Raw genomic sequence first — 72,089 nt, 5'->3', positions numbered from 1 at the left:
AAGATCGTTAAGAATAATAACGTCAAGAAAGCTAAAAATAATAAATAGGCTTCAGAAAAATTTATTTTCTTCTATTAAACAAGATTTATTAAAATTGACACCGCATTATTGGGGATCATCACCCATAAAAGTATCTTTTCTTACGCGTGTTTTCATTCCTTATACAATCATATTCCTCTGTATAAACATTTAATGTAAAGTATTATCCTTTGTTACTTAATTTTATCTTAGGATACAAAATAATATTTATGAAAAACCCCTTATCATTTTGAGTTTCTTTTAAAAAGTGCAAAAACTGCTTAGATATTGCTTGATCCGTTTTTAATTTTCAAAATATTCAAATCGGAATTTTTTCATTCGTTGTCAAATACAAAACTCTAACCAAATTAAGTAAAAAAAAATTTACTTTTTTCCACGCATGAGCAGTATCAAAGAACTATATTAATTACTTGGGTATTGCACAGTTTTAATCGAATATCTTTCAAATTTTAAAGCAAAAATTTTGTAATTAATTTTAAATTGCTCTGAAAATTTTGTTTAATGTCATTATTTTGTTTTTGAAATTTTAGCAAAAAAAACGTAAGACAAGAAAAAATTGCTATTATAGAAATATTTTTATCTACATTAAATATTTAAGCTATATTTATGAAAGTTTGGGCAATTTTTGCATATAGTTAAAAAAATAATTATTACAAGTTAAAAATTTTGCGCTACATTTTTTGGCATAGGGTGTTCAAAAACACTATTTTTCGTTTGTAACTTATTATCGGTCCCTCAAACTTCCAAAAGCTTTAAACTTTATTGATAAGAATGAGAAATTGCGTGATGTTAAACACTTCTGAAGTTATAAAATAATTCGTTTGGTATTTCTTAAGAAATGGGAATGTGAAAATGTTTTTGTATGAAAATAACAGGGGGTGGACTAAATTATGGACTAAATTCCATAATTTAGTCCACTCCCTGAATATATTTTAATCCAATTATATGATTGTTTGAACCTAACTAAAATTTATGACTAATTTGATGTTTTTAATCAAAATTTTGAAATTTTCAGGCAATACTTCTCGCTGTAATCTGTAGATGGACACCTTTGCCGGTATGATATTTCGTTTAAAAAAAAGGTTGAAAATCGAGGCAACGTAATGTAGAACAACTGTGGTTAGAACATTTAGTCAACGAACATCTCACTCATTTTCTCCTGCACATTACTTTTGAGACTGTGTATTTTGCTCCAAAAGGAGTATATGCTGTTTCCATTTTGAACACCTGTTGTTTTCAAATTCGACGATTGTTTTTTTCGGAGGTATTTTGACACAGTTTTTTTTACAGTGCAAAATTGTTGCTTGGTTAGCACTTCTTTTAAAAAACTTTATGCTTGAAATTACTACTGCTGTGTCAGATAATAAATGGTAGCTTGCCAAACCAAGCGATCTCACAGATCCACCAGACACTCGGCAGAGGATTCCAATCGTGAAATATCGAATTTTAAAAATATGACTTTCTTAAAAACTTTTTTTCTCAGGAACTATTTGATCGATTTCCCTCAAAGTTTATGTTTTGCCTTGCAAAATTATTTCCTTTAAAATGATGCAAACAATTGTATACTTTTCAATTTAAAATGTTTTTGACCATTCCTAAATAAAATTTAAAAAAAATAATAATAGATGATGCATGTTCAAAGTCATTTTTTGTATGTAATTATATTTGGATAAACGAATTTGATATTTTAGTGCAAAAAAGTTTCAATTCTCTTGGAAAGTTTTTGAGATGTGGTAAATACGCAAAGAGTAAAATTTGCATTATAGGTTAAAAACTTCAGAGACTTGATCAAACTATTGGGACCATATTTCCCAGATAGCGGCTAAATTAGAAAAAGGGTATCTCTATCCAGAGACAGTACGTTTTTGTATCTGATTTAGTAACTTAAATTATCGTCAGCACTTATTTATTACCATATTTGAGGTTATCCCCTCGAGCCATTAAGATTGAGTCCTAGAACCTGAAAATTTAATCATTAGATCAGAAGTTATTCAGGGTGGTCCATTTTTTCCCCACTGTACTTCTCAAATTTATACCTTCTTTCCTTCCATTTAAAAATGCATTATAAACCATCTTATCAATGGGCATACAAGCCTGTATATATAAGTGTAACAAAAGAAGAAAAGCAAATACATAATTAGTGAAATGAGTATCGCTCAAATTTCATTTAGCATTCATGCTGTAGGTATATCAAATATTTGACTAATCATAAAATACCTTCATTTACGGAAAAAAACAATATTTAAATTCCCATATAATATTTGTATTATTTCTGATAATTCCATAACCATTTTTATCTTTAAACTTTTAATTATCTCAGATAACCAAAACTGAAAATTTAATTATAGCAAAAGATATCTAACCTTTCAGAAGGTAAAAATAGAAATTTTCAAATAAGGAATCTTAAATTAGTCACCCAAACAGTTTTTCAGATATAAGAACTCATTAATATGATTTTGTACAAAAACAATTAGTATTTGAATTATAATTTCTTTAGAAGTATTCCATCATATTTTTAAGTTTAATTATTTATTTAATCATTAATAAATAATTATTGAAAATTACAAAAAAATCATAGAAAATTATTTTTTGCTGATAACTATTTTTAAGCAAAGCATGCAATAGAACTAGTCTAGCATACAATAGAACAAATTATTCGTAATTTACGCGACTGTGAGCAGGTTTTATGGTTGACGAAAAAAGGGTAAACATTTAAGCACTAAGACTAGTAAAAGTATATCTTCCGAATAGCAGTACTTCTAATCTTATGGTTCGAGGTAAAATGGTATTTTTTTCTAAATTTGAAGACAAATTTATTTTATATAGTTGTATCTCCCTTATTAACACTTTTCTAAATTATTTATGAATTAAATTTATTAATTACAACTTTTGTGTTAAATTTTATTTTATTCATTCATCCCTCAAATAAATATAGATATATCACTCGAATTTTTTTTATAAAAAATTAAATAGATATCCAATAGATTAATAAATTTTTTTCGAAAAAAAAGCTTTAATGATTTAAAGAAACATATTAGCTTAAATAAAAAGTAATTATACTCCTTTGTTTATCTAGTCTCTCCATACTAATCTTAGATGCATGGTGAAATCAAATAAAAAATACACTATACAAAAAAATAATTAGAATTTGCCTATATTATACAGAATAAAATATAAGACTGGAACGAAAGAATATCTGCCGTTCTCACTTTCTACTTTTAAAAAATAAACATATCTGTACAAAAAAGATCATTTTTTTCTCATTTTCCTTTTTCATGCATTTCTAAGAACCGCGTTATTTTAATTATTTTGTGCAAATAAAATGATCATATTACTAAAAACAAATAACTTATTAACATTCCATTATAATATTTCTTTATGAGAAAGATTTTTTTTTCAAATTTTTTTCCTTTTTCTTCTTTTAAGGACGTAAACTATTAACCTAAGATTTAACTAATCTCGTTTAGATGAGAAAATGCGCCTAATTACCTTTTTCTAACTTTACTGCACTTTCGTGTAGTTTATTTTTATATTTTTAGCTATAATACAGTTATAAATTTAACAGCCGCTCTGTAAGGCATTTTGGCCCAATTCAGTGACTTTTGTCAGCATTTGAGAGGCTGCTTAATCGGTATTTTAAGATGGTTGGATAATAATTAAAGTTTAATTAATGGATACTAATTGAAGGATAATAATTAAAAGAGAATTAAGGATAATAATTAAAGAATAACTAAGGATAATAGTTAAATATTTAGTGAAAATAAATACTCCAGTATTTATTTTTACTAAATGGCTACCCGGATGTACAAGGTTAAAAAAATTCATGCTCGATCTAAATTTTCACATGACATGGGGACATCGGACAATATAATTTGTATAACTACATATAATTTTTATCATTTTTTTCATTTAATTTCATCATAATTTGTCAAAAAAATATCACCAACATACTATGCAGTATATACTTCTTTGAAAGACAGAGTGTATGCTTTTAGTTTGCTGAAAAAAATTTACGCCAACAGAGCATATAGACTAGGCTTCATTGGAATATAAATTGCATGCTTTGTAATTTGTACGAAAATATATCAATAGAGTAATAGTGTAGAGAGCGATTTTAGTCACACCTAAGAGAAATATTCAAAATGTTCTTTGATCACCATCCATAATATATAAAGTTATAGTTCTTTTTTTTTAAAAAAATGATTAGTATAAACGTACACACAATGATAATAAATATGTATTTATACATAGAAGGGACAAAAACGACATCGAAATCTGACGAGTCACTAGTGACAAAGACGAGGTGAAATCAGTTCGATTATTTGTAGGTGTTTTTAATAATCACATTTCAACTCTTTTCTGTTTCCACCGGGATAAAAACCGTTTTTTTTTCATTGGTGATTAATTGGATTCAAAAGATTATTGTTTCTTTTTTCTGTTTAAATATTAATTTATGATATTTTTTGGGTATACATTTTTGCCTTGCATTTCAGTGAGGATATTGAAAATTTTATGAAGAGCAGTCATAACGAAACACTTTTATACTAAGATACTCATGGAGTCCAAAAAATATTGAAATAATAAAATAACAAAAAATAAAGATTCGCAGGGGAAAGAATATTTGAAACTCATTATTTAGCTACAAGCTGAATGCTCGTTCCTCGTACGGGGTGAGTAGAAAAACCAATTAATCAGTTATGAACAACACTACAAAAACATGCAAAGAACTGAAAGGTATATTCCGACACAGTTAAAGTGATTAGTGGAAGAACCAGGTAAGTGACATTTTTAGGAGTATTTATGAATCAAGGCAAATAAATAAGTGGTTGCATCAATATGGGTATGGTTAAGATAACTGAATTGGTTTTGTTTTCACTTTAATCTGAACATAACTCATCCACATTAATCTTTAGCATGCTTTTTAAAATGAGTTTTATGTATTTCTTATATTCTATGTTTTAGAACTGTCGTTAAGCAGCCGATCCAACTTTGAGTCAACGATTACCAATGTTAAACTCTGTTGCTTTGTAACTGTAGCCCAATTCAGAAGACAAGGGAATTCCTTGATCAAGTATTGGAAGAAATTTGCGTTCGTGGAGGACTCGATATATTAGGTGATACGAGTGGTTTCGTTTTGGAACAAAATAGAATGATTAAATATTTCCTTAATTTTGATGATGTGCATTATCCAGGAAAAGAAACGATAGTTATTTTAACCTTTTGACGAATCTTTTGCTAAAAGCACATACCAGGTGGTTTTTTGGAATTTCAGCATCCATTATTTACAGAAAAACCTTAATAGTGGTAGAGGGGAGAGATGGGCGTGGACAATGCTGTGTCCCTAAGTTCCCCTCTTCAGTTCATTTGAAAAAAGAATTGGATAAATTTAGCCAGAATCTAATTAAAAAATGTTTAGTTTATTTAAAACCAGAATTTTTTTTAATGTGAAGTTTAGAAACAATGTTTTAAAATTCAACGATTTTATTTAAAATCCTTTCTGGAGTTGCTTCATGCATTACGTAAACTTTTAGTGTTCTCAAAGATTAAAATATTAATATAAATCAATTTAAGATTTCTTCCAAGTCTCGCGGCTTTTTAATTTTGTTTCAATTCAATTGTAAAAGACGGATTGAAAATCAATTGAATGAAACATTTGTACCATATTTTAATTTCAATTTTTCATGACACCTAAGGAAAACACCGCATAAAAGTACATTTCAAAAATGATTGATTCTAAAAATCTATCATCATTTTGACGATATTTCTTCTTAAAATAAAAGGATAGGGCCATATATTAAACTCTTTGTAAGGACCCGTGAAATGATGGATCACTTTACGAACAAAGATTTTTTTCTTAATTTTTTTTTTATCAAATGATAAAAGCTATTTTCACAATTGCTGTTGGCAGTCTTGAGAAATATGTGATGAAAATATAACAAGAACGGGAAAAAATTATTTTTTAAAAGGTAAGTGTCATTGATAGACGTTAAGTTGATTTATTGAAGAACGCATGGTTGAATTTCATTGTTTTAAAGCAATATAAAATTTTATTTCTTTGGAGCAAATTGTTAATTTTTTGCTATCCATGTTTTCATACGAACTTATTAGTCGTTTTAAGTAACAATGCTTCTCTGACTCGATCAAAGTAAATAGGTTTTAAATGTTTAGTATTTTAAAGAGAAAATTTTTTTATTTATAAATACTCAGTAAAAGCACAAAAATATATGTGGTTTCGGAAAAAAAAATACAGTTTTTTGAAAATGCTACGAGGAAACATTTCTTCAATTCTAGAGAATTGTTATTATATGAAGATTCAAATTCCAACTAAATAAGTATTAGGCTGCATACAACGATTCGAGTTCATAAATTACAAGAAAATACAATGTAAATAAAGGGAAAATTAAAGAATAAGATACTGGCAAGCAGGATTCTAAGCTAATACTTCACTGTATAAAAATTGGTTAAAGAAACAAAATAATTCTGTAACTTTCCCATAGAAAATTAATGTTCTCCAACAAGACAGAAATTTAATTTTAAACTACATCCCAATCTTTCAAAATAGTTTTTGTCTGTAAACAAATAAAATCTGTTATCATTGATACAGATTGCATCTGGTGGGTACAGTTTTTTTCAGTTTTGACTAAAAACAATTTTGGTATCAGAGCGGCAACAAATAATTTGTTACATTGAAGCAGATGACGACCGGACTGTAGGCTGGTCAAAGAGCTAGCCTCGTGCGAGAAAGGTCTCTGGTTTGAATTCTACTTTGGATTGCTTAAACGTAACAGTGGAAAAAATGAAGTCGCTTTTTTCCACTTTTTCTAATGTTTCAAAAAATGAGAAAAATCACGCGAAATATTGAATAAGTAGAAAACTAATTAAAATTTTAGATATATGTTTAACTACCTATGCCAAAGGGCATACAGCTACTTCCACGACCGTTTCTATGGAAACGGTTGCAAGTACTGTGGGAAAGGAAAAACCGAAGGGTTTTCCGGTATTCACGTTTCTTAGCAGAGACTCATTTTTTTTCTCAACAGATTGGTAAACTCGGAGGACATTGGTGTTCCTTTACATAATTATTTTTAATATTTCTTAGTCCAAATATTTTTAAACTAAATTTTATCTTAAGTCAATTAGTCAACATTTTAACTTAGTATAATTAATTACTTTGTATTATTTATTTTATGTATACTAACCGATTCCTTCTCAGCGAGCTCAGACAGATGGGCTTTTGTGGGTCTGTAGGGTTGAAGGAGTAAGCATTAGGTGCATGGGACCACAAGCGTTGCTTTTGGGTTTCAACTGGTGGTTTCCCTGACCAATGAGTCAGGGACAGTGGACCCTTGGAAAGAGGGGACTTTTAATTACATAGGGGCCATCAAAAAGTCGCAAGCCCCCCAAGCGGATCTGCTGGCTACCTTGGCTGACCACACGTACCTATAATGTCTTATTGACGGTTGAAAGCAAATTTAAAACTTTGGGTTTCTATGAATTGTATGCAGCTAAAAAAAATGAGGAACTTTATCCTTAGAAATTAGTTGGGACAGTTAAGCATGGTGGTTGTGTCCTTGTGTGTTGGTGCATGTCAGCATCAGGATAAGGTAATTTGGTATTTATTGAAGTCATAAGAAATCAACCTGTTAATTTAAATATTTAAAGATGCAATTTACAATTATCAGCCCAAAATCTGGGCATTAAAAAGCAAATTTGTTTTATATCGAGATAACACTTCATAAGCCCATCTCTCATCTGGTGTCACGACAACTATTCATAAGTTCTTAACACGCTTCTCCAATTGCCCAATAAAACATATTTGAAGAGAACTGTAATTTAAAGTATGATGTAACATACCATTAAAACGAAAAAATTAACTAAACACTGCAGCAGTGAAGGAAAAGATGCTGACTTTATGAAAAAGAGCTAGTTAAATTTAGTTATAGACTTTCAGATTGTTTAAAGCTGTTGAGGATGCCAAAAGATACTCTATTAATGTCTATTTAACAAAAAATTGAAATAATTTACTAATAGGTGGAGATGTTTTAAAAGTTTACGAAGTGTTAGTTTAGAGTTTTGGTTACACTTTGATTACTGATTTCTTAAAAATAAACCTTTGCTCTGTGCAGTTTTACTAAGAAAACTAACTACCTTTTACTATTAAATATCTATTGGGAAATATCCATTTTAATTGATGAATAGATCCCTATTTCATCGAATATTTTTGGGAGCTAATGTAATTGCTATATTTTTAATAACTGGTCAGAAAACTGTGTTTAATAATTGAGTATATATTATCCATACTACATACCGAACAAAAATGGATTATCCAACAATATAATAAGTTAAACATATTTAACGATAAAGTAGCAGTTTGTTTTCGCTCGTAAACATTAGGTTTTAGTTGAAGAAGAAGAATCAAGAATCTTATTATGTTAGTTTAAAGTAAGGAATTTAAAAAATGACATTAAATTGGTAACTACAACACTAATTTTTAGGATTATATTAGTTTTATTTATATTTTATCATATTAAATAAATTATCCCTAGAAACCGAAGAGGTAAGATATTACTTGATTAAAAAATAAATTCGCTTCAAAAATATGAATTTAACATTCAAATAAAAGTCGACGATTTTCAAGCGCTCAAAAATAGGCACTCATTTTCAAGCATTTCTAGATGTGAATGAGAAGAAGCAAAAAGGATTTTAAGTATAAAACCGAAAATTGCAAACGGAAAATGAAAAATATTGAGCAGAATATGTCCTTTCACATCCCTCATTCACATTGTTTTACTTGTTCTGCTTATTCATCATTATTTGCTACCGACTGCTACTACGGTTTTTCTAGTTTTGTTTCTCACCTTTATTTTCCAATTTTCATTATCAATTTTATGCTTCAAATCATTTTTGTTTCTTCGAATTCATGTCCGGCAATTCTAGAGAATTTGCCTTCTATTTGTGAGCGCTTTGAACGCTTCGACTTCTATTTAAATCAGCTAATAATTTAAGCCAAATTTTAAAACAAGTAATATCTTTGTTAGATGTTAATTTTAATGATAAGAGTTAAATGCAAAAATTCTTCTACCGTGTTATGATGCTTTTAACTATGGTACAGTGAAGCATATTTAAGTAGTCCTTCCATCTATCCAAAAATAATTGCCTGTTCGATAAAGAGTGAAATATCTCTAAAATCATCAACTACTTTAAAATTAATTAATGCATAAAGAAGAACGATGAAAATATGCTGTTTTCTGCATTCTTCTTATGTAACAGAAGTAAAATTTTAAAATACTAAAAAACATTAATAAAACAATTAGTCAACGGAGGGTAATTCTAACAGTGAATAATTGTAATGAAAAGTAACAACAATTAGTAGGGACAGAAAGGATCAATCTGATTGCAAAATTACCTGACGAGCAAGCAATTCTTTCGTTCTAACAGAATATGGTAAATTTCACAGCGTTTCTGGATCTATAGGAACATCAATAACTCGGCCTTTTTTATCAAAGTGATTTGAAAATGATTTCAGTAAAATTAACAATGAAATATGGTTTAAAAATATATAATAAAATTTGGTAATTTAATCATGATAACTTTGAGCACAACATAAAAACAATTTATTTGGTAAAATTTACTTTTCAGCTTTGTTGCTACTTTTGTTCGCTATTTTGTTATTCTGAGCTCATTTAATTCTTCACTGCTGTAGTTGGACAATGACATCCTTATACAGAGTAATATAAAACATTATTCTAGTTATGTTTTTGAAACAACTAGCAATAACATGAAGCAAAGCAATACTTTTATCTTATCAATGTCTTTTTCTGTTATTGAGTTTGAGCATACTTGCAAGCAATTGGCTGTAGTCTGGAATAGAAAACATAAATAAAAATAATGTTTCATATGTATAACTTACAAAGTATATAAATTGTGATTGAATAAGGGCAAATTTTAATTTGAAATAATTGCAGAAATATATATATATATATATATATATATATATATATATATATATATATATATATATATATATATATATATATATATATATATATATATATATATATATATATATATATATATTATTATTAACATATTTTTTTTTTCATTTAGAAGTTTGCACAAGTCATTTCATTTTAAAATACCTTAATGCAAATGACTTTCCTTCAGACTTTTAAAAATCCAATTTGAACCCACCAATCCATAATTTTGGTTTTAAAGTCATGTTGTATTTGCGCCTTTTGGAGGAAAGCAATGTAACAACACTACTCCAGAGAATAATAAAGTCGAATAGAGTTATATCGTAAATGGAGAAAAAATTCTAGTAAAATTACAGCACAGTATGGTAATGTCATTCTGGTATTAAAAAAACCTTGATTTTGGTTAATAAAGCAAAATATACAGTATTTAAACCATTCCTTAGTAATTTCCCCGTTTATATGTTTACGCTTTACCGGAAATTCTAGTTTTCAAAATTATATTTTTTATAACTGTCCATTTTGTAAAAAATGCAAAACTAAAAGGTAAATTTAACCGAATAAATTGTTTTATGCCACGAACTACTGTATCAGAAAGAAATATGAAATTTTACCGCAATTACCAAGTTGTATCACATAACATATTACCATAATTTATTGTTAAATTTTTCAAAATTATTACCAAAGCACTTCGTTAAAAATTACCGAATTTTTTGTGTTTCTTTAGAGCCAGAAACACAGCAAAGATTTTCATATTTTGGTAGTTTTGACCATATTTATTTTCTCAATCTATTATTCAGTTCACATCCATTTTTCTGGAAACAAACACTGGATTTTTCCTCAATAAGTCATTTTTTTCTGAGTTTTATGGTATCTTATACCATATTGATAAAAACATCATCCACATCTTTCATAATAAAGTATATCAGTAACTATTTTTTGAAGCGTTTTTCATTTATGGTGATTAGATTGCCATTTTCATTTTCAAAACAACCAGTCAAATTATTCTTTTTCATCACATTATACCTTACTCTCTATTTTGTGATTGGAAATATTTCTTAATAACAATAAAAGGGGTTAAGTATAAGAGTTTCAAATAATGAGTCACAATCGCCCACTTAAGGAACCAGTTAGTTAATTAAGTATCAAAAAACAGACGCCGAATAGATTCAGAATTTCTGTAACATATTTTAACGATTTCTACATGCTCTGCAACTTCGTATATCCCACGAAAAACATTGAAAACAATGTCAATTTGGTCACAATTTCAATGACGATTAAAAATTACAGTGCTAATTTGTTCTCCTTATATATTCAGTTGACTCCCGGTGGCTGAGTGGTAGCGCTTCGCGCTCCCATGCCACAGGTCCTGAGTTCGATCCTAGAACCGGACAAGGTTCACTCAGCCTTTCATCCCTTCAGTGTGTCGATAAATGAATACCAAACATTCTTGGGAACTAAGCACTGGGGTTTCCGCGTTAGACTGACCACCTAAACCGGAACATCTGCGCCTGCACCCTAGAGCCCTAGGTCAAGAAAACTGAGATGGGTACAGTAGGTTGTGGGGTTGTTTGGTATCTTTGTTAGAGTCCCCACTTAAACTCTAAAAAGAAATATAACTCTAGGAAAGCGTTCCACATGAAAATGTTTCCGAGAACGGGTTATAGGTCTCTTCATAAATAACACTAAGTTTAAATAAATATCTTTATTAACATTTAGGAAACTTGTAAATTTAACTAAAACATTTTAACATTTATAAAACTTAACCACTTTAACATGGAAGCAGCATAGAAATAAACTGCGAAAAGGTAACCGGCGAGAACATGCCGGATTGCTAGCTAGAACCAACGGGGAGAGAGAGAGCAAGCTGTGAGGATGCGGCCAAGTTATATCCAAAACATACTGTGCGCGTTTTACTGATTTCGCCCTTCACGCATATCTCCATTCAGGTATGAGGTTTACGTCAATTACCGGCTGCGAGCGACGTAGCCCAACGTCAGAGATTCATAGTTCGGACATTGCATTTCAGACCGCAACGCCACAGGTGGGCCCTCTATGGGCTGTCGTGCCACTGAGTTTAGTGTTATATATTCATCTGTCTCGTAGATGTCATTTTTTAGCGTTTATTAAAAATGATATTTTGGTAAACGTATCTAAATTTTACTTCATTCTTCCTATTCATTCGCTACATTCGTCATTATAAAAATGAATCATATATTTTGTGTTAACTATAAGAGTTATTACCAAGCGTTAATACATAAAAAGACAGCATGAATAATTAGAAAGACTGATGCTATAATTACAAAATAATACGAAATGTAGAAAAATGAGAATTATAAAATTGTAGCACTTTTGATGCATTTTTCCTAAAAATATGCATTTTTGATGCATTTAACTGAAACTGAAAGCTTTATAAGAATTATTTCTATCGCAATAACTCTTCACGAATCAGTATGTGAATACCTTATATTCATGTTATGAAACTTGTGCTAATCTTTTAAGCAAGTAAATAAAAAAATCAGGAATAAAACTAGAGGAAGAGAATAGAAAAAAATTAATAAAAGGATTTTTCGTACAAGATTTTTTTAACACAATATTTCAGAATTGTAATCATACGTTTAAGAATAAAATAATTCAGTGTTAAGTCTAAAAGACCCTTAAAAATATTTTTACGGTTTTCGACTAAACACTAATATTCTAAATATTTAAGAATTTTTAAGGCTTTTGAATGAATATTTTCTTCGCATTCGAGTATTTGTTCTAAAAAACATAAAATTCTTTAACTTTTAATATATGCATTAGATAAATGCGCTGCAGAAACGTATATTTTAAAATGCGCTGCTTTGTCTATGTAATAAATACGTATTTTAGCTCAAAATAAATAAAAACTTCTCTTGCTGTTAATCTTCTTTCCTAAAATTAAATATGATTCAAACAATTTAAAGTTGCAAGATACAATTGAGGAAGTAATTCACTTTTCGGAAACTAAACACAATAAACTGAGAAAACTGGTCTTTTCAGTATTCTGAGTTAGTTGTACTAGAACTGCCCACTCAGGAAGTAAAACAAACAAGGCTTGAAAACTGTGGAAATTGTAGTAGATGAAAACATTTCATTCAGGACAAGGAAGCCAGAAACGTTGAGCAAACGTCTCTTCTCGTGTTTTGAATTGAGTTCGGACGCAATTTCCTTTTCAGGGTGACATTATTTCCGCACAAACACTCAGATATCCATGTAGATTGTTCTGACGAACTTTGCCTGTAGACCGTGGGCGGCCGGACTGCTTGTTTAACTTGCCAGGTCATGTTCTAGTGTCAACATAATCTAGATCTATTATTGGAAGTGGTCAAAGTGTAAATTTTGTATAGAAAACTATTTTTTTTTCCTTTTACAAGGCAAGAATTATTTTTAATTATCTTAGAAATGATTTGTCAAATATTTAATTTAAAAATGTTCGAAGTTTATATTGGCGCATTAAATTTGATTTTTAAATGCTTCGGGAAACGCATCCGTTCCAATTAAAAAATTAGTTTCCTCAGTTTCGTTGCAACGGAAGTAAATGAAATTTCAGGAGAAAAGAAACTGGGTGTTTTGTAGTTTCGTAGAATTTTGTTAAGAAGAAATTACTAAAATACACGCACATTGGAATCTCCAAACAACAGTTTATTTAAGAAATAAACATTAAAACCTGGCAAAACACTATTGTGAAAAACAAAAACAGCTTGATGATGCTCAATAAAATTTGAATGTGTTTCTTATAGACAGTTTTCAACTCTTCGCATTTTCACATGATACGATGCGATGCTTTGTATATTCGACTTTTTCAATAACTATTTGCCAGGTTTTGATAACGTTTCTTGTGTTTGCCCCTCCCAAAGTGTTAACTTAAAAACCATTAAAAGTAAGTATGCGTTCTTAACTTCATTTTTGTTAAGAGTTATAAATAAATATTTCAAGGGTGGTGATTACAGAATACCAGGGGTATCCATTACTTTATCTTCAGATACCCCATCTGGGAAGGGGAGAGTTAAGCTTTAAATAGATGTTAGATAGAATTTTTATTCAAAATCGAACAACGCATTGATTCAAAACAGCCAAATGAGACTATTGAATCCATGCGCTAATTTTACATGGTCGCCTATGCACTTTCAATTTTTTTTATTCTTTTAGAGTATCTCATTAAAGTAAATGTAAGTTTTATAGAATATAGTTAAAATTTGCAAATTAATACTTGTTTTAATTGGAGAATAGTAAAATAGATAAATAGCTAAATGCTCCAAGAAGAGAATACATAAATGAATTGAAACTATAATAAAATATGCTACGTTTTGCATTCATTATAAATTAAACAATAAATATTAATACTTAATAAAGCAACTGAACAATGATTTAAGTAAATATTTATCAAGTTGTTTTATAACTGAATCCATGGCTTGGTGCTAAAAATCATGCTAAAAAATTTTTAAATACTACCGAGAAATTAAAATTTCGAGAAACTAAACTTAGATTCTATATTGCGAAAGAAATGAAAAGTTCAAAGTAAAAATTTAATGCAAAAATGTCAAAAAATGAAGCAAAAAATATTCAAAATCTCAACTTTAAGCATTTAAGAATTTTAAAATTTATTTAACGTCAAGCACACGAGAGAGTTTAGCACTTTTGCACATCAACAGTTTGCTGTTGGACAATAATTCTCAAATTGAATATCCATATGCTACAGAGTGATTCGAGTAGTAAAACTTACTTTAAGTTTTTCAATCAAAATTTTTCTGATAAAGTAATAATTGTTAAAATAAATCCATTGTATTTTTAAGGCGTTATTACAAGTTTAGGCAATTAAATGCAGTAAAATTTAAGAAAAAAATAAAATTTTTACAGAAAGCTGCACCTCTTAGAAATGGCCAGTTGTCAGACTATAATAGCCTTTTTCCTTTATAAAAAATAAAATATTGATAAAAGAATTTACTTGAATCAATAAACAAAATTAAGTAAAAAAAAAATTACAGCTTTTGAAACTTAACTATAGTCTCCTTTTGTGCAAAATTTGTTAAATGATAATTGATAAGAACTGAAATATTTTATATTTACTGAGAGCAAATTACCGTATTTCTGTTTTAAAACGCTGACGATCTAATTTGCCGTAAACTGCAGTATTGTTCTAGTATTTGAAAATAAATAATATTTGATTAATTAGAACATAAAAACGAAATCAAAAGCTACAGCTAATTAAAATCATAAACATTTTACATCTATGCACGTTTTAAGCACAATTATTGAGATTTATTAAAGTAGACGCAAATGTAGTGAAAAGAATACACAAAACCAGAAACTCTATAATTTTTGAAGATGATAAAATTTGAAATGGCAGAATAATATCTTCAAATAAAAATATTAAAGTTTAATTTTCTCTCTTGAATTCTTCTACTATATGCATTTTTTTTTTAAATTTGAAATGCATTTAAAAGCCATTTATACTCAATTAGCCACAATAATCCGGACAAAAAATGGTAAATTCTTCTTAACGCAAAAAAATATTCTTTCACAATGAACCAGTAATTGCCTTTTTATTTTTTTCACCGATTTACCATTTTTTCCTAGGTAGCTTTTCATCCTTTTTTTTTCACCGCAGCATCAGTCAATTTTTTTTCCCTTCTGAAATAGTTTCAAAAACAGTCTGCATTTGATGATTAAGAATAATTAAAATAAAGTGGAATCGATACTGTTTAACTTGTAGAGACAAACTGGTTTGTTATTTTTGAAATTTTGTGCATTTTTTCCCTTACTTCATTACGTATATTTTTCTTTGTTTTTTTTTCTTCCTATTTTCAAACTGTCCCTTTTGAAATGACAACAAGTCTTTTGCATTTTTATATCATTAAAAACATTTAATATAAGATTTTTTTTATTTAAAATAATTAGTTTTTTAATCTTAATATTTTTTTCCATAAAGAATCAATTTCGAGTTTAAATATTTCGTTGTGTTTATAACTTTGAAAATGAAAAAAAATCTCCTTTTTTATTGCTTTTATAATTACTCTTAATAATTTCATATGCAGAGTTAATAAAGCCATAGTAAAATACAATAAATTAACAAATAATTTTTGAGTGTTTAAAATGAGTTTTATGTTTGATTTTTAAAAGATAGCAAAAAAAATCAATAAATCAGTACTAGACATCACTAATAAATCTTGCACATAACTGAAGAACATATACTAACAAACTGTTAATAAAGCTGAAATAATTCATTTTTTCATTTAATATCATATTTTGTCTGAGTGGGCATATTTTTTTCATTTGTGACTTCACGTTATTAGATTAAGCAAAACATGTGTACTGTAGTTCATCCCTTCAAAATAAGGGACGTTATTTATTTGGCATGATGCTGTTGTTGGAATTCTTTTTATGAATTTACTACAATCACGAAAGTTTCTTCGGTTTTCACAAGAAGCCCATTTAGACGGTAACGATACTAAAACTCAATGGTATTGATGCAGTTTAAACAGTTACTAAATAAACTGATAAAATAATATTAAATCCTTATATTAGTACATTTGGAAACCATAAACACTGTACCATAATACCAATAACGCCTATTAACAAACCTAATTAAGCGTCTTTGGCATCGAATGGCACCCTAGCGGATAATTATAAATTTTTCATCATTTTCGCATTTTGGTTCATAGTTCATTTTTTATTTCAATTAGTACCTATTACCAAAATTAATTAGCACAATTGGTGTCAATAAGATTTTGGCGATTTTTTTACTTCAATTGATACCTATTAAAAAAACTAATTAGATGACAAGGGACTTTCAAAGAAGCAAAAATTGGTCAAAAAATAAATATTTTACATTTTATATTTTTGAAATCTAGGCTTTTAACTGAACATTTAAAAAAAAAGAGTCTGGAATAAGAGCAAAATTGATGAAGTTATGGCCATTTCAGTTTTGACCACGCCCCTTTGTTTACCCTTTTTTGTCTGCAGGTAACTGTTAAAATTAGTTTCGTTTAAAATTAGTTTTAAATTAGGTGAATATTTTTTTATTTTCCTTAAAAAAATTTAAAGTATATAATTATTAAACTAGTTCATTAGGCAACATTTATAGGTATTTATATTAAAAACAAAAAATATTTGTTCAGAAGTAAAATTTTCAATGAAAAAGTAGTAAAAGTCATTTTTCTCAAAATGTCTTTTTTGACAAATTTACAAATTTCATACTGTTCCAGCCTAATGAATTTTCATTCTATTGACCTTTGAATTTAATGCTATATATTTATGAATATTATTAACATTTTGTTGGAAAAGTTTTTTGAATAAAGTGAATAGTATTTTTTATACATGATATTTTATAGATGTATGATGATTTTTTCCTAAAAATGTAGGTTTTTTACTGTTTTATTTAATGTTATTTGTTTCTATAATGAAAAATAAAAAAAGTACTCCCAGCAATTTTTTCAATATTACCTAATATGTAGTATTTTAAAAGAACTTTGTCATTTTGACAAAATTTCAGACGCGAGAAGTAATATGAAAAAACATAAAAAATTCCAAAATTTAAATTCTTTAATTTTTTAAATTTAGAAATATTTATTTGAAATTTTGTACAAAAGCTGTTTTTAACAATATAAATGTATTCTGAAAATTTCAAGCAAATCCCTTGATAATTTAAAAAAAAAAAAAAATTTTGAAAGTCCTTTGTCGCCTTAGCATCACTGGCGGTAATAATAATATGGTTTTACAGTTCTCCTAAACGAATAAGTACCTTTTCTCCATTAACATTACTTTTTAGTACATAGATTATTTTTATTTCAATTAGAATTTATTTCCAAAGTTTAGAAAACAACATTGGCATCAATAATGGAATAAAGAATATTTACACTTCTCTCAAATTACTTGTGCCCTTTATCCATTAATTTTTCTTCTTAGTGCATAGCTTATTTTTTTTATTTCAAGTAGTACCTATGACTGAAATTAATCAAGCATCATTTTCATCAATAATAGTATGACAAATTTTTAAGCGTCTTCTAATTGAATCAGTATTTTTTATCCATTAATTTTGCTTTTCAGGACATAACTTATTTATTTTCACTTAAAGACCTTGATTTTAAATTATTTAGTTTTATAGAGTCTGCTTTTTAAATCATAACTGTAAACAAAATTAACAAGTAACCGAAACAGTAACTTGGTGACGTAGTCCAAAGTTATGACCACGTTAATATTTGGGTTCAGCTGACATAATGAATAAAAACTAATTACGTGTCGAAGAATGGGTAAAAAAATCATCTTTTTTTAATGATAGCTATAAAGTAGCAAACATCACTGTCTCATTAAAATACAGAATAGTCAGCAGTTTAATTTTTATCAATAGCTACTTCTAAATCAATGCGAAAACTTAGTTTTTCAAATGTCTCTCAGAAATAATTTGACTTAAATTTTAGAATACTTTTTGGGTCATGGGCTAAGGTTGTCTCTTCCACTTGCGGTCCAAATTCCAAGACTTTAGCCCAAACGATTCACAGTTATCAGAGAGACAAACAGACGAACATTTATTATAATAAGATGTACCAGATTATATAACTTCTTTCAAAAAATGTTCAAACAATATTCAAAAAATAAAAAATACAAATTTTAAAAAAAATCTTTACTTTTTCCCCTTAAGCGTAGTTTAAGTTATCATCTTAAAACAAAATCGGAGATAAAACTTTTTATGAAGATTTATTTACGTATGTAAATTTAAGGGAAGTTAATTTTGATTTGAGCCAGTGTAATTTCCTACTGGCAGTTATTTGATATGATGCTTTTGAAATACGAATCACACTTTTTTTTCACCATTTAAATAAATGTTTCTTATGTAAAAAATAACTAGAGTATAAATTAAAAAAAATCAATGAGACAAAAAATGAGCATTTAAATGAGTTAATGAACCTATAAACGAGTCATCAAACTTATGATCAGGCATTTTAATGAGTAACAGAATTGACGAATAGATAAATAGTAACATGAGGAACCTGCAGAGAACTGAATGAATGACTAAGTGACTCGGCTATTTCATTAAGAAAACAAATCTGATAAAATTATCTTGCTTTAATGATAATAACATTTTTGGGCAAAAAAAAAACATAATTCTGGTTAATAAAGCAAAAATATACGGTATTTAAACCATTCATATTGTGCAACTTTTCCCTTCATATGATAAAGGTTTACCGGGAATTTTGGTTTTCAAACTTGTAGTTCTTATTACTACACATTTTATAAAAAATACAAAACTAAAATAAAAATTTAAAAGAATAATTGTCTTCTATGCCATGCTCCAAGGTATCACGATAAAGTAGCAGACTTTTCCACAGTTACTGAATTTTATCACATACTATAAGACCTTATTTTATTGCTAATTGTGCTGAAATAATTACCAAAGCGGTTCAGTAAAAATTATTGAGCTTTTTAGAGTTTCCATAGAAACAGAAGGACGACTAAATTTACCTTATTCCTTTAGCTTTGAGTATATATTTTTTTCTGTGTAGAAAATGGTCAAATCAGTGAATCATATTCAATAAGTCTAAACAGATTAATTGCATTAAAATAAATGAAAAATTATCAATTAAAAATGTATTATATGGTAGTTGACTATAATAATTAGTTTTTTTAACAGTTCCGTATTTTAACTCAGATGCATGTAGTTGTTAATTGACTGTGAAGTTATAAATTTTTATCTTACGTTGCCCTGTATCGACGCTTTACATTAAAGTTTTCTAAGAAGTTTATGAATCGTATCTTTTCACATATTGGAAGGTAAATAAGACTAGTTTAATAAATTTCTTTAAAACTAAAAAATCTTCCCACTTAAATTAATTTTGCAGATTTTCTACGAAGTCTTTTTGTTATACAAGAAGAGAAATACGTAGTTTTTAATGTTTTAAAACATCTCTCTCAGTTTTAACTCTTTTTTTAAAAAAATGTAAAGAAACAGTTAAGAAATAAATTGTTGATCATGAGAAAGTATTATTTGTCTAAATAATGAAAATAATAGGTTTTTAGTGATTAACTTTTATTTATTTTATTTTGTTTTGAATTAAGTAACAATGAGGTTTTTAAACATTGACAACTAAAGTTACTTTGATTCTAACATTGTTCTTATCGTCTCAGCCTAAAATTCTTTATCAAAATTTTTTAAAAGATCAAAAATCTAGCAATTATTTTAAGTAAGGCATTAGTGCTTAATTCGTATTACAAAAATTGAAATCTAATATAAATTTTGTAAAAAAATGTAACTTGAAGATTCTATTGCTCGGCTAGCAAAATGATAAATAGACTAGTACGTTCGAACTTTTAAATTAGAAAACCAGTACTTAAATATAAATTTTTATAAACTTAAAAACAGCCGTTGTATTTTATTTATCAGCAATTCCAATAACAAATTAATTAAAATTTACTACTAAAGTGTCGAATAGAAATGAAAATTTTAAATAATTGAATAAAATACTTTATCTTAATTTCCCAGTTGAAAGTGCTCTTTAGTTTAAAGATTGAATCCTACATCAAACATTAGCTTTTTAAGAATATATCTTTATTTACAAACTTCCTTTGCTTCTTTTGATCTTAATCTAGTGATAAGATATGAGAAATTACAGAATATATCAACTTAACAAATGCCTATTCCAAAGACAAATGTATTCCAATTTAAGATAGTAATTCCATTCTAACATAATGGAAAAATCCTTCATTAGTCATTTCTATCCCCAAAAGTCAAAACAGCCATACAGTTAAGAAGAATAGGCTTCTACGAGACAAAATTTTGAGCCAACTTTAATTCACCAACCCTTCTTTAGGCATGTCTTTTGGGAGAACGAGCACCAAATATATATAATATATCTGTTATTGATTGCAACTTGGATAACAGGCATACACACATAACAAGTACTGTAATGGGCAATGCACACTGAAATGAGCCCCGAAAATTTCTGATGGAATTTGTACTATTTATTTTTGTTCTGTTCTGTAGAATGGGAGGGTGGAGAAGCCATAAGGATTGTAACTCGGCCTCATTAGAGGATTTGTTATATTTTATCGGATTTGTTCTCCCAGTGGAATAAGAGAACGCTGGGCATGTTCAGTGGCCGTATGTCACATTTGCAAGGGATGGTCGATAACTAAAGATTCCGATGGGAGTTTGATTCTTGCGTACCTTGTTTACTGCTGATCCAAGCGGAGTTATGTATCTTCCGGTTCGTGAGGTTTGAACGGGATTAAATGCTGGAATGATTCTTGTCCACTCAGCGGGATGTGTTTTCGTTTATTAAGATTGTAAAAGAATCTTGATGAATGTTTGGCTTTGGTTAGAGCTTGATAAAGCGGTATAAATTTAATTACTTTCCAAAAATGTTAAAATATAGTAGAATGCGCCTTGTGAAAATTATTTCTTATTTGTTGGATTTGATATTTGAGTAGTTTTGTTTTATTCCTTAAAATTATTTGAAAGAAGGAGCACTGAAGGAAAAAGTATAATTCAAACCACCAGACTATGGTAATATTTACTGTGTTTCTGGCTCTATAGGAAAACCAAAAAAGTACAATAATTTTAACCGAAATGCTTTAAAATTAACAATAAAATATAATTTTAGAAGGCGTGAAAAAATTTAGTAAATACGGTAAAATTTGGTAATTTTAACATGATACCTTTGAGCAAAGCATAAAAACCATTTATTCGGTTACATTTAGCTTTAGTTTTTTTATTTTTTCTTACTAAATGTGGTGTTCTAAGAACTATTATTTAGAAAACCAGAATTCTCGGTAAATCCTTACTGTATGAACTGAATAATTTCCAAAAGAAGGGTTTAAGTGCTGTAAATTTTGAGTTTACTTACCAGAATTATGTTTCCCCCCTCCTCCAAAAAAACATGTCATTTTCTTACTGTACGGGACTTTTTATCAGAATTCTTTTTTTCCGCACCTTGTTTGCTGGGTAATGGGAGCTATGTATCATCGTTCGAGATGTTTGAGAGAGATTAAATTCTGGAATGGTTCTTTTCCACTCTGTGGGATGTGTTTTCGTTTATTAAGTTTATAAAAGAATATTCATGAATGTTTGGCTGAATTATGATAAAACTTGATAAAGTGATACAAATTTAATCATTTCCCAAAAATATTAAACTGAAGAAGAATGCGTCTTGTAGAACTATTTCTTATTTGGAGAATTTGAAAATTCAATCATTGTATTCATTAAAATTTCTTGAAAGACGGTGCACTACGAAAACAAAGCATAGTTTAAGCTACCAGAATATTGTAAAGATTATAATGTTTCTGGCCCTTTCGAAACACTAAAAAGCACAGTATTTTTATGTCCGATCTGTGACGGCTCAGAGGATAGAGCATTCGCCATCCAATAAGGTAAATGGGGCTTGAATCACAGCGATGGCTGATCATTACGAATTCCACATCTGTCTAGTACCGACCACAGTACTGACGTAAAATATCCTAAGTGGTATCCTAAGTGGATCATAGGTTAGAGTCCCCTTGCCATCAAGCTAAACGTGGGTGGCTTTTCTCTCCATGTAACGCAAATTCCATCAAAAAGTCCTCACGAAGGCAATAATTAATCGGTCAGTTTTCTTGTCTTCTGGATTGGGTTCAAAATTACAAGGCTGCGGAATGGAACATTAATAGTCGTAAACCCAAAATTGGGTCGGCTGTTAAATGACGGTTATAAAATAAAATAGTTTTTATCAAATAGCTTTGGTAAGTGAAGATTTTGTTAAAATTAATGATAAAATATGGTTTTATAATATGTGATAAAATTTGGCAAAGGTGGTAATTTTAACCTTCAGTATGATATAAGAGCAATTTATTCGGTTATATTTACTTTTCGGTTTTATATATTGAATAAATGTAGGAAAATAAGATTTATAATTTAGAAAATCAGAATTTACAATAAACAATTACCATATGATCTAAAAAATTATCTATAATTAAAAAAATTATTCCACCATCACCTGTCTGAATAATCCCCTCAAGGAGGAATGGTAAGCAATGTTGGCTACTTATCCCCATATTTGGCGATAAAATAGTTCGAAAAACATATTTTCTAGTCATAAAATGCTTTTCGAGACGGCGCTTGGAATCTCACTTTTTCCTCATAGCGGTGAAATTCAAGACAAACTTTCACTTCCCTTAATAACTAAATTCCTTTTTTTTGTTTATTTGTCTTTCATTCGTATATTTTATCATTAGAATTTAACAAGTTGGGAAAAAGTTTATAATATTTTTTACAGCAAAGTTTTATAACTTCTAATAAACCATTCATAACTTAAAAATTAAACATTAAGTTTGAAGTACATATTATTCGAGAAAATAAATATATTTATATTTTAGTTCCCATCTTTTAATTCTGCCAAAATTTTCTGGTTGAGAAATTGGTTTGTGGAATTATTTGTTAGTTGAAAAAAATTTGTTAGTTACAAATCTGTACCCACAAGATATGCTTAATTATTTAATAATATAACTTCAGATAATGATTTTTCTAAATAACATACAAGTCTACATAAATTACAAGTCTAATTAATTTAAAACTACACATTAATGTAATTTCAGAAAATAAATGCATTTATATTGAATTACATATATGTATTTCTTAATTGAGCAACATGTTTTAGCATAAATTTATTTATTTTGCTTATAACTGTAAATAATTGAATTTATTGTTTCAATCGCTACCACATAAAGAAAATATAATAAATAATCTTAAGTCGAATATTTGTTTAAATATATCCATATTGACACTGCTAACTTCAAAAACTGAAATAAAATAAACAGTAACAGATCGGGCCCCATCCAATTACTTACACAATTCATTGACTTATAAACAATAGTCACATTTCGATCTAATAATCTGTACTGATTTTAGAAATTGGACGTAAAACTTCGCTTTTCGTTTCATTGTCTGATTATAAATTGAAGAAATTAGGAAGTATGTAAAGCTTTTTGGAAGAAATTACATTGTGTGAAATGTTGTAGTTATATGTTATATGTAGTTATATGTTGTTTTGTGTTATATGTTGTTTTGTGTTATATGTTGTAGAAACAACGTATAACACAAAAAGAGTGAACCAGTCAAAGAGTCTTTCCCGTTTCAAAGTTTCGCTTTTTAAGCTCCAAAAATAACGATTTTCTTTCATTAATCCTCCCTTTTACAAAATGAACTAACTAGATGCTCCCCGAACTTAAAATCATTTGACCATAAATGCATACACAACAAGTTACTTAAGCCTGATAATTCGTGGTTAATGCTTGGCAACTCTGGTGTAAGCTACTTACTAGCCACTGACCATTCCAAGCTCTCGCGATTTCAATGTAAAGTAACTACTGTGTAAGAAGCTTATTCTTTTCGAATTAATTTCAAGAACTGAAAGAAATGTTTGCCTGCATTGGCAGTTTTATTTAAGGCGCAATTCTTATTTAAGAATCATAGTTTTCCTTTACTTAAACTTAAATTTCACGTTATTTTATTTAAAAACATGAAATTCAATAAAAGTTGTAATTGAAACAGCATTAATTAAAAGCAAAATGCACGTTCTTTTACTAGCAAGTACTGGTTTTTAAAATTGTGTGTTTTAAGATGAGATTGGAAGCATCTCTACTTTTCTATTTTAGCATCTCTATTTTTCTTTATTTTATTATAGTCAGACATTATATCATTGTTTTCGATTTATTCTCTTGCCGTTTTTTGGTTTTTGGGTAAAATTAACAAATGCTCAAACAATTATTTCAGATGTAAATGTCTGACATGACGATGAAAATGTATTAATTTATTTTATTGCTGTTTTAGTCAACAGCGCCATCTTAAAGTGAAATTTATAAAAAAAATGTTATTTGAAAAAAAAATGAAACATCTTGCTATTTTAGCAAACTGCCGCAGTAAACCGTACATTGATATAATTTTGAGTGTTTTTTTAAATGAATTTTTTAAAAGCGTAACACATAGCATGTTTAGTTTTACCTTTCGCATCTTAAAGTAACTTTTTAGAAGAACGTATAAAAAAATTTAAATTTTATGAAATAATCATAATTAAAATAGTTCTACCCATAGAGCATAAAATTGGCCAATGAAAACTCTTCATATGAAAAACATTTTTACAACCGATTGTTTTATACTGTTATTTCCACAGGAAGCAAATAAATATGTCCAGCTAATTACAAAGCATAGAGCAAAAGATTGATTTGAAAAAACTATTTCATGCGATAACTGTTTTTTTTAACTAATATTCCTACATAACGTAATTAATTATTAATATTTAATATTAAGGACCATAGAGCATGTGATTGATTTGTGAAATCTGATTCGAGAAGCATTTTCATAACTAATTCTGCTACTATTATATTAACAATAACCTCTTTTATTTGATGCCAGTGACTCTTTTAATTTATTAATAAAAATTCTTAGTTTTTGATTTTGCCTTTTAGATCTTAAAAGTAACTTTCATAGCATAAAAGTATAAAGAATTGCAAAATACGTAAAATGACACCATTAAAAATCATTTTAGCGATAGAACATAAAGTTGGATGTTGAAATAATTTTCATTCTAAAAAGATTTCCGTAACGTTTTCTGTAACGATTATTTCCACACAGTTTATATAAATTTTTCCAGCTAGTACCAAATATCTCAAAAGGTATTTTATAATATGTTTCACCAATTTCCGCTCGAAATTTGTCCGAAAATAGATAAAATAATAGTAGTAAAAATTATGTAATCGTATCATTGGGTATAGTGAAAACCCTTTTATACAAAAAAAAAAATCTAATTTGATAAGCTAAAACTTTTTCTACGAATGTAAAATAATTATTTTACAGAAAATAATACCAAGAATAACAAAATGTAACTAATGAAATTTTCTGCAAATAATCTTTTGAAATGTTTCGTAAAATAACTTAAGTAAGCTTAGAATGACTTATTTTAACTTAAGATTGGATAGTGAAATCTGTTTTAAACGGAAAACAATTTCATGAATTACTCTACTGCTATCATTTCCACATAGGTTAAATAATTATTTTCAGATACAAATCTGAGAATTCTCAAAAGATAACTAATACATTGCAAAACTACTCTTCTCAAATTTATTTCTTACTTTCCTATAGTTAATACAAGTATCTCTTTTCAACGTTTCGGAGATCGAAATTTATTCGAATACGACGTTCTTCGAATACTACATTCTTTGAATATAGCCATTCTGAAAATGTTCGACGAGATATTTCCAAGATTAGAAGTTAATATGATTTAAAATTTTAAGTAGTTAATGTATTAAGGAAAAGTTCAGGAATTTTTAGATTGTTCCAAACATGATCAAAATACACTTTCAAAGTACTTCATGTGAAATAAGTCGTTCCTTGAAAGTAATCCTACACTTATTCGGATAATATTTACATTTCAAATAATATTTTTCGAAATTGAACTTGTGAAGAGGAATTTCGAACGAATTTTCTTCACATCATTGGGGATATGCATTTAATATTTGTAGTACTTACTTTGATCTTGAGTTTTCGTAAACTTCAATACGTCGGAAGGAAATTGGACGCAGATTTGTTTTAACAGTTTAAAACAAAGCATATTTCTTTATTTAAAATATCGCATCATTTTCTATATTTGTAAACTGAATGTTTAATTTTGTTGAGCAAGGCATCAAAAATAGCTTCTTTTGTATATTTTTTACATTAAATATTAGATAGTTTTTCAAGTATTTTTCGAATCCCTAATTATAAGTATTATTTAATAGATTTGACTTTAAACGATCACGTTCGTGAGACTAGGAGTTCGAATACAGTCGACTGAATACTTCCCTTGTAATAATTGGTGACTGGTCCTCGTTAAATCTGTTGAGTCACTAAGTCCTCCATGTTTCCGTAACAAATTATACCTCTCGGGGATTGGATCGGAGATTGATCATTCTCTGGTTCAAGTTAAATTTACAATCTGTGGATGCAAGAAGGTATGAATGGATAGGTCTGCCCTATAAACAGGTGTGACGCATGGATGTGGTACAAACTTCAAATAGCATTTACAAACAAAATTTTTCAAACATCTTTTACTCCACAAATGAGATTTTATCCATTTGCCGAAGGAAATTGGGATGCGGAAATGTAACTATTTAAATAACCCTATTTACTTTAAATTTAATTCAAGTGTGCAGGGTGTATGGGTAATTCAATGAGAGAGATATTTATAGCGCCAAGTTAATCTTCAGTGGTCCGTGTGCTAATGAACGAAAACAAACTGAGTTCCTCTAAATGCAAAGTTAATTATGGATTTTTTAAATACACTTTGATGAAGACAGTTAGACAGATTTAGCAAGACTTTTTTAAAGGCGTGCGTTTAGACAGTTTTCTGTCTTACGCAAATGCGTATTTATATGAAAAATAAAGATAATGGTTTCTTTAACTTACGGATATTTTTTTTATAAAGATAAGGATTTATCACGATACTTCAAAGCATGGAGTAAAAACAATTTATTTAGCAAAATTTACTTTTCAACATTGTATTATTAACAACGTGTGATGATAAGAACTATAATTTAGAAAAAAAAAAAAAAAAAAACGGAATTCTCAGTGAATGGTTGCCATATGAGCAGACAAATGATCAAACGAATGGCTTAAATACCATATATTCTGACTTAATTAGCTATAACTGTGTTGCTGTTTTCACAAGAAATGTCATTGAAATACAGTACAGTAATCTAACCAGAATTTTTTACTACGTGTTGAATTAAAAATTATCATTCGAAAGTATTAAAAATAAAGTTTTTCTTATCACTTTAAAATCAAATTTTTTTTCGTGTGTATGTTTAACGGTGCAAGCTTTTTTTTTATTTTTTGCAGCGTCATTTTATTAGCAGGCTGTTATGCAAGGTATTACAATAGTCTATATTGTTTTTTAAAATGCACATTTAACTTCTTAATTTTTTGCCAATTGTTTAAAATTCTATGTGAAAATTGAAAGTACATTTATTATACAAAGATAAACAAATGTCTAACTGTATACAGGAAAGAGTGATTCAGAGTATTTGCTGACAGTACTCAAACATTAACACTTTCGTAGTGGCAATGACACTCCTTTGTCCCACCCTTTTTACAATTAGAGTTCCCCACCCCAGCAGCACTAAAATTGAAACAAAACTCAAATTCTTTTCAAGCAATATCAACAAAACAAACTTCTTCTCAATTGCAATCAATATCCATATTCACTAATACAACAATAGAGCACAGCAAATTTTCCTCGTCCACTGCAATGAAAGTGTTAAGGGTATCGGGAGATTAAAAAATGTCTTGCATTGTAAATCTTCACCGCATGCCACTGCAGATAATGTTAAAAATAGCAAAACCAGATAAAAAAACACTTCGTATTAACCAAACCATATCAGTAAATTTTTCCACGTATTCTGTAGAAAACGATGTATTAAATGGCAGATCTGATTCGATCTCAAATCTTGGATATATATGAAAGATAAAAAACTTAAAATAAGTTTATTTTCCCTTTAAACAAATTTTGATCGGGGAGTACGGAAGTTTTGGTAAATTTAAATTAATTTTTTATCACCATGCATAAAATTTCGAAAGCAGGTGTATACTGTCATTAATTTATCTGAAAGTTCGAGTTAGTTCAAAATTAGAGTTTTTATTATGAAAAAAGCATATTAGTTTTTTTCAAAAAGAAAAGAAAAATACCAGAACTATAAATATTACGCAAAGTAGAACATGGAATTTTTAATCAAACAAAATTCCTCACAGTAGAAAAATTCACTGATAAATTACGATTAAGTATAGTGGCAATCACAGACTGCGTCAAAGTAAAAAGATAAGATGAGTAAGACGTCACTCACCAGCTACCACGAGAACTCTTTCCCCTTGAAAAGTCTTTTTTGATGGGGTGATTGAACAAATGACATAGAGTTTTTTAACCTAAACCAATGTGAAATGGTTAATGTCATAACCCAATTCAAAGTAACTCATCTTTGTAACCATAGTAGCCGTCTTCATATGAGTCTGGTGTGCAGCGAAGTTCTCTTGAGAGCTAGACAGTACCATGGCCTTTAATTGACAATAATGTGCGCTAATATATTGTCTTTATGCCAAATGTTTCTTAAAAGTTGAATAGAATTGTAGAGACTATATTTTACAAAAATGATCATATCAAAATTTTTCTAACCACTTTAAAATGTAGACTATGTACCACATCAAAATATAGTTGTTCAAAAAGTTGCAAGGAAATTTGGTGTTTTCGAAACAATTATATTCAATGAGAACCTCGAATAAAAATAAACGAGGATTTTGAGAAATAAATTGCTTCAGTAATTATATGTAGTGAAACACTTAAAATCTGTTATAAGTCCCATTAATCACCAACCTGCAAAAGGTTAATCAAACGGGGCAAACAGAGATCCATTTCTTCGTATTTATGTACATTGCAATTATTTCTGAATCATTATAATCAATATTTAGCTCTGTCAGAAAACATTCTCTCACTTTGAAGAAATATCACTCCTCTTGCTGAGAATTTGATACGCAATACATAATAACCAGCCATAAATCAATAGGGCTGCCTTCATTTCAGAAGAACAACTGCAAAGCATCGATACAAAAGGGATTCGAAATCAATACACATTTGTAACGAAGATCCGAAAATTCCCAAACCAATATCAAAACGAAACCCACCAAGTTGAACCGGTTAATTATCATGCGGTCTCCTTTTATTGACCTTCTTTTTCGGTTCACAACCAGTTTCCTTTAAAGATCGATAAATCAGAAACTCAGTTAATCTAAGGAAGTAAGTTAATTTACGCGAACTCTTTTGCTAACACTATGTTCCTTCAAAAGATTGATTATGCTCTTGGGGTTTCAAATTGTTACTTATACCTTTGTAGTAAGCTCTTCACAATACTTGGAAGTTCTGTAAAATTAAATTAGTTTCTCAAGTGGTTTGGATATACAATGCGACTAAAATTAACTAGTAGCAGTTTAAAATTTGAAATATTGTACGTTTCATGTCAATATTAGTTTATTTGCCATTAAAACAGAGGAGTTAGTTAATACTTAAAATTTTAAGTGAGGGTGCTCAGTTTCAAAGAGAATTGTGTGTTATCGGCAGAATAAAATTGTTGTAAAAGAAATGGAGAAAATTGTAATATATTTTTCAAAAAGAAATTTGCATTGAAAAATAAGAAAAAATATTAACTAATGCAACTATGTTAAATTTTTCTATTTTCTGGGTTGATACCTGTATAAAAAGCACTTAAATGGAAGTGGTGATTTGAAGTTGGAAACTGAAAGTGAAGTTGGAAGTTCAAAGTAAAGTTGAAGTGAAGTTGACAGTTGAAAGTGAAGTTGAAGTGAAGGTAGAAGTTGACATTCAATTAGTTTTTCAGGTGTTTTAGATTTTGAAATTGGTTATAATTAACTAGTATTTGTTTGAAATCTGGAATGTTGCACGTTTGATGTCAATATTAATTTAGATACTATTAAAATATTGTATTACTTTTTACTTAGAAATTTAAGTAATTACTAGGAGGCTTCGCCCCCTGCTCGCTAGCGCTCGCCAACCCCCGGAACTGCTTTCGCAGTTCATTTCGGATTGCTTCGCAATCCGATGCTCGCTTTGCTCGCTCATTGGATACATTCTTAACGCTAAGCTTTTGTATATTTTTTTGAACACTAAAGTTCCGAAAACTTTTCACTGTAGAAAATTCTAAAACTGTGCATTTAGAATAAAATAGTAATGATTTAGAATGATTTAGAAAATTATGTGAACTGTTTGCAATTTATTAATATTGAAATTTCAGTTGTTGAGAAAAGTAACTGTTGTAATTTTGTTTTAAAGTCTTTCCCACCAGAGGGCTAAAACCATGTGTTGTGAAACAATATGAAATAGTACTGAACGCCGGATGTAAAGCATCGGCTTCGATGAAGATAATTTTGTGAGAACTTTTTTTGATAATTCGGTGAGAATTCACCCGATTAGACATATGATGCTAACTACGTGCTCTTGCTCGCCGAAGCCTATAAATTAAAACGTATTATCGTTTTATATAATATAGATTAACCATATGATGCTCACTACGTGCTCTTGCGTGCCGAAGCCAATCAATTAAAAATTAAAACTGTTGCCAACGCGAGAAAAGAAATATCATCGGTTTTATTGATACATACGTATTAGCGTTTTATATAATACTAGGAGGCTTCGCCCCCTGCTCGCTGGCTCTCGCCAACCCCCGGAACTGCTTTCGCAGTTCATTTCGGATTGCTTCGCAATCCGATGCTCGCTTTGCTCACTCATTGGACACGTTCTTAACGTCTAGCTTTTGTATACTTTTTTGAACACTGAAGTTCCGAAAACCTTTCACTGTAGAAAATTCTAAACCTGTGCATTTCAATATTAATTTGAAATTAAAAACAGTTCGCATATTTTCCTTAATCACACTATTTTAAATTTCAGTTGTTGAGAAAAGTAACTTTTGTAAGTTTTGTTTTAAAGTCTTTCCCACCAGAGGGCTAGAACCATGTGTTGTAAAACAATATGAAATAGTACTGAACGCCGGATGTAAAGCATCGGCTTCGATGAAGATAATTTTGTGAGAATGTTTTTGATAATTCGGTGAGAATTCACCCGATTAGACATATGATACTCACTACGTGCTCTTGCACGCCGAAGCCTATCAATTAAAACGTATTAGCGTTTTACATATTATAGATTATCCATATGATGCTCACTACGTGCTCTTGCTCGCCGAATCCTATCAATTAAAAATGAAAACTGTTGCTAACACGAGAAAAGAAATATAATCGGTTTTATAATACATACGTATTAGCGTTTTATATAATATTGATAGATATTTAGCTTCAGTTGTGAAATGAATGTTCTGAACTGAATAAAAGCTCTATGAATGTTAAAGGAATGGAGGATGCTTTCAAAGGTTTTTTGTAACATTTTTCGAACGTTATATCTTAAACAAATTTAATGAAATATTAAACTATTCTCGGTTAATTCTTTTGTAGTAAACTCTTCACAATACGTAAAGTATTTGTAGAATTAATTTAGTTTCTGCAGGGGCTGAGAACTATTATGAATTAAATGAAATAAAATTTGCCGGTATTATTTAAAAGACTGAAATTGTATGCATATTAAGTCACTATTGCTCTCTATTGTTTTAGTTACCATTAAAATAGAGTAAAAGTTTAATTTCAGATGTGAAAGGTTTGCAACTAGAAACAATTAGTTTTCTTGTAAAATGAATGGAGAACTGGATCACAATAAAACTTTTATTATGGTGGTATATTTTCAGGTAAAAATGATCTAGATATAAAATTAAAAATAATATTTGTATCTGATTGACGTCAATTAATAAATTTTGCATAATGATATTAATAAAGACAGGACATGGAAGATAAACCCCTTATGACCAGCCTAATCAAAAGCCACATTAAAAAGGGATTAAATTGTTCTCATCAGACAGTTAGAAGCATGGGAAGAGATCCATAGTTGGCGATTTATCGAAAAATTAAATAGTCAAAAACAACCAGGTAATTAATATTAAATTTAAAATAATTTAGAAAAATCTCAATCGCCTAAAAATAGCACGAGAATTAATATAACCCTGTAACTGAAACATTTTTGAGGTTATATATATATTCGCTTTTATCTTTATTCATCCAAGTTTTATCATAGGAATCATTTTCAATATCATGTACCGCTATTTCATTATAATTTATTTAATGTATATTTAAAAAAATACTACATAAACCTTAGATTGCTGTGAGTTTCTCAAACATAATTCAAATACACTTGTCTTTTTTGGTAACATACATTTTCTATCTGAAACTAAACACCAGCACTTAAAATTATAAGTAAGAAGTGATATTCTATTTTGAGGATAACAAAACTAATATTGTCATAAACCGTACAAAATCTCAAACTTTAAATAATTACGAGCTACATTTAATGTTAATGCTTAATGTTGAGAAAGCAATTAAATATATTTGTGATTAAAAAATAAATAATCTGAAACTACAAAAATAAAACAAATTTGATTCTTTTATTTTCGAAGAACATAAGGCAAGGTGTGCCTTGAGCTACGCTATCGTTTTATTATAAATAGTTTTTATGCTTACATTACAGACAAAATCAAACAAAAAATTGATGAAATAAGTAAACATATCCTAGAATATTTCTTAAATTTCAATGAATTAATTACTATAAATACTTTTATATCAGTCAATCTAGAGTTTAAAATAAAGCTTATGGACAGAATTATTTAAAAAAATGAATTTACCATGCCTACAGGCAATAATAGAAGAAATATTTCTTTCGACCAAGCTAATTTAAATTTAAAACTAACGACGAATTTTTAGAGCAAGAATTGGACTTTTTTTAAATAAGCAATGCGATTATAGTCTTACAGAACTTTCCTTAAATTTATTAAACTATCATAATTGGAATCAGAACGGCAGACTTTTTTATTTGTAGGATCTTAGGAAAAACTAAATTCTGTCATTAAATTTATAAAGAGAATATAAATATTTCATTGAATAGGAAAGAAAGATAAACCCCTATTAAATTGAATCTACTATCTTAATCCGATATCCAAAAGAAGGCAATTGAATAAGCAGAAAAAAATACCTTTAGTAATAAGAAAATTTAAGTTTGTTGCGACGTTTAATGAATGGATAAAATTGATTCCTTTTTAAATATACAAAAATCAATAAAATATGTTTTGAGAAACAATAATAATTACTTTATTGGTAAATGCTTTTTTATTTTGATATGTTTTATTAACTCTCTTTAGAGTGTGAGAGGGTGGAATTTTGTAGTTAATATGTTATCGTTTTTCGACCAACTAAAAGTACTCAAATATCAACTGGAAATCAGTTAGTTTGCAATTATCTTTATACTAATATTAGGAAAATTTATAATATATTAGCATTAAATTTTTATTCTAAAAATACTCTGTAGAAATTTATTGTTCAGTTGCCCCCTTTTTTGGTGTTGGGTCAAACTAAATATATTTTTAAATAGAGAACTGCAGTTATCGTTCAGAAAATTATGTAAAATTGTCTAAACAACAACAGTTGGAAAGAATTAGTACGAATATATTGATAAATGTGGATGTGCTCCTGTGGATGTGTGTCGGTTTTTTAAACCAAAAAGTATAGCAATGAAGGCCTAATTTGATTCGAATGTACTTGAATATATGTGTTATCGAAAAAAAATACACAAGATAAATAAATGAAACTATAATAGTGTAAAATTAAATAAAATTTTGACTACAGTGTACTTATAATTCAGAATTTATTACTGTAATAAATTATTCACATTCTGCAACTTTATCTTTTAATTTTAGCCTTTAGACACGCAAATAATAAAGATTACGAATAAATTAAGAAAAAATACTTTAAAGGAAATCAAACTTTTATAGCCAACATTGGTGTTTATCTGAGAAATGAATTAAACTTGTGGACGAATTCGAAGTAAAAATTCATAATTTTGATTTGATAATTTATTGCAAAATAAAAATTTCGAAATAGGCGAAATAAATTTTATATATGATTTCACAATATATAAAATTATATATAAAAAACGATTCAGCTTTATTGATAAACTTCCTTGAATATGAACACTGTATAATGAGGAACTTTGTCTAAAACTAAAAATTATGAAAGTTTCAACAAACTATATAGTAAATAACATTAATTTAGTTAGTGTAAGTAGGAGACTGCTAACACAAAAACGGAATACTCAAAATATGCAATTCTCATTTATGAAAACAATAATGATATTTCTTCGAGATTTTTTGTGTTCAATGAATTATTCGGTGATTTATTTAATTTGAATACTTGAATGCAATGATAAGAAAAGGAAAGTAACAATACTTTTCAAGTTATGAATATTAAGACATTGGCATCATAGAAATTTACTAAGAGAGATTAAGGATTTTAAGTGACTAGAAGTCTTTTTTTCTTCATTTTCTTTTAACAAAATTTAGACGTATTGTCCAATTTTTCCCACTTAATAAAAAATTAAAGATTTACAGACATATTAATACAGATTAAACATAATTTACAGATTCAATACAGGTTTTATTAGAAATATACATAAAAAAAAAATTCTCCCATATTAGTGAAGGACACTTCGGGTACCTTCCTTGTAAGACGAACACTGTATAAAGCGGAACGTTGTCTAAAACAAAAAGTTATGGAAGTTTCAACAAACTATATGATAAATAGCATTAATTTAGTTTCTGTAAGTCGGAGTCTGCTTATGCGAAAACGGAACACATCACAATATATGAGATATTGTGTAAAATGGAAATGTTTTTCTGATTTGTGCAATTATTAATGATGCTTATTTCTTCGGATTCTGTTGTTCAATTAAACTATTCAGTGATATTTTGAATCTGTGAATGCAATGAAATGGAAAAGAAAAGTAACAATACTTTTCAAGCTATGAATATTGAGAAATTGGCATCATAGACAATTATCAGGAGAGTTTAAAGATTATAAGTTGAGAAATTGGCATCATAGACAATTATCAGGAGAGTTTAAAGATTATAAGTTGAGAAATTGGCATCATAGACAATTATCAGGAGAGTTTAAAGATTATAAGTTGAGAAATTGGCATCATAGACAATTATCAGGAGAGTTTAAAGATTATAAGTGTATATTATATTATAAGTAAATATTATTTTTAATTTTAACAAAATTTAGAAATAATATCCAATTTTATAGACTTGCTATTTACAATTTGCAAAATTCAGTAGCACAATCTAACTCTTAAATTAAATCATTATTACTGAAAACAAAAGTGCTTGCATAGTGTAAACAGTTTAAAACTTAATTCAAATAATTTATTATTTTTATTTCTCGTAGACTTTCTTTCAAAGTATTAAAATAATGTTTAGTTATATTCGTGTGAGGGAATTTTAATCTTTGTATTTCTTAAAAATAGGTGTTTGTGTAAGGTGTAAAACTGTCTAAAACTTGATTTTTGTTCAACGGACCATTTTGTTCACTATACATGTATTATCAATTCACTTGAAACCCTATTAAAAATCTGAGACAGAACAACTAAAAAATCTTTCTAAGTACTAGTATGACTACACTAATTTTAGTACATAAAATGATAGTTTCAGACATTTCACTTCTATTTCAGCTTATATTCGTAAAATTATTTGAAAAAATTCACACTGAGAAAAAATGATGGTTAAAACTGCGAAAATGTGGTAGCATTCACCATGCTTGTAGTTGTATGGGAACACTTAAAAGCTAAGTAATTTTTGCTAAAAATTAACTATAAAATATTGTTTTAAAATATGTGATAAAATTTGGTAAATGTGGTAAAATTTAGCAATTGTATCGTAATAACGTAGAACATATTAAAAAGTAAATTTACTTTTCCCTTTTTATTTTAGTTTTACTATACGTGTGGTAATGAGTATTATAATTTGGAAAATTATAATTTGTGGTAACAGTACTATATAACGGGAAAAATTACTGTAACGAAAAGTTTAAATACATTATAGTTTGATTTTCCTTACCAGTATAGTTTTTTTAACCATAAATGAGATCACCATACAGTTTGGTAATTTTACCTGGCTGTATTTTTGGTATTTCTTTTCTTCTTGCAATCGTATGATTCACTATTCTGGAAGATTAAATTCTTAAAGATTTATTCCAGAATTTTTAAGTTTACAATTAAATTCCTTAACACCAGAGTTTTATTTTAAAATAAACCGCTTAGAACTTTTTACTAACACTGAGTGAATTTAACACTATATATCTTTGCATGTTTATTTTTAAAGCATTAAAGTTGCTACAAAGTTTCACAACATTTGAAAGGGTAAGTGCTTACCCACACAATATTTTAGCAAATTCGAAGGGATTTTCCTCCTACTCATTTCATGACGCGAAAAATAAATAAGTAAAAGCGAAATATTAAGCTGAAAATAACTTTTTATACTTGTGTTTCTAAAGTATTCATTTATAACTGTCTTTATTTATATATTAAAGAGAAGATTATGCATGAATGATTTCTGAAAAGAGATTGTCACCTAAGGGATTTAGAGTATCAATTCAATTCTCTCAACTTATGTTTTGATGTAGCAAATTATAGATATAATAGAATGTGATTTTGATAAGTTTAAATCTAACTTACGTCTTTAAGGAACGAGAATAAAATGACAATTAAAAATCAAAAGTAGGTTTAAGTATTTTCTATTTTTCAATAATCTTTTTTCCGATTTTAATATATTTCTTATTCTTCCTCTTGTTTATTTTTCGTCTTATTATTTATCAGATTTATTCTTATGGGAACTATTCAAAAAATAATAATAAAAAACGCATTTCTATTGGTTATGAGGGTTATTTTGCTTATTGCTAAATAAAAAAGTGACTATTAAAATTTAGTGTTTGTGGAAAGGGATTGGTTTAAAGGAACTTTTTTAAAACATAGTTAGTGTTTAGATTGAAGTTTTTCTTCATAATAAAGTTAAGAAATCCTTTTAACAAAATAAAATTTAGTATAATTTACAAAAATCTAATTAATTTAAAGTAAATTAATTTTGCATCAATAGTTTCACAGAAATGTTTTTTGACATGTGCACAATCCTCATTCCATTAAAATACAATTTAGGCAAAAAAAAAAAAAAAAAACATGGTTTCAAACTATATTCTTATTTTTGTTTAGATGAAGTATGTTTAGCTGATTTTAAAAGAAAATGCTACTTTGCTTTTAATTTAACTTTTTTCCTGTCAAATTAAAATATAAACTTTTTTCTAAATTTCAACTTATTTAAATTTGCTGCAAACAGCAGTTACAAAACTTTATATTGCGTATAAAACTCTCTTTTTTTGTCCTTCTTATATTTATTTTATTTTAAATTCCAAAAACAAATTCTATGGAATGTGTAGTTTTTGGGGAATGTTTTAATTTTCTAAATTACGTTTTGAGACTCATTTAGAAAATAAATTTTTTGACACGCATATATTTTTTTAAACTGTGTTTACTGATCCAAAAATATTTCAGTAAAAAACTTCGCGTTTTCTACGTAGGATTTCATCACTTCTAAATATATCGTTAAAATACAAGGGAAGTATTTGATTGTGTGGCGTAACTACCACTACGAAAATTAAACATGAATTCACTAGTATATAAGACGTGCTAACTTGAATCAATCTTGAGGTACCCTTTGATAGATGAAGGTTGGCATAGTCGTCCCTCCCGCCCTCACGTCCGGGTCACCATTGAAGTAAGCGAAGATAGCTCCTTTGTAATACTAATATTTTATTGAACATATTTACATTATATACAAGTTGGTTTGAATTACAAGAAACATCATCACAGCTGGTGATGGGAGAAATACTGGCAGGCTGCCATATGCGTGATGGTATTTATGCAATTCTAAGAATATGATGACGTCAGTACTCTTCATTCAGTTCACTTCAATTGTATAGTAATACGTTATAATATTTTTTTAAAAAAAAAACTACGCCTTCAGAAATAAAACTCTCACTCTTGACGCTTCAGCAATCTTTGTGCTATACATTTTGAGAATCATTTCGTCACAATATCTGGTGGCTTGTGACAAAATGCGAATTCTCAAATATATAACGAAAATGTTCCCTCACCGCAGTGCATTCTGAGAGAATGTTCACGAGAATAACGAAACTAGAATGAAGACTAGATGATCGAAATTAAAGTGATGAAAAAACCAGACCGGTGTATGGGGGTCAAAGAGTTAAACTTGAGCCAAAAAAATTTAGGGTTCGAACCCCTATTATCACATATGTGTAATTTATATCTCCATTTTATCTGTCCTTCTTGTGTTGCTTGAGCGACTTTGATCCATCTATGGGGTGCTCACCGTAAAGTGATTATTAGAGAAGTTAGATAAATTAAGTGCAACGAGTTTGTTTTTACTGGAAGAAATAAAATGACTGAATATTTCTATAATTTCGACGAAATTTGCTTCTTGGAAGAAGTTATTTCATCACTTTGACAAAATATTCACTAAGAGTATGAACCAGGTAACTGTTTCGTTATAAAACGACCAAAGTTTCTTGAAGTTTGAATATCCATTTTTTGCAGTATATTTATAGTCTTTGTATAATGCTTAGTTTCATTTAAGAAATGTAATTTCCAGTAGCTGTGCTTTTGCTTTGTATTGTATCTGTTTAGTTTAGCTGGAATATTAATTTAATAAATATTTTATACCTTATTTTAGGCAGATAATGGTAAAAGGATAATATTTAAATTCAGTACAACGGAATGACTGTGAATGAACCGTAAATCTATCTTATTACCTATTAGTAAAAATATTTTTATCATGAAACTGTTAGTTAACCTAATAAAAAAAACTTTTACATTTCGACTTTCTACAGTTAAAATAGTATTTTGCTCGTACATAGCTAAGTTTGCTAATCCGCAAAGAAAAGATGGTTTCAAAAATGCATTAGTTCTGTTCTATTTTTAAAAAAAATTTATATCGTGAGCAAGATATATTTTCAACAGCGTATACCTTCAAAAAAACAACAGAATTTTTTTTTACCACTGTATCTCCAAAAAAGATATATTTAGATAGTTCCAAACTTTTAAGGTTTCAATTAGCTTTAATATACGCTAAATGACATATCTGTATAGATTACTTCAGGAATATCATAACAAATAAAAAATATTTGTTTACCCTCAGTTTGAATCGTGAGATTTTTTTTAAAACCATGAACACAGAATAGAACTATTTGGCAGTTATGTAAATTTTAAAGTTACACATTAAATCCAAAACCCAGCCATCATCATTTTTTTCTTAAATTTATGCTTCCAAACCTCTGAGCTTTTCTTTTCTTATGCCAGAGGCATTTCTTTTTTCGATCGACCAGTTAGTGTACCGACTAAAAGAGTGAAAGAAAATATAAGTCACACGGCGGCAAAGACTTAATGTCGTTAGTACGGCCCATGACTTCAAAGGCCTCAGGAAACCTATAATTGGTGAAAAAGGTAGAAGCTCATAGCAGTGGAAGGGAAAAATGATGATGTTGTGAGGGAAAATAATAACTGAAGGGGAAAAATAAGTCGAAAACTTTAGTTAGAGGTGTGATAGTTTAACTTCAAGATCAGCAAAAAAAGAGTAAAAATCTTTAGGGATCAAAAAAAGAAAGAAAAAATATTGTTCAATTTTTGTTAGAAGTAAAATTTTATGATAAATGTAATATTTACGCAAACAATAATGTGAATGTTTTGATATGGTGAAATCTCAATACTCACTTTCACACTTAGTTCAATTTCTTCCCAACTACATTCAAAGTAATCTGAATTACAATACAAAAAAGTTTAACTAAAAATTAAGAAATATCTAACTACTTGGCGTGTTTAAAAAATTTCAGTAAATATGAATGGAAATATTAATAATTTTAAAAAAAATTGAAACAAAACAAGTTTTCTTATCACCTAAGCAACACTAGTTCACCACAAAGTGTTTTCGACGTTGCCAAAAAAGCTGCTGCAATGAGCCAGTAAAATTTTGTATTAAAATAAATTGAAAAATGGGAATATCTATCTCACGTCTCAAAGAAATGCAGCACAAAATGTAAACACATTTTGCTCATATCCTCACCTTTACGAGAGATAAGGTTAAAATTATTCTTAAAACTCCAATTTCAGACACCCACCGTTGATCTCCGACAGATTCTATCCCAAAAGCTCAATGTTGTTGGATATCATACTTGCTGATGGTCAACCTGAACATGGCTCGTCACCAGGTTGTTTTTATTTTTCCGAAAACATTTAAACAATCTTTAATGCATCTTCTACAACTGCACTGTCCACATCGACCAATATTGCATGTAATTTGGAAGACAGGTATACCCAATTTGGAACAAAACTTCTGAATTAACCATTGATGTGTTATATTTTGATATTAGCTCTTGCGCTCACTTTGTTAAACTCCATTGCACAATAATCTGCATCGGTTTTTCTCATTCTTCACTACATGCCGTCCCTCTGTGCTTGCTCTTAGCCTATATTTAACTCGCTGAGATTTTGATATATTTTGACAGTTACCAAATGCTTTGGATATTCCTTTTTAATAAAAATAAATAAATAATTATTCTGATTTGTTTCAGAAAAAAGTGGACTGTAATTGAGACTAGTGAAAGCATGCGAACTAGCTACTAATTTCTCGCCACCAATGGATGGATGGTATCGCTTTTCAGATTTTCGAAAACGTTTAAACTTGTCGTAAGCACATCTTCTGTGCATCACAATTGTTCCGTTGTACGTAATTCTGAAGCCATTTTTATCCATTTTTTTCAAATTTAATATTTATGTGTTACTACATATCAATTTGACAGGAGTTTTTTCACACAATTTTTGAACTCATTGCTAAATAATGTGCAACGCTTCTAGCATTCTTGGCTGCATCGGAATAATGCATTAGACATAACGTAATGAGCATCCTCTCTCTGCTGCATATATATATATATATATATATATATATATATATATATATATATATATATATATATATATATATATATATATATATATATATATATATATATATATATATATATATATATATATATATATATATATAGCTTTGAATTAATGTAGCATATGAACATGATATAACAGTGAATATAATACAGACTAAATAACAACAAAATATTTTTAAAAAAATGCATGTAAATTTGCAAATGATATTACAATATTTGCAATATTAGCATTACATTCAATAGTGGAATAGTTCAAAATCTAAGGACACAGAATTTTAGTGCAGCTTAAGATTATTAAGGAATTAAGTAAATATGATTATTTGAAAATGAACTTTCAGAAAAGTGTTGCTACCAACTTAAAAAACTCAATTTAATTTGTAAATTTTTGTCATCTCAAAGAAAGCTATTTTCCTTTTTCCACTTTTCTGAATCTATTAGTTTTCCATTCGACAATCTAAAATAATGCACTTTCCAGTGAAAAATGATTTAACTCTAATTACCCAATAACAAACAACCTTTCTATTTGCAATGCTATTTCTCAAATTGCAAAAATCGCAATCCATCATGTCCGATCTATAACCCCCTTAATTACTTAAAACCTGATTAAAACTGCATTTTTGTTCTACAATTGCATTGATAAATATCCCAACCCATCCCCTTCTTCATCTTTAAGCGTTGCCACACAGAAAATGGAAATCTTTCGCCCTCTTCATTTGGATTGTTCATTTGTCTTTGACTTAACGCAAACGATTTTTCTTCCCGCCGCTCTCATCAGTTATTTTTCCATTTTTAGAAGTAACTTTTTTTTCCGTTGTTGTTTTTCGAACTACATGCACGAGATTTTACAATCAATTTCTACACATAAGCATTCTAAACTATGTAATTCGTTCTTTTGTTTTCTCTGGGACTGATAGAGAAGAATTACCAAAAATAAATGAGCAAAGTAATTCACTGGCAGCAAAATTGTAGTTAGTTTCAAATAAGATTACAAAAATAAAAATGCAATTCGTGAGAGAATCACTGTTACTTTAATTTCAGAAGTTTATATCGGTGAATTGTATTCTTAATGTCGGTGAATTATAATCAGAAAAAAAATTTTTTTTACAAAGATAATATCACTGCAAATTTATAAAATTGTATAATACAAAACTTTATTACCCATCAATACTATTTCAAATAACATTATTTTTCCGTTAGTGTATTAGACTAATAACTAATTAGACTTTTAGTGATAATTAATAACAATATTCTAAATGCTATTGTAAATTATGATTTTCCATTCTGTGCATTATTCTTATAAGTACACTGCAAAAATTTCAGTTTCAAATTACAATAAAAATATCAGAACTCGGGGTGGAGGCATTTTTTGCAGCAAACTCCATTTTTGCTTCAAGATGTTACGGAACAAAAATTCTGATACACCTACCATAATTTTTACAGTGATAATTACAGTAAAATCAAATTCATTGAATCGATCTAATTAAAATCACAGTCTTGTTTGTTTGCTTAACAAATCACAAATCGTTTGTTTCTTCAACTTGAAATATCCTCTAAATTATTCGAAAGAATCAGTAGAACAAAACATACCATTTTGAATAATCTAATGCATTTTGCAAAAAAACATTTAATACTTGTGGAGTGTTTAAATTTTAAACAACTAAGAGAAGCTAGTTTCCTGCGAATTGCACTGCAAAAACAACTGCACCGTAAAATCCATTTTTTACCGAAGCATATTACGGAACAAAAAATCTGAAAAGCCGAAATGTTCACAGAAATAATTATCGTAAAATCACTGAATCACACCGTTATAAAAAAATATCACAGTTCATAAAAAAACTTACATTAGATCTTAAGAAATTTTTTATGGATTGTTTAATTACGACAATAAAATTTATCTCCTTGGCAAATGTTTTGCTTTTTTTTCCCACTGTAAATTACTCTTCATATTAATTTGAAAATCTAAGATAAATCAGACAAGTCATAGCCATAAAAGCAATTTTAACAATTCGGCAGCTTATTTTATTCCATTTTTCTTTATTTCATTTTGTTTATATTAATGTGCATTAAAACTTTTTATAATATTAAATACCACTTAATCTAAGTTTAGAAGCACAATTTGTTTCTATTTCAGTTACAGATTTCAACAGATTTCTAAACATGAATATTTCGAATAGAACAAATAAAGATCTATGCATTTCTTATTCGATAATCTGTAACAGAATTTTAAGAATTGTTTTTCAAAACAATAGTATGTGGGTTGATTCGTACGTGTCTTTCCAGAAATTCTATTTTCATTTTAAGACAATGTATTCGCGTTATTTGTTTAAAAAACTAGTAGATTCTGGAGATAAAATACAAAGTTTGCTTTGTTGGAATATCCTAAAAGTTTTTTATGCGTAATTTTGCTATATATATACATATATATATATATATATATATATATATATATATATATATATATATATATATATATATATATATATATATATATATATATATATATATATATATATATATATATATATATATATATATATATATATATATATATATATATATATATAACTGTAAATTCAAATTAAGAGTTTTTCTTCATTTTGAACTTATCTAATGAGTTCTGTTTACTTGCAGCTCAAGCGCAATAAATGAAACTCATTGTTTTTCTTAACTTTCTTCGTGTTTTCTTGTATTTATTTATATATATATATATATATATATATATATATATATATATATATATATATATATATATATATATATATATATATATATATATATATATATATATATATATATTTGTCGTTTAAATTACAACCAAAAACCATTTTGGTATTTTTATTTATAAAAAAATTTATCGAGAATTAATTTTGTAATTTAAAGAAATTTCAATGATGAAAAACTGGTCCTCTCAGACTTAAATAAGTGCAAATTTGAAAAAAAGTTATTCTTTGTTATTCCTAAACTGTGTTAATAAGATTTTACCAGTAATGCAGAAAAAGACACCGGTGTTCCCTGCTGTATTTCCTAATCGTAAATTATTAAAATGATAAATGTAATATTTTTATTTTACTTAATTGTTTTGACCTAAATTAATTAAAAAAATGAAAGAAGTACGAAAATATGGTCATGCAGAAAATCCTCAGCGGCCATGTCGTATGATTATGCGGAATGTAAAAGATCCCTGGAGTGCCTCATTGGCTCTTGGCATTTCCGGCAAAATTAACTTCCTAGTGCACTTTAGCATCCAAATAGAGTCTCGGTGCTGCCATCTAGTGTGGCAGAAACTAGACGTCCAAATTAACATGACCAATGGTATCTCACCCATTGTGGTGGTCCTGAAAGAATGGATACCACCTCTGGAGAACGCACTAGGTCTGCTCATCGGCAAGACCGATTGTGCAGCTCATTGGAAATAAAAAAAAAGAAGTGCGAAAAATGTATTTAATAAAAACTCGGTGTCAAGGAGTTAAGAAGAACATTACTATTATTTTAACAATAAAAAGCCTTTATAAGATAACATTGTCAGCATTGTGGTAGCAACAAGCCGTTATTGGAATCTGCATGACCAGCAACTCCAGGATTTGAACTCGGGTTACCTGAGTCGCAGCAGCTCTTGTGTTTGGTTACGAAGAAAAACATAAACTGTATTTATCTTATAAGTCTTACTCGTTGAAATCATACTTAAGTTTAAAAACGTTTAAAACTGCATTTTTCCACCCTAGTAAAAATGTCTGACAATTAAACCTACCAAACAATTATATCTAAAAACAGATAATAATCCGATAGAGTATCAATTTCAAAATGAAGACGAATTGCAATTTTATTTTTACATTGTTCTAAATCATAAAATAATTTCTAAAAAGTAAGAGCGATTAGAGAAAATAATCGTAAAATGATTGGAAAAAAGTAACGTTTTCTTACGATAAACAAAACTGCATTTCAAAAACTAGAATTTAAGTAAACAATTTTAATCAATTTATGATTAGGATGAAGAACAAAGGAAAACAGTTATGAGAGAAACAGTTTTAAACCGTCAAATCGACAGAGAATATCTGTAAACAGAAAAAAAAGCAGCAGCCTTCTGGTATCTATTTATCTTTAAAATTCTTATTATTAAACAGTTTTCTTCAGTAAAAACTATGTTTTCTTTCTGTATAATTTACAGTTATCTTTTTACAGTGTAGGAGCAAACTTTTTCATTTACAGTTACAAAAATGTCGCTTGAATAACCCGGAAGAAAATGAAAATATTTCATTCCCGAATTACCTAGAAACTCAATCTGTCAAATGCCTTTTTAATAATTTTTCCTGCTTGGTTAATTGTTTAAGGCCTAAATTATTCCTCAGTTATTTTAAATAGCAATTAATAAATAATAATTTAAAAAAAAAATATTAAAATAGTTCATTAAAATAATAATTTTAAAAAAAATAAAAATTATGAAAAAATTATTAAAATAATTCATTAAAATAATAATTTAAAATATAAAATAAAAATTATAAAAAATTATTAAAATAATTCATTAAAATAATAATTTGAAATATAAAATAAAAATTATAAAAAATTATAATTAAAAAACTATATATTTCTTATACCTTTAATAACAGATACTGGCAGTTTCGTTAACAACAGATAAAATAATTATGTTTTAAGAAATTCATACTTAGCACTCTAATTAATAAAGTTTAAAGAATCATATACTACACCGATTTACAAGTGATAAATTTACTTCAGGTATGGTTTGCTGTGCTTGTACATTCAATAGAAGTTTTCCAAATGTAAATAATATATTTCTCTCCTGAATTTACGTCAACAAAAACTAAACGATTAAGACAGTCAACTAATACATTATTACCCGTTTAAAACGTTTTAAAAGTTTGAAAAATATTAAGTTTATTTTTCATATTCTACTTACGTTTCCCAACCGGTGCTAAACGTAGTAAAAGTTCTATTAAAACTATGGTCACTTTTTTGTGTTCTTAGTAATTTAAAAATAATATTTTAATTAAATACGATAAAGAATGTGTTTTACTTAGCAAACTTTAACATTATTTGATACACGTTCAAACATAAATTTAGTCATTTTCAGCTTTTTAAAGAAATTTTTTGACATATATTGTATTGTTAACTTGATGGATATCCATTCTCAGTGCGAGGTGGAAAAATGATTTTTTCCCTAATGACCACCTGTGTTAACATCCGTCAATTCAAGCATATATAGGGCGATTTTGTTGACCTCTCTTACAGGGGCACTACATTAGATGGGCCAACGTCACTCCCACAGTAAAGACAGATAGTACAGAGAAGGAAAGAACATCCATACTTTTCCCGGGATTCGAACCCAGAACATCTCTACACGGACAGCTCCCTGCCCTCTACACAAGCCGGTCGGCAAGGGGTGAAAAATTAAATTATCAATAAATCAGTACTGAACAATGCCACGACACGAAACTGAGCCAATATACCAACACAATTAATAGAGCTAAAATAAATGTATTGTTTTTATTTCATAGTTTCGTTTTCCTAGGCAATAGATTAGCGAAGTTAGATTAAGCAAAACAAGTTTGTAATAGTTCAACCCATCAAAACAAAGATTAATTTTATTCAGTATTTCTTTTTTCATAACCCTCGTTGAACAGCCGATCCGATTTTAGGTTTACGACTACAAATGATCAACTCCATAGCCTTGTAATTTTGAACCCAATCCAGAAGACAAGGGAACTCCTGGATAAAGTATTCAGTATCTTTTGACGTGATGGCATTGATTGAGGACAACTCATAATAGCAAAATTTACCATAAATAAGTGATTTTCGCTAGATGTTTAAACTCCACAGTATTGATGCAGTTTTGCTAGGTTCCAAATATACTGATTTTATCTGTGTTAGCGAACTTGCTTCTGTTAAAAATTGCACCATTTCTCAAAAGTGCCTATTGCAAAACTTAATTCGGCACCATTAGCGTTAATGACATTATTTTACGTTTTACCTAAATGAATAAATATCATTTCACCCACAATTTTAGCTTTTTGTACATAGCTTATAGTTTTATTTTAATTAGAACCTATTATTAAATGTAATTAGCCATCAATAACTTCAATAATAGTAAGGGAATTTTTAATTTTTTTGTAGATCAATTAGTACCATTTCTCTATTAGTTTTGCGTTTTGATATACTTTTTTTTTCTTTCAGTTAGTACATATTAGCAAAATCAATTGAAAAGCTTGAATAATATGATGGCGATTTACTACGTTTTTCGTAAGTTAATTCTTATAATATCTTCATTATTTTTTCTGTCATAATTTCTCCATTAATTTACTTGCTCTTTAGAAAGGAACTTATTTTTTTTTATTCCAGTTAGTACCATTTAGCAAAAATAATCAATCATTTTTGCCGTTATTTTGCGTAAAGAGTATGGCGAAATTTTACCATTTTCCCTCACAATTTAGTATTCCTCTATTAATTGTGCTTTTTAGCGCAAAAATTATTTTTTCAAACACCATTAATATTTAATTACTTAGTTTTACAGAAATAACTAAAAAACAAAATAAGCACGTGGCTTCAGATTACTTGAGAATACTTATTTGGTAACGTAGTCTACAAATGCCACCGCTCCTACGTTGATCATTATGTTTATCAGACGGAACGAATAAAAGTAATTTAATGTCTAAGAACTTGCAATAAATCCTTTTTGGTTAATGTGAGCTATAAGAATGCAAACATCACTGATTCAAACTTTAAAATATTTGGAGAAAAAAATCACGATTTGCTTGCCGTTTCATTTATATCAATTGCACTAGCTACAAGACAATAAGAAATTTTCCTTTTTTAAAATGTCGATCTTTAACAATTTATTGGAAATTTTTGAATAATTTTCATGATCGGGGGCAAAAATGTTGGCTTTTCACACACTTTCTAAGCTTTAGGGCACTAGCTTAAAATGTTCTGGAGTTATAAGAGAGACAGACAGACAAACTCTATCCCTTCCTTTTATTATTATAGATTATTCAATATAGCTTAAAGAGAAATGAATATTTTTTTCTCTACTTTCATATGTTTTCTATCAATTATAATATATTTATTGTGAAGAATTCAATTTTTATTTTGCAAATATAAATTACATAATTAATACTTATGACACCTCTACAACAACTCGCTTGTATTCTTCAACAAAGCAATTCAAGCAGGAGAATATAGATAATATGTTTATTGTAAAAAATATTTTAAAGACTTGTTGGGATGGTGAGAATAAAACATTCAAACATCAGAAAAATAATTAATATAAAACTAAGCCTTATTAAACATAAATATATATTTAAAATAATCGAAGCATATCCATTCTATATTAAAACATATTCCTAAAAAGCAAACTTATTATTACCTAAATAATGAAATTTGAAATACAAAACATTTTTAAGGATTTTTAACCATAAAGTAATTTGAAAAAATTTCATTTTGAAATGATTAATTTTAATCAGTTCCCATTAAAAAGTAAAGTTTGTAGAAATTTAGGAGGCTGTTATAAATTAGCAAAAGCAGATTTTTGTATATTTTATTCTAGAATTCCAATTAGTCATTGGTGTAAAAAATTAATAGGAAGAACTCAAACTAAACTTTCTCATGAATTCATTGAAAATTAAAACACTTTTAAAAAACTAGAAAATTGCGTTGCATTTAGTAAATATGTGACGAAAAAGTTTTAAATCCACGCAACAGAAGCTGCATCAATTAATTTTTCAAAGAACTTCATTTTTTAACTTTAGCAAAAATGATTGAAATTACTGCTGTACAACGAAAGCTGTAATTGTTATAAAAAGATAAGTTTAAAATAACAAATGTGAAATAAAGGACATTCTATTTTCTCTTAGGCGAATTGTAGGTTATTTTCTTACAAAATGAAGTCCCTTTTTAATTTGGAAAAAGAGAAAAAAAGTTCTTGAATAACTTTAGGCGCTTTATACTTTCTTTCTATAATGAAATGAGTTGATCAACTTATGCCAAGGCAAGCAAAGTGCTGTAAAAATAAACAATTATTCTATACATAGCTTTTTATCACATGCTGCTAATTAAATATTAGTCTTGAACTTATGAATAGTTTGGTTAATAATTGAGAGGCTAATTAAAAATCGGCCGTGATAAATCTGAAAGGAACTTATTACTTGAACATTAATTTTTATGTTGCATAAAGTATAAGATAGCTGTAGGTTTGAGATATCCGTTGAAGATAACATTTCTCTTATTAAAAAAATTCTGTAAAAAATACAGAGAGAAAATTAAAATTAACTGCAAAATTTCTTCTGTAAATTCAAGATATTTTTTACTACTAAGTAAGTATAAATAAGAGCAAGTTCTTCAAATGCGTATAACATTCTATTTAAAGAAGTAACTGTAAATACCGGTTTCTCTCTTTACATTTTTCTTACGAAACTTTCGTTCTGACATTTCAATATATTATTGTTATTTGTTTCATAGGCAAGTTGAGAAAGTAGTAGTAGATTGAATTATGCTTACTACGGCTTCGGTAGGGGTTCGATTACCCGTATTAAAAGCTTGATGTCAGATCAATTTGCGCATTTTCTGATTGTGTTTTACTGTGCCAGATTCCAATATTACGTAATGCCCCTAATAGTTTCAGGGGTAGGAGAGTAACTTATAGGGGAGGTGGGACAACTTTTTTTAATACTGCAATACTTGTAAATATTTTTGTATTTTTATAGTAATTTTTTTTTTAATTCTATGTAGTTTTATGTGCGATGCCTGATGAGAAAATTTTTTTTCCTGTGTTTAGAGAACGAAAATCAAATTTTAAATTTCAAAATCAAGTGCAACTTTTATCTCAAGAGGGAGTTACTAACTGAGAATTCTAAAGAATGATATTGTTTGTCTGTTTCACGGGTTTTTTCACATGACGTTATTTTAAAATGTAATAGCCATGAGGTAGTAAGGATAAACCGTAAAAACTGCTTTCCTCCCTTATTTGCCGGATATGTCCTCAGACTGCGTCGCGTAGTTGCAGCAAAAGCTAGTTAAAAGTTAAAGTTAAGCTAGTAATGCTAGTTTTGCTTAAGCTAGTTAAGCAAACTGAGGAAGGCTAGTTTTCCTCAGTTTGATGCGCCATCTTCTGACGAACTTTAGTCGCAAGTTATGAAAGTAAGTGAAAATAAATACTGGCAAACCATATTTTTTTATTAAATATGTATTTAGTGGACATTAATTGAATTAATATTCTACGCTAATTCATTCACACGTTGAATATGTGCTCTGACGTTAATTGGGTTTAGGGGAAATGCCTGCATATGGGGTATAATCTGGTCATGTCTGAAGAAATCTACATATCCTTGAAGTAGCCTGTTCGGAGTCTTGCAGTTGAAAATGAAAGTATTGCATTTCTTTCGGGGGAGACTGTAATCCCTAGAGAGCAAGTCCCCAATTATTGTTTAAATAACAAAATGATTAATTTTAAGTTTCACTCCTGTGTCATTGTAAACTAAATGTGTGAAGCCATATAATAAAACTCCAGTATAATAAAACATTATACTACTCCAGTATAATAAAACATTTTGGGATTTTTCTATTATACACCTTTTAATTTCGAATGCAACAATCTGTTTTATTTAAAATTTTTATTGAACGTATTTTTCATACTTAATTCATTATTTTGTGTTAATTTGGGTGAAAATAAGTAAAATATATTATATTTAGCATTTTCATAATTTACGGTCATGAAATACTCGTATCCTCTTCTGCGTTAAGGGTTAAATCTTCCACGCACGGTCACTTCCAAACAATAATTGTTCAAATTTGCACTTGATTTCAGTTATTTTGATCTTAAAAAAGCAGTTATTCGTCATTGATATTTCATCAGTTTACAAAATCAATTATTGATAAATTTTTGAATTTTTTTACGATTAAAAAATATCAAAATATATTTTTACTCGTGTTTAGAGTGTCAGAAAAAAAAATGGTCACCTATGTAATATGTAAAGTGTGTAAGGCCTATTATTTTTGACGCAATTCTTATTCCCAAATAAATACATATAGTAATTCGATCAATATGACGAAATTTTCTTTTGTAGTATTTCTTAGGGTATGGTACATTTAATAACGTAAAAAAAATCGTACATTTTGAGTATTCATTTTTAAGGGTGTATTTATTACCGTAAATTTTCAAAAATGTTTTTTGCTATGTAACGCATATCCCCTATATACTTTGACCGATAATGCAGTTCTTATTCAATAAAAAAAATGAAAGAAATGGAATAAAGCTAGTGTTCTTCTAGAAAGTCAAAAGCAAGAAATGTAATTTTCACATTATCTTGAACGTGCTACTTCCTTACCGTGGGTCCACAATTGAAAAGAAATACACACAATGCCCTTTTTCTTATATTGTTACCATAGTAACGTGAGGTTTCTGCAAAAGGTTCGGTAATATTAAAAGCGAAAATAAAAAAAAGGATACTAGAATCTTCTTACATGCCAGATATTTTTTACCTTCCTTTTTTGGATTCAAGATTGTTGTTTGAAGGATGTTATGTTTACTTTTCACGTAGCGATTTTCTTATCTTGTATTACTTTTTCTTAAAAGAAATACTACCTGGTTTTCTTTGAAGTCAGCGGATATAAGCGGAATGTTTTGATTCTCATATAAGGTGCATAGATAATATGTTATAGTTGAAGGGCACTTGCAAGAACATTTCAGCACTACTTTCTAACACTATTATTTACACTTATTTATTTTTCCCATTTTGATTTCAGTTGAGATTATTTCAGCACTAGCATAGCAGGAAAAATATTGATAATATGAATACTACGTTTTACTTACAGAAATATATCTTAAATGTAATCGTTTTTAAAGTAATCTAAAAAGAAAATTTCAACTACTTAATATCAAATTTAAACAAAGTCTTTTTACTTTTACTTTATTATAAGATTTAGTTATAATTTCATTTTAAGCTATATAAACACCAAGTACGAAAAAATATAAGCTTATCGATCGCTTATCATCGATCGCTTATCGATAGTTTTAAGTAGTTATGTATCCAAAAATAATATCTATACATCAACTCTAAGTGAATTCTGATAAAAGCTATATTTTACTATGTTTTAGCTATAATTTAATGAAATTTAATTTAAGTGACATTTATGTACATCCTTTGTAAATTCTTTTTCATAGTCATATTGCAATAAATCTAGAATTGGTTTGCATGAACTGCAATCATATTTAAAATCTATGCTTGAGTATAGGTTTCAGTCAAAATATATTTATATTTGGTATCCTAAATTTGAATATTAATGCAAATAGTTCACAATTAACTTTGGTACGTTAAGGGGTTAAAATGCAAAAAGTTTAAAATCCTTTAATAGTTTACTTTCTAAGTATATTAAGCATATTTAAATAAAAAAAAGTACACTCTCTGCTGGGAAATATTCAACTAAATTCAGAACATTTTCATCAAATGCCTTAAGACTAGTAGGGATTCTTGATTGGCAAACAAAAAATATGTTAATTACTTATAGCTATTTTAGACCTATTTACACTTGGTCAGCTACTCAAATAACTATATTAAGAATTTTTTTTATTCTTCTTAACACCACTACAATTAGATCATCAGATCAATGATCTGAGAAACTAGCAAATATTATTGTTTTTAATTAGTTATAGATTAAAGGAAAATGACGGACATTTTGTGATAATGTCTCTTTTGAAAATTAAAAAACCTTCAAGTACTGATTTTCTCTTTGGCAGAGTGACAATCTAACTATTATCATTAATTTTACCTCCAGTCTCAGAAAAAAAATATTTAAAGTTGAACTATATTGTTATTTGAACTATAAAACTGTGCACATTTGTTGAAAATTTAAAAGAACATTTAATAACTGTACAAAAAGTTTCCTCAAAATTGAGCGAAAGTATGTCAAAATAGCTCCTAAATAAATAATGGTCGAATTTGAAGACCACATGTACTCAAAATTTAAGCAGCGTATAATCATTGTTAAAGTAAGTGCATAGTCTCAAAAGAGATGCAAGAGGGATAAAATGCGAGAAATAAATTCGTTGGCCACTGGCAGGATTCGAACCACTGACATACGGATTCGTAGCAAGATTCTATAATCACTGCAGTTGTACACCACTGTATACGGAGAGTTAGGAAGTCTTATAAAAAAGCCGTTATAATGACACATCATTACACGCATTCTATTTGCTTAAAAGTCTTCAAGATAAAACGAAATAAGCAAAAAGTGGAATTTAAATTACTGATACCTGATTAAGATATTCGTAGAAAATTTATAAATTGTACCCTTTTGAACCATTAAAAATTTAAATTGGTTTGTCATGGTGTATCATTGTGATTGTAGCTATATAAAGCTTCTTAACTCACCATGGGCTTGGGTGCACAAACATGGTTGTTAAAGCTTCCTACTGCGAATTCAGTGGTTTTTGGTTCAAATCGTGTCTGCAGCTTATAAATATCACTTTCCCACATTTCTCTCTCCATATCGTGTTTGAGACTATGCTTTTTGCTCAAAAATGAGTATATGCTGTGTATGTATATGCAACCCTATATATGTGTAAATACCATAGGGTTTTCAAATTTGACTATTATTTGTTTTCGAACTCTTTTTGTTATAGTTATTGGCTTAAGTTGAAACATACTGTTGTACAATAGAGTTAAAAAGTAAGGTAATATCCCAAATAGCAGGCAACCTTACGGCAAACGTTGTATTTTCATTCTCATTACTTAGAAGGGTTGGCAAATTTATCTGTTTCTTTAAACTTAGTAGAAAAATTAATATGCCAAGTTTATCTCCTTAAAGGTTGTAAAAAGATATGCACAAAAATTTAACAAGAAAATCTCTTTTTTTAGTTTTTGCTGTAAACCTTGCTTTTCCCTTTTTCTTTCTAGCTGAGTCCAGACAACATTTTGTTCTTATTGAAAACTTACTGATCAGGCCACTCTTTACTTTTAAAGTGCTGAAGGAAGTGTATAAAAAACCTGCTTAAATAAATGCTAACAAAATCTTGTTTCAGTGATGGTCATAAAATCTATAATAAACTTTGAGAAGGCGAATTTATCCTTGGTTTAAGAATGATCTCTCCTCATGATTTGCAAATGATAATTCATCTTCGATATTTTAAGGTTTTTCTAGTTTTGTTTTGTAAAGGCAAAATCAATCTCGATATTTAAGGGTTGTTTATGCAATCTTAAATCAAACTTATAGCGTGAAAACTAGCATAGCTAAATTTAACATTATTCGAGCTCGCATTCTTTATTTGCCAATCACTTATAAATCTTGTTGGACTTAGTGATAAAAGTTGTTGCTGAAATTAAATCAACCTTACACTTCTATCTGGTTATGTTTCAAATTAGCACCATCGTTAGGCAAAAGCAAAATTCAACAATTTTATAGTTTAACATGGTTCAAAAATTCAGACTGTTCTGTTATCTATTCAATTGAAATTACTAACAGTTTAGGAAGCTACGTCTCTTATCAAATACACCATAGCTAATTTGCAGTCTCCTAGTGAGATAAAATAACAAATAATATCATCATCATTCTCAGGCTTACAAATACATCAATAAAAAACTGCTACATTAGTGATGTGCTATCTTATGTAGTGTGTTTCAAATTATGTTTGCCTTTATTATTACCAATTTTTTGTGAAATATAAATAAAAAAATAAATACTGCGTTTCAAAATTTTAAATATATTAATTTAAAAAGTATAAATATCTGATTTGCACCACGTCTATCAAAAACATTATCTTTAAATAAAAAAATGTGAGAAAAATCGAATTATTAGTATTATTTTTTTTAATTATACCTTAATATATGCATAAAAATGCTGATTATTATTAATGAATTAGTTTATTTCAAGTTGAGTTTTCCAAACTATGACGATAATTATTAATATGTTTCTACAAATGTGAATAGAGAAAAAAAAATGTTTAAAAAGAGGTTTAAAGATTTAAAAATTATGGAGTAGAAACATTTGATTTGGAATCACGTTTATCTGAAACATTACTTTAAAACAAAAAAACGTGAAAAGAAAGATACTGTGGACCTTTTTCCAGTTTAACTTTAATACTATAAGCGGTACGTTAGTATTTTTTGAGTTTAGTAGAATGTTGTAAACTATGATTGTCATTATTAGTAATATACAAAATATGATTATAGAAATAAAAAAAAAACGAAAAAATACTGCACCTCAGGAAAAAAAATTAAAAATATGAGTATAAAAAACTGATTTGCAGCCACGTTTATCTGGTACATTACTTTAAACAAAGAAACATGAGGGGAAAAAATAGATACTGTGGCCCAAAAAGATAAGGCTTTCTTGACAAGTGAAGAAAGCTTTCTTTCTTCATTTACGGAAGCAGACCGGATGGACGGAAGGAACCTTGGGTCATCGATAACACGTGATCCTAGTAAATATGGAGGAGATAAAAGACGAATCGAGCTTCTACAAGTTTTTTTTTTTTTTTCGATATCATGTCTTAACCCTTCATGCAGTACCTATCCGATTTAGCTCTTACTTTTTCTAGGTCTTTGAATAACGATGTTATTCTCTTTTGCTGTCTTTTATTTCCATTTCAAGCTCTTGCCGTTTCGAACGATTCACTCTTCGACCACCCCCGAGGCAGTAGCACTTCTCTTTTTCTTTATTTTAAGCCTCTCACAGCCTCTGTGAACCCCTTGGGAGCATCTGGAATAAAGTATTCCGATGTTTGAAGCATTCTTACGCGTTTTGTACCCTGATATCCAATTCTCTTATTTATATGCGCATGTTCTGGATTTCATAGCAAATAAATGGCATAATTCTAAAGCTCCAGGATCACTTTGTTGACATTTTTAGAAGTGCATCGAGGTGTTGTTGTTAGACTATTCTTTTGAATGCGGGAAAGTCATATGGGTTGTGTTTTCTAAGAGATTTAACAGATTCTTTAGTTTCTTCTCCTATATTCTTTTAGCATTTACAGTAGCTTTGTTCTTTTTTCTATTTGACATGAAAGATATTTACGTTTAAAATTTTGCTGCTTTGAATTTCTTCCTACCGCGTTCGTCCTAAAAATGATTTACGCTTCTGATATTATTCTTTAAAGAGTTTCTAAGATATTTTTTATGAAATTGAAAGATTTTTAAGTAATTGATTTTCTTTTTTACAGAAAAATATTTTTACTTAAAATAGAAACCAGAATGAAAAATATTGTGCTCAATGAGAAATTCTTTCATCAGAACTAAACCTAAATTTATTTTTTCTAATCATAATATTAGCTGTGATTTAGTTAAGGTGGAAACTAATTTTGATAAACGATTACTAAAACCACTGGACGGAATATTTTAAATCTATGACCTTTTATATTGGATCAATTAAATTATTAAGTGAACATCTGAATTGTAGCCTTTGTAAAATAATTTGAAATTTATTTATCAAATGTAATTACTATATATATATATAATTACACTTAATATATATTAATATATATATAATTACACGTATATACATAATTAATATATATAATAATTAATATATATTAATAATAGTTTTTTTTAAAGTAATTATGAATAGGAGCTCTGACCTATAAACACTCCCGATGAATGCTGCTGACGTTCCTGTTATTATAGAATGTATGAATGAGGAATAAAGTCTATCAATAGCTTTCAATCCTTTATGTAAGTTCTTATTTATAAACAGTAACCATATGAAGGAAGGAAAGCCGGTAAAATGGTTTAGTCCCAGTTTGCGTTTGTATGTAAAGATTTACAAATGTTAATAAAATGAACGTTTTGTATTTTTCATAATGATTTTACAATTTTAATTCACTTTAGGTAATATTCCTTTTAATTAGTGAAACGAACACTTGTTTTCTGTAAATTCAAACACCATAACTGATTTAATCTAAAAAAGCACATTTTTAATTACTATTTCTAATTAGAATTTTTTAATTAGATTTAAGGAGCTGTGTAATTCAGTACAGAATGGTCTGACTTATGATGCAAAAGATGAAAGCTTCTGGTTTGCAATGGCAAAAAATATGTGGAAGAAAATAGCATTTACTGGCAAAAAATCATGGTATACATTACACAAATTTAACACGTAATTTTACGCTGTGAAATTTGTTTTAATGTAACACAAATGCAAGTTAATTAGAGTAAAAAAAATCGTTTATCTTCTGAATCGTGTTCAAAGTGCTGTGTATTAAACAGCTGCTCAACACTTACTGTGTAATAATTGAATTTTTTTTTTATTTGTGATCATGGAGGATCAGTAACCATTACGTATAACGCTCACGCTCTGTGTATTTGATCCTGGTTTAGATTCCCGATGAGAATATCTAGTTTCATATCTGTTCCAGCTCTGCGCAGTAAAAGTAAAATAATCCTGGGGAAAACCGCTTGTCGGTCAACGGGGACATGCAACTACATGATGGTGGAATAATCAAAAATAGCTGCATGATGCAGTCAGCTTTTCGCACCGACGACTTTTACTTTCAAGATTAGCTGGTACTGATCAATCTGAATCTCAGTGGACCATAAGCAGTTGCGAAGGACAGAATCCAGTCAGCTGAGTGCGTTAACCACTAGACTATACAACTGACTACTGGTCCTTCGCAAAATAGGAAAGTGGGTTTGTTCAAATATTTAAAACGTGAGTTTTTTTTATCTAAGTTGGATTCAAAATTACAAAAAATTGCCCTTGCAAAACTTTAAGGTATTTTTCAGGTATATGTGAGTTTATTTTGAGGTGTCAAGGTTGGTTTGAGGTTTATTCGAAGTTGATTAAAAAAAAAAACTTGGAAGATCAATCTCCCAAGGTGTATAATAAGTGTATGAAGTTGTTATATTCGCACTTGAGGTTGATGGAAATCTTCTTTAGGACAAACAGCATAGAGAGGTTGTTTTTGAGGTGTACAGATTATTTTTTCCACACTTCAAGCAAAAACGTATCTTTGAGGTGTGAATAACTTCATTCGACTAAACTAAAATTGTTCCTGAGTTATATATGAGTTTGATTTTGCGAGGTTTACTAATCAGGCTATTTCTTTTGCAAAACAAAACTTCATTTTCTACTTCAGGAGTAATTTTTTCATGTGTCTACCTCAAAAACATCTTATATTTTTGTAAGGGTGAAATTTCAAATCGATAAACACACATTATTTGCTTAACAGTATTGTTAAAAATGAATTTTAGCAAAAACAGATTCAAGGAAACGCCTGAGAGAAAAAAATCATTACATTTATCATTAAAAAAATGAGCACTAAACAGGGAGAAACAAGAACTACAAAATAAGAAAATACACCTAAAACACATCCTAACAAATAGTTTTATCATTTTGTGAATAATAATACAGATACATGCAGTGCATATTTTTACTTTTAGTTCATCTTCGAATTTATGTATACAAATTCTCGAGAGTTGCTTTTCCATATTAATCTTGCTCGGAATATTATACAAACGTCAACCGCATCTTTTGCTATATTACTCAAGGAACAGTTTATTACTGCTATACAACATCGTTAAGACAAGCTTAGAAGCATGTTTCCCATTCCATACTAAACAGGCAATTGCCGCAAACCCTAAAAACTACGTTGCCATGCTCAGGTTTCCTTAATTAGCGCGTTTCTACCTCGCATTTAGGGTCATGAAAAATCTTTTTCGCGTAGGATTATGGGATGGCAGGGGTAATGGAATAGTCTCAACGTCCAATCAAGAATTATGATCGCTTTGCGGACATTGCACATGGGAGTTTATGTCGTCGTTAGTTTTTCATCGAATAAGCAGAGTATTGAGTGGTTTATATATGTTCGTCTCAGGCATTTTTTTTATAGATATATGTATGTCTTTTCTATCCCTTCGAAAACGTGGGCTCGATGTCCCCAAACAGTTACGGTTATGGAGTCTATGTGATAAAAATAAGACCAAGTACCGAGATTTGATCTTGTATAGTAATTGCTTTCTTTCCCAATGCAGTGCAGGGTACTGTTGCGGAAATAAATTGGAATAGGGGAACCGCAAGGGGGCATAGATGCGCAATTATTGCGATACTGTATTGACGAATCCGGAAGATGAGAGTGAATTTAAATCACTGAAGCGATTAGTGGAAGGGAAGAGAGTTCGTCTAGCTAATGGTCGATTTAATTGGTTGCGAACTATGAAAAATCAAAATGCAGTTAGTTCCAGACTTCAAAATATTTCCCTGTTTCCCTCCGCTTTGATTTGTTTGCAGAATCAAAATATTATATATTTACCTGCTCTGCTTCTTATGCGTAATTTTGTTTTTGTTTTACTTCAAATAAATTTTAACCTATAGAAACACAGAAAATCACAGTTTGAAAACACAGTTCATACTTTATGATAAAAAAGTGATTAAGCTGCAATTTCTAATAAAAAAACGATTCCCTCCTTTATTTTCTAAAAATAGTGAAATTATTTTCTAAATTTTGGTAAAAGCTAATTGTTAAAAATATATTTATTTTGTCTGAGTAAGAAAAAATAGTTAAAAAGAAACTGCATAGTGTTTTAAAAAAAATATATTATCATGAACGAAGAATTGAATATCGAGTATTATAATTTTAAAAATGGAAATGTCATTAGAATTTAATCTTCATTAGAAAGTTTCATTACATTGAATAGGTAGTAGGTCTTGAAAATGTTTTTCTTTTATAGAAATCTTTTCTTAAATGATGATTCAAACTAACGTTTGCTAAGGTAGTAGATCATGTTTATTTGAAGGTATGAATTAATGCTATGAATTAATTAAGAATTAATATAATGAATTAATTAGGAATTAGCGATTAAGTTTGATTTGTCATGGTTTAAAATTGATAGAAACAATTTAATCATTAAAGTTTGCTTTGTAAAATCACCGACATTTTTTAAGTGTTAGGGTAAAACTATGTTAGTTTGAAAAAAATACTTTAAAAGATCCAACAAGAGACAAAAATTTTAGCCTTTAAAACCACTTTACAGGAAACCTCGGTCAATATCTGTATAATAGTTAGGTTACATTGAACTTTTGTAGCAAATTCTAGTTATAATCCCTATACTCTTTTAAAATTTATAAGCAGCATAAAATACATAAATAAAACCACGGAGACATGTACTCTCTTAAAATGAAAGAGTTATTTCCCCTACTCAAAAAAGAGTTAAATTTTTTTAACTAAACTTGAGTGAAATACATTCTTATTTGAGCGAAATTCTTGTTCTGCATTAACTCAAACTTGAGTGGTATTAATTAAGCAATATTTGAGTGCTTTTAGCTCAAACTTGAGGGATTTATTTATTATTTAATTGTGTGCGAGATATAAGCTGGAATTTCTATCGTTTTATTTTAAAAAGCAAACGATCATAAATTTAAATAAAATTGTTATATTCTGTGATCTAAATAGATTATGTCTTCGTTTTTATTTTACGTTAAATTTTTTTTTCTGGAGAGTAAGTCATTTAATATTTTGAATTAAGAACAATTAAAACAACTTTTAGTTCACAGCGGTATTTCTGAAGAAGACGCTGTTTTACTTTTCAGTAAGTAGATATACTTTGTTGCTTTTATTTTGAAAATAGTTTTATTTTGAATGTGTTGTATACACATTCCATTTAAATTAGCTGTTTTTCAGCGTTTTTTTAATAAAATATACTATTTTTTTAAATTATTTGTCAAAAAAATTTATTAAAATTGAAAATGTTAAATGTGGATGATTATGAAATATTGAAAAAATTTGATTCCCTGCTAGAATCTTTGTCAAAGCATGTGGGAATATATTATATCTGATAAGAGTTTTAGAATTTTTTCAGTTTTCATATTAAAGTTTTAACATTTTATTTTAATATAATAAATTTATATCCATGTTTTAGTTTTTTGATGTATAATTTTGGTATAAAACATTTCTGGATAATTAATTTCATATCATTCTATACTTCTTTTATAAAAGATATTTACGAAATTATTGTTCATATAGTCTATAATTGCTGTTATTTAAATTGCTTTTAAAGTTGACTGTCTTTAATTTATGAAAGTTCACATTTGCAACATCCATTCATTCAAATTAGAATCTTCAGATGTTCAATGTATTTTATTATAAATATATCATTCAAAGAAAACGTGGAAAATATTATATTTAAAAAAATTAAGCAGCATTTTGAATTTTTCTGTTTTTATCCTGTTTTTAGCTTTTATTTAATTGGAATTCAGAATTAATACAATCTTCTTATTTCATAAAGTATTTATCACATCATACAAACTATTTTTCCTTTCTTGCTAGCATAAAAACTCTTACCACTTTTCTTCAAATTCAATTTTCGAGGCAAAATTGAAAATGCAGAATTAATATTTAATTAAAAGTACAATGCTAATTAAAGTATTTGAAAATGCAAATAAATTAGAATTTTACAATAGTTATAGATTAATAGTAAAAAAATAGGAGCAAAATTAAAAGTAATATTTATTATGAGATATAATTCAATTTGAATTTATATACCTATCCCAGCTGAAAATAAACTGTAGTTATTCTACAGAACTGAAGTAATTTCGTAGTTTTTCTAGAGTTAACTGCAAATTTTCTGTAGTGCAATCTTAACTGTAAAAACACTGCAGTTATTTTGCAGCTAATGCGAAGTAATTTCTCAGTAATTTATTTCGAAAATACTTTTAGCTATTGTCTACAAAACTACTGTAGCTTAAGTAAGGTCACTTTAAAATCATAAATTTAGAAAAAACTGAAACTTTAAATCCGTGGTCATTCTGTAGTAAATTTAAAGTAATTATGCAGTCATTGTTTCAGAAGTATACTTTCTGATGAATCTGCAGAAAAACTGCAGTTACTTTGCATTGTTGTAAAATTGAAAGAGTTTGATGTCTTCAATCTTGCTTTCCTGTCTGGTATATTAAATTTTTATAATGTTTTTTCTTTTTGATTATATATTAATTTCTTACAATTAGGTAAAAATTCTAAACATATATATTGATAACGGAAATAACGTACACTATCTATATTCATAATAGTTAAAATTCATAAAATACTTACTTGATTTAATTTTAATTATTTATTATTCAGAAGCGATACAATTTAATTAGTTTAAAATATGCCTAAAATTAGGTATTTAAATATTTCTGTATTTTAGTAATTTTATTAAAAATGTCGTTTTCATTAATTTTTATTATTTATTTCTTTTTGACTTAAGAAAACTATGTTTGAGCAAAGCTTATGGTAAAAAAATATTAAAGTAAAGTCAAGTAGTTAATGTTAATTAGTTAATTTTTTTATTCGAATTCATACTAAGCTAGGATTATTGCAGAACAAAAATTATACTTATTTTTTTCTAATCAAAACAAATATATAGTTTGGATTTTAAACAAATTTATATCAAAAGAGTTTGCAAAATTGAGTTTGAAATGGGTATTTAATCCAGATTTTTTAGCTTCTAACGTCTTCTTCAAAAATTTATTAATTTCACTTAGTTTCAGAAATTTGTCTTAAACCAATTTAGGCAATTTAAAACAATATACCTTTTTTATTGCTTGAAAATAAAGCTTTATAAATTAAACGAATAAATTTGTTCGAAAAAAAAATAATTCATAGTATTTTCACTTGAACCAAAATGAGCATAATATTTATAAAACTGCTTACTTTAAAAATTCGTTTAGAGCTCCTTACTTTTAGAAATTTAACTTCAAAGATAAATGACGTAACTTAGGAGAAAGAAAAAAAAACTCATATCTACAGTGGTAAGGATTTTTTCATAAAAAAAACCTCTTAAGTAATTATTCATTTAATTGTTGTTTTACCGTATACAATCAAAATAATTGGATAACCACAAAATGCTGCTATTCAAACTGTTTACTCTGAAAAAAAATTTTGACTGTGTTTTCACCTTATTTGATTTAACAAATAAAAACTTTATCCTCGCCAACAAGACCCGGCTCATGAAACTAATTAGTTCTTTGTAGCCGTCTTGACACAGGACTGTAGCCGAGATGGATAATCGGTCAATCTCACGACAGAAGGGAAGCCAGTTCGAATCCCAGGATACACAGTGTCGATATGCTCGCAGCGAAAACTTTCGCAAGTACTATAGTATCTAATTCGATATTTAATTTCAACAAACGTTATGATAAAAAAATTTCCTATCTAAGGCTTTCTTTCAAAACGAATTTTTGTAAACGAAAACTATAATATTTTCTATCGCTTACGATAGATGGCACCACTAAATAAAAAAATTCGAATATTAACAGTAAAAATTTTGACTGCAACTCACAAACTGAAATACTGAAAATCGCTCAAACACGAGTTAAAATCACTCAAGTTTGAGTGAAAACGATTCACTCAGGTAATACTGAAAATCCCTCTAACTCGAGTGAAAATAACTCAAGTTTGAGTGAAATTTTTTTCACTCAAATTTAGCTATTTCCATATAACTCTTTCACTTGAGTGATTTTAACTCGTTCATTTAATGTTAGTAATATGAAAGATATATATATATATATATATATATATATATATATATATATATATATATATATATATATATATATATATATATATATATATATATATATATATATATATATATATATATATATATATATATATATATATATATGGATAGATAGATAGATACATTTCCTACGTAATCTTAAATAAATTTTTCAGGCTATATGGTTAAAAAATAAATCAAATAAATCTAAACAAAAAACGCATTCCATGATCATCCCTAGTTGATAATTGATTGTTTATGACATAGCTAACATAATAAACATAAAGACATGATTAAATTATCATTCACTTTTTTTTTTCAAATAACTATAATTGGTAATTTTTTAAGATTACATGCATAAAATTTATTTTCTGTCGAATTTTCAGAACATAAAATGTTTTTGTTTTTTTCAGCGCATATTTACCGCTACAATGATCTTGTGTAATGCTACAATCGTATTTTTATTTAAAAAATATGGTAAATATCAAGAAAATCATAGCATAAAAATTGTTTTTATAAGATTAATTACTTGTATTTAAATATTGACACTTCATGTAAATAATTCTTAGTAACTTTACAAATATAAACATTATGTAAATTTTAAAATGAGATGAACAATTATTAATAAAGTAGTACATTTCCATTTGAATTCATTAATTTAAGTTATAATTCTCCATGCAACAGAACGAAAAAAAAACGCAGAACATAAAAAAAAAAGTTTAAAGCCTAAAGAAAATATATGTCCTTTCTAAATATCTCAAAATATACAGTTAGATTATCTTTACTAAGTATATTAGGAAGGATATAGTTCAAAACGTTGTTTCTGAAATAAATTGCCAGAATAAAACGGATATTCCAAAAGACTTCGTGATACAGTGTTGCCCCCTTTGTGACACATGTCAAAACGACAATTGAACTTTCTACGCTCCCTTCAATGTAAAAATAAAATAAGGGGTAAAATAAGAAGTAAAATGAGCTTCAATTGTTCTCGAGACTCCATACATTTAAAGAATATTTTTAAAAGTGCCTCTTTATTAGTGTTTAATTACTCACTGGGGTTGAGGATCCGAAAAAGAAAAATAGCAAGTTTCAGCTTTTATTTTTGGCTGAAAACCATAGCTTGCAGCGTGAGGAGGAAGACATTTAATTAAAATTTTACCCTGAAGTAGAGCGCTCAAGAAATTTTATTAATTAGCGTTTTTTTTTCTTTTGTTTTCATTGTTGGAATTGTTATTAAATGTGATGAGAACAAGTGGAAAATGAACTATAAAATATTTCTGCATTTCAAAAACTAATTTCTCATTTTGTTTATTTTAAGAATCTCAGCGGAAATGGTAATTCCTTTTTGCTGCACCCAGTGCTAAAATTTTCTTATATATTCGACTTACTTTATTATTTCTTGATGTAAATTGTTGACAAAATGGTAAACAATTCGTTGATCCATGGTTTATGTGTACTTATATTTTACATAAGCCATTTTGAAATGTTATGCACACAAAATAAAGTACGGGAACCCCTGTTTTAGTAATAGAATTTTTACGAACTCAAATGCAACAATATTAAAGATTTGAAAGGCTGACCTGAAATATGCTAAATAATCTGTGTAGACAATGTTTTAAGTTACAGATTCAGGCGTAAAAATGTACTTTTCCAGGAGAAAGATATTTTTTTCTTGGTAGATTTCGGGATTATAACCTCTGAACTATGGCAGGGAAGTTATCATTATTACAAGCTACACATATTTAAATTTCAGCAAATTAATTATTACTATTATTACTATTATGAGTATTTCATAGTGTATAAATACAAATTACGTTACCCTTCAAAATATTATGCATTATCAGAATGATAATTTTTCACAAGTTTAAAAAAACTTCAATTAATTAAGTAAAGTAACTGCAAAGATAGGAACATGAAAATTTATTCATAAATTTGAGAATACTGTATACGCTGTTGGAATTTTCATTCTCAAATTAAGGTAAAAATATCTGGCAACTGTCAATTCAATGTTTTTTACTGCAAAGTTTCAAAAAAAAATTTTTTTTTAGCTTCATGGTTTTGAAACCGTTTACAACTAGTATGATTAAAATCCATGAATACAAAACTATGTTATCTTTTAACCATTTGCAACTAGCATGGTTTCAAAACGTTAAAAAAGAAATGAAACTGGACATTGGAGCTAGACCTTTTACTAGTTAATGAATTAGGCTGTGTTTGAATCAAATGAGCAATGGAATGTAGTTTAATTAGTTTATCTGGTTGATTCACGATTCACCTACCTTAAGATATTGGATGTACAAGACTTTTTTGCATTAAGCAGCTTTATGGTGCTGCCATCTATGCGTGAATGAGAGTATTGCTCGAATCATTCAGGGTCATAAATTGGGGAGGCTTCATGTGTTGAAAGAAATGAAGGGAACGATGTGGTGTCAACGCTGGGACTCGAACCCCCGTTGTGTCGGTCATGTGATTGACAGATTAGAACTCTAGGCTATGATACACTGATCGACAAAATTAAGAGATGGAAGACATTTTCCCAAATATCTCAAAAAATACTGAATATAAATAAATGAAATTTGGTATGGATATAGCTTATTCCTTGATAATAAAGTATGCAAAACAAAAATGAAAGTGCCATTCACTGGCAAGACCTATTGCCAATAAATCCAATGTAGTCTGAACTTAAGGGTAAAAGATGACAATAAAAGTGAGGCTTGTACAGTGTGTGCCGCCTCTAGTATGGTGTATGGTCGTCCCTGACAGACAGACAGCATGCACAACGAGTATGCATGCTGTTAATAAGGGAGTTAAGGAGGACTTGTGGAAGACCCTCCCATTCTTCCTCCAGAGCAATTTTTAACTCCAGAATGGTTCTGGGGGGAGGTTGGGGCATCGCAATAGCTCTTCCAAGAGCATCCCAAGCATGTTCAATAGGATTCAGGACAGGGGATTTGACTGGCCTATCCATTCGCTGAATGTCCTAGCTTTCTAGATACTCTTCAACCATGAGAGCCCTATGTGATCTCGCATTGTCGTCCATAAAAATGAACTCAGGGCCAACAGCGCCCCTGAAAAGACGCACATAGGGCTTTAGGACCTCCTGCCTGTACCTCTGGGCATTCACGGAACCATTGTCAAACACATGGAGAGGTGTGCGGGTATCTTGCATGATCCCTGCCCAAACCACGAGTCCTCCACCTGCATAATGGTCCCTTTCGATAATGTTGCTGGGATAGTATCGGGTTCCAGGTTCCCTCCATATCAATAAACGTCCAGAAATAACGTCATAGAAATGTGCGTCATAGAAGATTATAGCGTCATAGAAATATGCGAAAATGCTTTCCATCTCTTAATTTTGTCCACCAGTGTGTGTACTCAGATGTTAGGAAGTAAGTGGTTCATTAAGTCACCTTAGTTAGTATTATAAAACTCTTATTTCTTAAACGTATAAGGTGAAAGCAGTTAATAACGGTTATCTTCACATTTAGCAGTTCGAATACCATCTTATTTAAGATTATTTGACTGTTTCGTATATGGTAAAATAGCACCAAAATAAGCTGTTATTTAACCTTTTCCAAGAGATTTCTAACAGTGTACCAAAGTTAATGCATTTATTTTGAAAGCAAAATATGTTATTAAAATAGCCCATATCTTCAATTTACAATACACTCAATTTAAATAGGAATACATTCGTTTAATGTGTATAGAAATAATTTCAATTTTAAATGGCAATACATTCAATTTAATGTACTATTACCATAGCGAATGATATTCATAACTAAAATTGATCTCTTCAATGTACTTAGAAATGCAATATAATCTTAATCCTTTGACTAAAATTTAATGAAAATTAAATATGAATTCATATAGTTCAGCAATTATAGTTAACTGTTAATAGTTTGAACATTTACTAATGCATCTATTCTAAATTTGCTTCGCAAATACCTTTGAGTTGTATTTTATTACTGTTTGACAATTATTTCAACATATCAAGCACAGAGAATATTTTTTCATCTTTCATAGGCCACTTTCTAGAATTATTTCAGCAAATATTTTTCAAATTTAAACTTTCATAAATAAATTCCGGTCATAATATTTACCGCTTCTATTCTTAAACGATAGTTCAATAATAGTGCAAAATATTATCGATTTCTGAGCTTCCACTAAATATATAAAATATATACTTTGGTTTTGATTTTTCCTCTCAAACTCCTCATTTTCTCCTTTTCTCCCATTATGGAATCTTGTAAGCATCAAAGTAGAAAATACAATAAATATGAAAGTGCAAGACAGACAGAAACAACGGAGAATAATAATAACAATCTGAGATAATGACTGAACTTGAGTTGAAAGCGTCTTCCAGAAGAACTCGATGATAAAAGAAACTAATACAACAATCAAATTAATATAAAAAATCTAACAGGATGAACATTCAGTAATAAAATAAAAATTATGTATCAAATATATTAATGATATTGTCATGACGACATAAAAACTCAACAAGTGAATTTATGAATTAATTCATGTTTAATTATTCATTTTCAAAATTAGCCTGATATTTTTTTACAAACATTCCTATTTTCAGAATTATTTCGCGAAATATTTTTCAAATTTAAACTGTCATAAATAGATTCCATTCATAATATTTACCGCTTCTATTCACAAAAGATAGTTCAATAATACTACAAAATGATATCACTTACTGAGCTTCCACCAAATATATCCAATATAAACTGAGATTTCATTTTTTTTCTCTCCCTAACTCCTCATTTTCTCCCCTTCTCCCATTATCAAAACATTTTCTTGGTTTCTTCTTTTTCTTCAGCCGAATCTTGTAAGCATCCAAGAAGGCAATACAAATAAATATGAAAACGTTAGACAGCCAGAAACGACGGAGAATAATAATAGCAATCTGAGATAATGACTGAACTTGAGTTTAAAGCGTCTTCTAGAAGAACTCGATGATGAAAGAAACTAATACAACAATCATATTAATATAAAAAATCTAACCGGATGAACATTCTGTAATAAAATAAAAATTATGTAACAAATATATTAATGATATTGTCATGACGACATAAAAACTCAACAAGTGAATTTATGAATTAATTCATGTTTAATTATTCATTTTCAAAATTAGCCTGATATTTTTTTACAAACATTCCTATTTTCAGAATTATTTCGCGAAATATTTTTCAAATTTAAACTGTCATAAATAGATTCCATTCATAATATTTACCGCTTCTATTCACAAAAGATAGTTCAATAATACTACAAAATGATATCACTTACTGAGCTTCCACCAAATATATCCAATATAAACTGAGATTTCATTTTTTTTCTCTCCCTAACTCCTCATTTTCTCCCCTTCTCCCATTATCAAAACATTTTCTTGGTTTCTTCTTTTTCTTCAGCCGAATCTTGTAAGCATCCAAGAAGGCAATACAAATAAATATGAAAACGTTAGACAGCCAGAAACGACGGAGAATAATAATAGCAATCTGAGATAATGACTGAACTTGAGTTTAAAGCGTCTTCTAGAAGAACTCGATGATGAAAGAAACTAATACAACAATCATATTAATATAAAAAATCTAACCGGATGAACATTCTGTAATAAAATAAAAATTATGTAACAAATATATTAATGATATTGTCATGACGACATAAAAACTCAACAAGTGAATTTATGAATTAATTCATGTTTAATTATTCATTTTCAAAATTAGCCTGATATTTTTTTACAAACATTCCTATTTTCAGAATTATTTCGCGAAATATTTTTCAAATTTAAACTGTCATAAATAGATTCCATTCATAATATTTACCGCTTCTATTCACAAAAGATAGTTCAATAATACTACAAAATGATATCACTTACTGAGCTTCCACCAAATATATCCAATATAAACTGAGATTTCATTTTTTTTCTCTCCCTAACTCCTCATTTTCTCCCCTTCTCCCATTATCAAAACATTTTCTTGGTTTCTTCTTTTTCTTCAGCCGAATCTTGTAAGCATCCAAGAAGGCAATACAAATAAATATGAAAACGTTAGACAGCCAGAAACGACGGAGAATAATAATAGCAATCTGAGATAATGACTGAACTTGAGTTTAAAGCGTCTTCTAGAAGAACTCGATGATGAAAGAAACTAATACAACAATCATATTAATATAAAAAATCTAACCGGATGAACATTCTGTAATAAAATAAAAATTATGTAACAAATATATTAATGATATTGTCATGACGACATAAAAACTCAACAAGTGAATTTATGAATTAATTCATGTTTAATTATTCATTTTCAAAATTAGCCTGATATTTTTTTACAAACATTCCTATTTTCAGAATTATTTCGCGAAATATTTTTCAAATTTAAACTGTCATAAATAGATTCCATTCATAATATTTACCGCTTCTATTCACAAAAGATAGTTCAATAATACTACAAAATGATATCACTTACTGAGCTTCCACCAAATATATCCAATATAAACTGAGATTTCATTTTTTTTCTCTCCCTAACTCCTCATTTTCTCCTCTTCTCCCATTATCAAAACATTTTCTTGGTTTCTTCTTTTTCTTCAGCCGAATCTTGTAAGCATCCAAGAAGGCAATACAAATAAATATGAAAACGTTAGACAGCCAGAAACGACGGAGAATAATAATAGCAATCTGAGATAATGACTGAACTTGAGTTTAAAGCGTCTTCTAGAAGAACTCGATGATGAAAGAAACTAATACAACAATCATATTAATATAAAAAATCTAACCGGATGAACATTCTGTAATAAAATAAAAATTATGTAACAAATATATTAATGATATTGTCATGACGACATAAAAACTCAACAAGTGAATTTATGAATTAATTCATGTTTAATTATTCATTTTCAAAATTAGCCTGATATTTTTTTACAAACATTCCTATTTTCAGAATTATTTCGCGAAATATTTTTCAAATTTAAACTGTCATAAATAGATTCCATTCATAATATTTACCGCTTCTATTCACAAAAGATAGTTCAATAATACTACAAAATGATATCACTTACTGAGCTTCCACCAAATATATCCAATATAAACTGAGATTTCATTTTTTTTCTCTCCCTAACTCCTCATTTTCTCCCCTTCTCCCATTATCAAAACATTTTCTTGGTTTCTTCTTTTTCTTCAGCCGAATCTTGTAAGCATCCAAGAAGGCAATACAAATAAATATGAAAACGTTAGACAGCCAGAAACGACGGAGAATAATAATAGCAATCTGAGATAATGACTGAACTTGAGTTTAAAGCGTCTTCTAGAAGAACTCGATGATGAAAGAAACTAATACAACAATCATATTAATATAAAAAATCTAACCGGATGAACATTCTGTAATAAAATAAAAATTATGTAACAAATATATTAATGATATTGTCATGACGACATAAAAACTCAACAAGTGAATTTATGAATTAATTCATGTTTAATTATTCATTTTCAAAATTAGCCTGATATTTTTTTACAAACATTCCTATTTTCAGAATTATTTCGCGAAATATTTTTCAAATTTAAACTGTCATAAATAGATTCCATTCATAATATTTACCGCTTCTATTCACAAAAGATAGTTCAATAATACTACAAAATGATATCACTTACTGAGCTTCCACCAAATATATCCAATATAAACTGAGATTTCATTTTTTTTCTCTCCCTAACTCCTCATTTTCTCCTCTTCTCCCATTATCAAAACATTTTCTTGGTTTCTTCTTTTTCTTCAGCCGAATCTTGTAAGCATCCAAGAAGGCAATACAAATAAATATGAAAACGTTAGACAGCCAGAAACGACGGAGAATAATAATAGCAATCTGAGATAATGACTGAACTTGAGTTTAAAGCGTCTTCTAGAAGAACTCGATGATGAAAGAAACTAATACAACAATCATATTAATATAAAAAATCTAACCGGATGAACATTCTGTAATAAAATAAAAATTATGTAACAAATATATTAATGATATTGTCATGACGACATAAAAACTCAACAAGTGAATTTATGAATTAATTCATGTTTAATTATTCATTTTCAAAATTAGCCTGATATT

This window comes from Parasteatoda tepidariorum, chromosome 1, assembly GCF_982258835.1.
Source record: "Parasteatoda tepidariorum strain Cologne lab strain chromosome 1, Ptep-v5.0, whole genome shotgun sequence".
Classification (NCBI taxonomy): domain Eukaryota; kingdom Metazoa; phylum Arthropoda; class Arachnida; order Araneae; family Theridiidae; genus Parasteatoda; species Parasteatoda tepidariorum.
The sequence above is the reverse complement of the archived record's forward strand: the minus strand, read 5'-3'. Positions refer to the sequence as shown.